Here is a 60948-nt window from a genome sequence, read left to right on the forward strand (position 1 = left end):
AATAATAAGTTTAATATGAATGTTTTGGTCTTTTGTCTCTAAACAGCTTAAGTTATTCAGTTCTTTAATCAAGATGACATATATCTTTTCTAAAAGTTTTGTTATGAAATGCAAATATGTGTTTTCAAAATGTAGTTTCCATCTAGACAAGTCTTGGAATATTTCCTTCTATTCCCAGGATGGTTCACAATAGAGAACATGAAGAAGAACACTTGTCATGCTATTTGGGAATTTGTCCCAATAACTCTCCTGAGCAAAAACCATATTAAATGACTGTATCAATAGACTTCTGCATGAGTTTCCTCTCTTGGTGATATTAGACCTAATGCGGTGCTACCCAATTCTAAAAGAAAATCCTAACCAACTTCCATTTAAACATTTCAGATGAAGAAAAGTGTTTATCTCAAATTTCTCTTGGAATGCCTCTAAAATGACAGAAAAGGAATTGAAAATGTTTAAAATCACAAAACCCAAAACAAAACAAAACAAACAAACAAAAACCCAAAAAAGGAGGTGGCAGGAGACCAGTGATGTCAATGAACCATTACAAGATAGAAAGCATAGGGATGGGGTTGGGAATTTCCTTTCCCAGCAGTGCGACAGACTGGACGTTCTGACAAACTCTATTGTCAGAATACACTGAGATCTTAGATAAAGTACGTACAATAAATGTAAGGAGACAAGGATGTGGAAAATATGAGGGAGAGGTAAAAAAAAACATGGAAGACAAACTGAGAAGACATGATAGAGTCATATATAAAGAGGCTAGAGAGAACACAGGAAATGCAAATGTCACTAAACCAGTGAAAAGCATGAATCTACTCTTCTAAGAAACAATCCATCTTAGAAGAAGTTCACTGGTATTGACAATCTCCTGCTTTTTTAGCTGGGTGGTAGATGAATGGGTGGTCATTACATTATTATGTTTTTAATACACTTATATATTAAATATAGTCTTCAAAATATATTTCAAAATGACATAATTTAATAAATTAAAGTATCGGATAAGCACAAACCACTTTGGCTTCAGCTTTCTGAACTTTGTGAAGTTCCTACAGAAGAATGGCAAAGGGTTGAGAAGCCAACAGGAAGCAAAGGGCTCTGTGAACCAGGCCCCTGGAGAGTCTCAAAAGTCTGGAATTACCACATATATGTGAAGGGAGAGGTGAGGGGGGTGCTGAAAACCAGAAGATTTTAATAATTAAGCCCATATTCCTTCCCCCAACAGACTCAGCCAGAAGACTGTCCTTCCTTTACGTCAGGAGACTACAGGATCAAAAGGGAGAGGTTGAGTCTAAAGGGTCTGGCCACGGGGACACTGGATTTAGCTGGGAAATGTACTGAAAGCCCACTGTTCTAAAGGAGTCACCCCCCCACCATACTTCTCACCTTGTTTAGCTCCCATAATTCCAGCTTCCACAATTATAACCACTCCTACTCTAACTCTAGGACAAGAGGTTAGAGGATAAGTGTCTGAAGAAATGGACTGACCAAAAAGAAGACATCTATAGATCTTTGGGTGGTGGGAAGGCCACTGTAAATGAATAAGTCCCCACCTAACCATCTGTATGAGTCTGCTCAGGCTGCCGTAACAAAACACCACAGACGAAGTGGCTTAAATAACAGACGGTTATTTTTTCCCAGTTCTGGAGGCTGCAAGTCCAGGATCAAGGTGCCTGCAGGTTTTGTTCTTGGTGAGACTTCTCTCCTCAGTTTGCACAAGCTGCCTTCTCACTCTTCCTCACACAGCCTTTCCTCTGTGCACATGCAGAGAAAGCTCTCTGGGGTCTCTTCCTCTTCTTATAAGGATACCAGTCCAATCAGAGTAAGGCTTATCCTTATGACCTCATTTAACATTAACTACCTACTAAAGGCTCTATCTCCAAATACAGTTACTTTGGGGGTTAGGCTTCCACATATAAATTTGGGGTGTTTGCAATTCAGTTCATAACACCATCTTCATGTAAAGGAAGCCTACCTACCCATAAGCCTTGCCCCATCCCACCCAGAGCTTCTCATCATCTGTTTTGTGTCTCGGTCTTAAATGTAAACAAGTAGTCATGTACTAACAGACATTTGAGGAAAGCTCCCAATATGAAAGTCATACACCAAAACAAACAAAAACAAGTAAGTTGAAGGGAATAAAACAATACAGGACCAGAGGAAAATATAACAACAAACTATAATTAATATTGAAGTAATATGAAAGACAATATTATAACTATGAAGGACAAAATATAATGAAAAGGAGCCATAGAACAAGAAAGAGTTCTTTAAAATTAGAAATTGAGTCATAGGAGGCATTTGAGAATTCAATAGAAAGTACTGATGATAAACTTAAGGGACTCTTCCAGGAAGTAGAACAAAAGAGAAGAAAAGTTGCATTAAAAAAATAAGAAAATGTGAGTATCAGTCAAGAGGTCCAACATAGAAATAGCAGTTCTGAAAAGAAAGAAGAGAAAAACACAAGGGGAGAAATTATTAAAGAAATAACCAAAAAAAAAAAAAAATCCCAAATTGAAGGACGCAACTATCCAGCTTGAAAGAGTCCCAATAAAAAGAGCCACCCCAAATGAAGCAACGAGTGAAATTTCAATAAAATAAGGATAAAAAGAAGATCCTAAAAGCTTTACTGCAAGGAATAGGAGGAAGAGGTCACATACAAAGAATCAGGAATGAGAATGTTATCAGACTTTTCAATGGCCACAGTGAAACTTTATAGACAGTGGAGCAATGCCTTCAAAAAACTGGGGGGAAAATTCCCTACCTAGAGTTTTATACCCAGTCAAATTATCAATCAAATGTGAGCACAGAATAACCATTTATTGAAACATGCAAATTTATTTTGCATGTGCTCTTTGTTAGAAGCTACAAGAAGTTGTGTTCCAGTAAAACAAGGAAGTAAACCACTATGTGAGCTAAGGAAAAGTGGAATCTAACATAGGAGAGAGATAAAAGGAATTTCGAAGGTGATGGAAAAAATCAAACAATAAAAATAGAGGCATGTTATTTAGAAATTCGGAGATGAATGCCCGGAAAAAAAAAAAAAAGGAAAAAAAAAGCCAAAAGACTTGAAAGTGATTGTCTCAGGAGAATAGAACCTGACTTTGGGTAAGGGTAGGGCATAGTGGCTCTTTTTCAATATGTCTTTTAGTACTGTTTGATTTTGAAATATCTATATGCGTGTATTACTTTGAAAATACTTCAGTGAAAAAAAATCGAACTCAAATCTAATCTAGAATGCCCAAGAACCTAATCCCATTTTTATTTTTAAAACATCAGCTAAAGCTAGTTTTTATACACTCAGTTTTTCCATTTAAGTAATGAAGCACATTCAAGAAAAATCAGAAACAATAAGGAATGCGGGAAAAAATCATATTACCCATAATCCCAAAAATTCACACAATCATTCTAATCATCTCCTTCACAGCCTTTTCCCGTTTGAATTTTACATTTGTGGCCCTGGCATCCACACAGTTATTCCCTGCTTTTTCCCCCACAACATTATACCATGATCAATTTCTAGCTTGCTGCATAGCATTATAACCATCTTTCTTAATGATTTGACAAGACTTTTCGATCTGAGTGTCCCACTCAATAACATAGATTGGCCCCCTCTCACTCCCTCCCTTGCGTTGTTCTTTGTCATGGTCTTAAGACTCTCCATGCCCCTGCTTTGTGAGAGCCTCACCCCTGGGATGCTATACCTTAAGATGGCTGCCTTCCCATCACCGCTGGAGAATCCACTTAAATGAACTCCCCCTAACCTTCCTGGACCCCACGCTAAAGTTGGCCCTTTTTTTCACGTTCTGCTCTCATCGTGGCAGTCACTCCCCTCCCTCATTCTTCCTTTTTTATTTCTCAGTGCGTGTATGTTTGTAGGTATGTATGTATGGCCGGTCTACTCAGTAGATTGTAAGCTCCACGGGAGCAGGAATTGTATCTGTCCTCTTTCCCACTCCATGTCCAGAACAGTAAACAGAGCATGGCGCAGAGAGAGCCCTCAGTACACATTCAGGGGTGAATAAATGCATGAACACGTGACTGACTGATGAGTGGATTAAATGCTAACTACTTCAGGCCACAGAGAGAAATCTGAGACAAACGGGACTAGCAGGGGTTTGTTAAATGCTGAGTCAGGAGATCTGCTTCCTACTGGCTGCCCCTAACCAGGCACATGACTGGGATCAGGCACACACATAAAACCTCTCTGCACATAGTTTCCTCACCTGTGAAATGAGAGGGTTGGGGTAGGAGGCTTCCATCATCTGTTTCAACCACAATACAGAGGTCTGCTCCTTTGCAAGTCCTCACTTTGCTGGAGAGTTCTGTTGTGAGCTTTGGTAAATAACTTTTTGGTTCCATTTCCTAGGATGATGAATGAGTGGAAATTTTAGTCAAACAACTGTATCTTTTTTTTTTTCGCTGTATGACGACAAGCAATTAGATTTAACAGTTCTTTTCTCTGTCTTTTCTCTTGTGAGAGAGGGAAATAGACTCATTGATCAGATAAATGAAGCAGCCCAAAATTGGAGAATGGCCTGACATACGGAAACTTTCTCGATAGGCAATGATCCTTTAGAGAAACAATATAGAATAGTGGCTATTTTAGTCCATTTGTGCTGCCCTAACAAAATGCCACAGACTGGGTGGCTTATAAACAAAAGAAATTTATTTCTTACAGTTCTGGAAGCTGGAAGTCCAACATTAAGTCACCAGCAGATTTGGCATCTGGCAAACCCAGTTCCTGGTTCATAGATTCATAGATGGCCGTCTTTTTGTAGTTCCCTTAGATGGCAGGAGGGAGTGAGGGAACCCTGGTGGACCTCTTTTATAAGGGCACTACTCCCATTCAAGAGGGCTCCACCCTCATGACCTAATTACCTCCCAAATGTCCCCACATCCTAGTACCATCGCAGTGGGGGCTAGGTGTCAACATATGAATTTTAGGGAGGACATAAACACTCAGACCATAGCAGTGGTTGAGCGCATGGTCTAATGGCAGACAGACCTGGCTTCAAGTAGTGTCCATGAACAACCCTGAGCAGGATACTTAGACAGAGAAGGCAGCATGCTGGAGTTTAAGCTACAGCTAGACTGTAGGGGATTGAGTCCCAGCTCTGCCACTCACCAGCTGCGAAACCACTCATGTCTTCGGATCCCATCCGAAAATAGAGGTAAGAAAGTCCCACCTCATAAGGTGGTTGGGAGGATCAACAAATGCCAAATTCATAAGACCCTTTGGACAGCACGCCATAAGAACACACAGTCACGGCTGTTTGGGTCTGCTGCTGCTATTGTATTGCTGTTATTCAATCTCTCCTAATCTATTTCTTCATTCATTGATTTAATGAATATTTACCAAGTGCTTCTGAAGAGGCCTCATATCACTTCATTAACTTCAGATGAAGTTTCCGAGTCTCAATTATAATACCATTAGCCTATAGGACTGGGATTGCATGCGCTAATCTCTCTTACAGTAGTTCTCAAACATCCCTATCCCCCCAGCATGATATGTGGGGAGAACTCCCTCCTGAAGGTGCTGGTCATCCACAGGAACACACTTCAGCACTAGTCTGCAGCGTCCCCCTCCTCCACTGTCCTCTCAGGGGTCAGACCACCATATGCTCAGGGTCAACTCTCCTGATTCCCAGTCTAGGCCAGAACAAGCAGGGGGGATAAATGATACAGAGCAAGGGAAGAGCAAGTCAAAGATGGGAAATATATTTAGACATCAGGGAAAGAAAGAGATGGTGACACGTTACCAGAAGTTGTCTCATCCTGATAGAAAGGGCAACAGACACAGATGTCTTTGGGATCTCATGTCCATCTCTGCCTTCACTTTCTCAGTCATTTCCCTCATTTCTATTCCTAACCTTGTGAGAATACTTCTGGAGTAGGGATTTGAATCAAAGACAGTGATTGAAATATAAAGATGATCAGAAGTAAACAATGGTAAATTTACAAGGAATGTATAAAAGTTCCTAAGGTTATATTTATTCATTTGCACATAGAAGAATTAAAAGTTTAACTTCATAATTAAATGAAAATAGATTTGAGATTAGAGCTATTGAATACTCCTTGGATCAATAACTGAAATATATCATTGTAGAGTATTTCTATTTCTTTTATTCCATATTCAGGATTAATATCAATGATTATATTGTGTCCAACTGCCTTAAAAAGGCTTCAAACTTCAAAGAGAACTCATATCTTTCTCCTACAAAGTTGATCTTCTTCCATGTTCCCCCTCTCCATCTAAATAAGCCATAAAACCTACAGATTATTCTTCACACTCCTATTTCCTCATCATATCCAAAACTTCAGCAAATCCAATCAATTTGACCCCACAGATATCTCACCAATTGTTTGTTTTTTTTCTTAGTCCAAAATAGTTATGTTTAGGGTAGTAAAAGAGATATATTTTTTTTTAAATTTGAAAAGGGGTGCCTTTGTGGCTCAGTCGGTTAAGGTTCTGCCTTCAGCTCAGGTCATGATCCCAGGGTCCTGGAATCGAGCCCGGCATCAGGCTCCCTGCTCAGCGGGGAGTCTGCTTCTCCCTCTCCCTCTCCCTCTGTGTTCACTCTGTTTCTTTCTCTCTATCAAATAAATAAAAATCTTTTTTAAAAATCTGTAAAAATGAATAAGAAGTCATTAAACAAAAACAAGAACCCTGTAAGAGTAGGTGGGTAAGAAAGAGAGCCAATTAGAAATCTCAGAAATAGAACCATCATTAAAATATAAAAAATCTGTAGACATGGTAACATTTTAGATTGGATGTAGTCACAAGTCAGTGAGTCTTAAAGAAAAGTGGTCTTAAAGAAATCATCCAAAATAAAACACAGCAAAACAAAGAAATACTGACTATGAGAAAAGAGTTAAGGGACATGATGTGGTAGCCTTTCTCCAAAGATGGTCGCCAGTCCTATCTTCTCTCCCTGTACACACATGCTTCTTTGCTATTAGGAGGTGGTGTTTTCACCTCCTCTAGATTACTGTTGTAGTGGTGGTTGTTTTATTGCTTTAGAAACATAGAAGATCTTAAGCAAAATAGTCAAATGTTAACAATTTGTTAAATCTGAATGGCAGGCACTTTTATGTTTATTAAATATTTCAAATATTAACAAAACTGGTTTTTCACCAATAACTTATGGGAATCAATTCCATTGCTTTCCTTTATAATCACAATTCAGACGTAACTCTGCCAGTGATAGCCCATTGTTTGGTTTGGTCCTGTTGTTGGAGAAGTAAGATGTCACCACCCCCTGAACTTACATGTGCATTTGGGTCTCTGATGCTGGGGAGATAGAGCTGGGCTGAGTGCGGGTGCACACACACACGCACACATGCACACACACGCGTGTGCACGCGTGCGCGCACTACTTTACATCGGTGGGGAAAAGAGGTTCAAAGATACAGGACCATGATTGATAAACTAAGCTCCCAAAAAGGGCCAAATTGCATTTTTTTAAAAATACAGTCCTGAAAGAAAGTTAACTTAAGGAAGGTGATCCGTATTTCAAAGTTAAAGAGATACGCAGGACCAGGGGCTGAGAAAGGTGATGTCAAGGTCAACGATAAGAGAATAAGAAGGAGTAGAGGAACAATGTGGATATGAAAATGAATCTGTGGCCATCAGGGCTTTTCCTAACCAGCACCTGAACCTCAGAGCTGGCCACCTGCTCAGCCAGGGTGAAGGCCAAGCAGGTTAGGGCCTCCTCAGCCCCCAGGGACCTGCACTGATGCCCTCTCCGGGAAGGTGGGAGCAGGCAGGACAAACAGGGACCGATTAATATAAAAGCCCACTCCACCCCAGTGACGCTCACTAGTATTTTGGGAGGGAAACCCAAGAAAAGTCTGAGCTTTCTCTTGATTTGACAGGTGGGGCCCCGGCCTGTGTGATTTGGGTATTTGAGAGGAATGGGTGTCTTATTTCGGAGACCCAGACTAATGAAGTCAGAGCTTTGGGTTAGTGACTTTATCTCCACCATCCATGCACTTGGCAAACAGAAGCAGAGGTGGAAATATTTCAAAACAGCAATAATCCCCAAACTATAGGTGGTCAGTGAGGCCTTCCCTGACCACCCTATTTAGGACAGGACCCCGCCCCCCAACCTAGCACTCACTAGCCCTCTGCCTGCTGTATTTTCCCTGGTGGAACAAGTGCCTTAATCTTTTAAAGTTACTGAATACTTTTTCTGTCTCTCCAACTAGAATACAAACTCCATGAAGTCCAAGATCTCTTTTGCTCATTTCTGGTCTGTAAGTTTTAGTGCTATGCCCAGCAGAAGCTAGGAACTCAGTAAACATTCCTTGAATCTTAGGACGACTGAAACCTTGCTAGGTTTCAGACTGAGTCAGACCTCACACATGCCACAGCTGCGCCCCCCCCCCCCAAATTACACTCACACTCCTTCCCTATAGCCTGGTTATTTGGAAAAGGGGAAAATCCAAGGGTGGATAATGGAAATGTGACCATACGTAATCATGTCAAGATCTTCTAGGTAAGAGTAAAAACCTTCACAGAGGTCTCCCCACTGCCCATGCTTATTGAGCCGCAGGCCCTCCCGTCTGCTTGGTTTTGATGGTTCTAGAAGGCAGGGTGAGCAGAGCCCTGAGGATCAAACACCACGTGTCTGGTGGTGATGCCCAGCTGTGACCCTGACTGGGAGGGGGAAGTAGGGCCACAGTCCCCACCCCCTCTCCCCACAGCCAATCTCCATGGGCCTGAAATGAGCCAGAGTTGAGGAGAGGAGCAGATCCCGCCCTCCAGCAGCCCACATTGTGCCCCTGAGGAGGGGGCTGGGTTTGGGCAATCCTGGCTCTCCACCTGTGCACTCTCTGTTGCCCCTGGAAGAGTGGTCTTGCCTTGGGTCCAAATCCCAGACTTCAAGTAGCTCCTCCAAAGTAGCTTTCCACTAGGCTGAGGAAAAAACATTCAGGGAGGACAAGAGGAGGGGGAAAGCTGAACCAGGGAGGGTCCTCCCAGGCCCAGCTGGGAGGGCGCTGCAGCCAGAGGGGCCACTGATGGGGAGGCAGGGCTGGACTTCACCAGGGCTTTGGTGAGACAGAGTTTGAGAAAGCAAAATCCCTTTCCACCTGGGTGAAGGGCTAGGAATGGGGATTCCAGAAACAATGTCCATTGTGGATTCCTGAAGCCTGTCTGGGGCCCTCACCTCTAGGAGGGTTTTGAATCTTTAACAGGGACAAGAACTTGGTGCAGGCTTTTTGTGGGGATTCCTGGGCCACCTTATCTGATTGCCTGACCTTCAGAGACCAGCAAGGTGAATTGTTGGCCTTCTCTAGCCCCGCTCGACAGGCCACAGTTTTCAGGTGAAGATTCTTCAGGGCACTGGCCTTCCCACCCCTTTTGGTATTTCCTACCGTACATGCTGCCAGAGACCATTACAATGGTGGAAACTAACCAGCTCTGTGTGTCAGATTTTCATTCTAGTGAACAAATATGGGTCATGAGCTTCCCTATTCCCCTTCCCCGCCTGTGGAATTCAGAGCTCGCCCTGCTGCAGAGAGGCCTGCCTTCCGCTCAGGCTGAAAGCTCAAACTTCAGAGACAATGCTCCCTATCTGGGGCATTCTTTCTCACTCTGTTTTTCTTTCCAGCAGCCTCTCCCTCCCCTTCCCTTCTCTCCACCCTACTCTCTTCCCCAAACCCATTTTATTCGTTTGAAATTACCAGTACAGCATTTCCCACACCAACGCTGGCAACCTGAGCTATAGATTTGAGTTTCCAGTCCACTGCCCAAACGACTCACAGTATTTATTTTATGTGCCTCTTCGAGGCAGAACAGGTAGCAAAAAGTCCTGAGTAAAAAGCAAGTTTGCCACAGTGAGCTCATACCTCTGCATAACTGAGTGCAGTAGCTTTTCCCCAATTGGGGGTGTTGGCCCTTGATTTAGACCAAAAACACCAAAGAATGACGTGAGTAGGTTTAATATTTGTCTCCAACAGCTTAGCTCTTTCTGACGGTACCATTACTGTCCCTGTAGCTCCCAGGAGGAGTCTGCAAGGCTTCACCTCTGTGAGTTTGGGCAAGCCACTTCCCCCCTCCCCCGGCCTGCATTTCCTCAGCTGTAAAAAAAAATAGGAGTTCAGCTAAATTATTTCTGAGATCTAACTTTAAAATTCCATGAATCTGAGATTCCATTTGACCAGTATTAATTTAAATCCACTAATGATAATGAACCCCTAGACATCCCCACAAAGATGAGAGACATTGGTGACTTCAAGTACTTCTACGTAAAAGCGAAACGTTTATTAGAATATAATTTACATACAGAAAGTGCATGTAAGTGCACTGATGAATTTCTCCCAGACTGAATGGACCTGTGTAACCAGCTTCCTGATCGACAGACAGAACCTTACCAGCCCCAGCAGAAACCTGTCTCGTGCTCCCTTTCCAGTCTGAGCTTCTTGCTCAGCGCTGTACAAATAACAGATTTTGACTCTACACAGAATCTGCCTCCAAATGTGTTACTTAGGCAAACTCATAAATAGTTCGCACCTGCATTGTAATAAACACTAGGATCCAAACAAGCGATTTCAGGGAGCTAGAAGTGAGCTTTTATTACTCAGAGAAAGAGGTTGTCAAACACATAAGAAATACACAAGAGGACAAATAAAAGGAGTAATGTATCAAAACAGGACCATTGTGGCAGCGGTCAACAGTATCGACTGAGCGTTCCCGCCTAGATGTGGAAATCAGTCCGTTACAGAAAGGAAAATTAGAGCAATCAGACACATTTCCCCTACACACACACACACACACACACACACACACACACACACACACACGGACACACAGACACACACACACACACAGAAACATGGTTCATTTTGGTTCCCAAATCTAACTCCTTCCGTTAAAGAAAAAAAATGTTTAGGGTTTCACAAGTTACGGAAATTCACACAAACAACATTAGAAACACAATATGGGGGCGCCTGGGTGGCACAGCGGTTGGGCGTCTGCCTTCGGCTCCGGGCGTGATCCCGGCGTTGTGGGATCGAGCCCCACATCAGGCTCCTCTGCTATGAGCCTGCTTCTTCCTCTCCCACTCCCCCTGCTTGTGTTCCCTCTCTCGCTGGCTGTCTCTCTCTGTCAAAAAAATAAATAAAATCTTTAAAAAAAAAAGAAAGAAACACAATATGACATCTACAGAAATGTATCTGTAATTCCCATGTCAGCTGGTCGGAGTCATTGACAGATCTGCCTTATTTTGCTGGCCATGAAAGTGAATAGTGGAGTCCGATGTCACACTCGGGGATGGCTCAGAGGTGCGAGAAAGGGGACGTACACTTTCCTTGGGATGTGCAGGTTTCTCTCCTCGGGTGGCAGGGACTATAGGAATTTTAGATCTGGAAGGGACTTTGGAGAATGTGCAGCACCAACCCTCCATTTCACGGGTGAGAAAAACAGGCCCAGAATGAGGAGATGGGTCCTCTGGGTCCCACAGCCGGATGCGGCAGAGCCAGGGTCCTTCTGAGCTCCCTTCACTACACCGCCTTGCCGCCCCTCAGCCTGTGCCCTGCTCTGGCAGCTCCTGGTTGTTGAGTTATCTGTAACCCCCCTTCACAGCACCAAAAGCAGGGAGACAGAAGGAGCTAGGCCTGGGCCCACAGTGATTCTCCCCCCTGGCCCAGCCCTCGGCAAGGTGGTCTGTCGGCCAAGATCATCTCTTGCCCTTCTGCCCTTGTTGGGCAAGGTGCAGACTGGTGAGGTAGTCCTGTCCCCAGTGCAAGCTACACCATCGTCATCCATCCATGCAGGCTCCTCGCATCGGGGGGAGGTCTCCACCATTCGGCCCCCATTGGCATCACCGTCCTTCCTGTAGGTGCCCACCCTAATGAACTTGATGCATACACACCCTTGAATGACCATGTCCTTGTAAGATGTGTGGTTTGGCTTTGTGGGGGTACGGGGTTTCTAAATTACATCAATAGTGTTGTGCTACGGATTTCCTTCTGCTGCTTCTGTTGTTACTCACCCCTGGATTTTTGAGCCCTCTCCATGGAGCTGTAGATACAGTCAGTTCATTGCTTCTAACTGCTGCAATGTATCCATAGCTGCACGGACCGTGTTTTGCTATTGAACTCTGCTAGTGAACAATGAATCTTGGGGGGTCCTCCCAGCTCTCCTTCCGATGATCTCCTCTTGTTCGCTGGTCACTCAGATACCTTGGCCCTGTCTTTCCCTGTCCTTAGACCATGGTTCAACTCTGGGCATTTCCTCACCTTTCCTACTGATCCAAGGCCACCATCAAGGGTCCTCTTCGTCAGGGGCTTGTGAAGAGAGACAAATTTGATTAGTTGTGTCTCAAATATGGAGGCTGCTTCTCTTTATGGAGATACTGAGTCTGTTCAGACATTCCCACTGCCACCACTTTTCGTTGGGCCTCCCTCTTCTTACGGCTAGTATTGACTAATCTCACTACCTCCATTCTGTCCTCATTGAAGATTTGTTTAATATGTCACAAGACTAATGCTTTCTAAATTTCTGCTTTCCACATGTTTCTCTTCTGGCAAGTCACTGTTGCCCATGAAAGAGAGAGCAATTCCCCTCCCTGCCCGCGGTCTGTGTCATTGTTAAGAGAATGAACCAAAGTCAGACTCCCTGGATGCAAATCTTGGCTCTACTATTTACTGGCTATGTAACCTCTGGCAAATGAGTTAACCTTTCTGTTTTAATGAGAATTAAAATGAGTTAAAATATGCATTTAGATCAGCATCTGGCATATAGTAAGTGCTCAATAAATGTTAGCTGTCTGTATTATTACCATTCACGCTACTGCATCCCAACACAAACTCTCTGCTTTATCCCCAAGTGCAGGTGATTTTCTATGCATATTCCCAACTTTTTACTTGGCCAGCTTAACCAACCAAACCTTCTGCATTCCTCAGTATCAAATCCCGCCTCCTCTATCAGCCCTTTCCCACTTCCAGCAGCCTTCAGTTTCTAAAAACCAGGATACAATTTGCTTAGATAATTCTTTTTTGGTTCTTGCTTGTATCTTGCCTTGGTTTATTATGTAACCCAAATAAAACCTAGAGCCCCACATGGTCCATTCTCAGCTCAGGGTCATGTTCAGAAAAAACACAATCCAACAATTTAAATTAATTACTACTATTCCAATTATTTGTTCTATCTCTCTAGCAAATGTTAAAGGAAAGAGTGAATTATAGGGGCACAGCAAACATCACTGAAAACGAAATAGAACAAAACAAAGCCTCTCTATTCTAGCCTCTCTCTACTTCTTCCAGATGGAAGGCAAAAGTTCTCTATTGGCTCTTTCTTCCCATATTCCCTTTTGCATTTCCCCAAACCAGAAATGACCACCAACATTTTCCTTCTGCTCAACTACCAAGCAAGGTCCTCTTAGATGAGTGGAAGAGGGGCAGCTTTAATTCTCCTAGTCCTTCCTCTCTGTGAATGGACAGGCACAGAGACCCCTGGGAAATCTAATTCTATCAAATTATTTCTCTGTGGAAATCTTATGAATGTAATGCTCTGCTTTATGATAGTTATTTAACTCTGTAGCAGCCTTGTGGTTTGAGTAAGATTAACTGCAGCTCCAGCCCCCTAGGTGGGCCTTAATTGGCAAAACCACTCAGCATAATCTCATCCATGAGGCCATGGTTAAGGGACGGGCCTGAGCTACTTACCCATGGCCTTCTCTGTCCTCAGTAATTGGTGAGTCCAACCCAAGTGAACTCCAGAGCTTGGTTTCCAGCTGGGGAGACAGGAGCCTTTCTTGCCCCAGATTGGGCCTTTTCCCCCTTAACGGACTGGCAATTAGTAGGGAGATAAGAGCGCTGCATATGCATCCCAATACACAGAGAAGAAAGAAGAAACAGACCCGGGAAGAGAGCTTTGTTGATGCCAAACTCAGTGGTAGGAGTTTGGCCTCTACAAGTTTCCTGACAAGGACCTGGCACTCTCTACGTCCACCTGCGGTGAGCCCTGGCTCCCACACCTTGGTGTGACTCCCCCAGGTAGGTTGTTGTGTCAGTGGGCGACTGTCCCCACTAGTGCTGGTGTGGCTGGAACAGAAAACACAGAAGAGTCACAGCTCCCACTTAGATCCAGCATGGGGATCCAGCATGGGGATCCAGCATGGGGATCCAGCATGGGATTCTCTTGCCAGAAGAGAGAATCCCTCCTTTGCACTCACTCTTTTACTTGGGGAAATGGGTAGAGGATTCTTAAGTAAAGAATGTAAAGACAGCATTTTCTTTAAAGAAAAACTTTTTGTTATGGAAAATTTCAAACATATGCCACAGAGATACTCTCTATGTACCTAGTTCTATATTCTTTTTAAAGCAAATCCAAAACATTATATCATTTTATGGGGAAGCATTTCAATACATCTCTAAAAGACAAAAACTTTTTTTAAAACACAACTATATTGCTGTTTTCACACCAAAAAACTAACAAAAAGGACAAATCTTCTCTATTTCAGTGTCCAGACCTGGTCACTCTGTGCTGTCAACATATCTTAACCATCACGAAATAAGCAGACGATCAATCAAAAACTGACAAGGAATTTTATTAGATGAAAAGTAAAGGATTCATCCACAAAAAATATTATTTTGGTGAATTTACCACTCCTGGAATAAAGCCTTTAAGAAAATCTCATTACCAAGTCTTAAACCATGGAAAAGGGGTGTGTTAAAAATAAATCTGATTTAGGGGTAATGATGGTTATTTGATAAATTGTCAATGAAAGATAATATCTCTCTCCAAACAATGTATTAGAATTTTCCCCTTAAGATACCTACCTAATAGGATATTTTCAAGGATTTCATAATAGGCAAGGGGAACAGCAAGAACACGCTATCAAACGGTACCCCCTCCCCCATCTTGGCGGGAGAAGCAGTCTTGCACTGAGGTTACTTCCGGACTCAGTCCAGTGTAGCTGAAACGTGATGGAGGGTACTGCATATCCCTCTCATTTCCCCCAGCCCTGGGCATCTGTGTTTAAAGAAACTTCCTATTGCGGTTGTATTACCATTCTCCCAGATGGGTACTGATTTTGGGGGAGGAAAAAAAACTTCGCTTTCTTGTACCTTTTTAAAATGTAAAGTTGAAGAGCTACTCATCTTTATTTCCTATCCCCAGGAAGCTTGCTTTATAAACTTGGGGGGGGGGGTTCACATTCTTTTCTATTAAAAAGGGTATTACTTTGCCTTGAAATAATTTTCTGAAAAAAAATCATCTGGGATTTTTATATAGCTATGATGTACTTCTCGTTTCTTAATTTCCTTCTCGAACATGTACCTGTTTTGATCTTTGATTTCCTTTAAACTTACAGTGAGGCAAATGTATTCTCTAACCACCACCTTTGATGCATCCCAAATTATACCCCTTGGAATTGCTTTGGTATTATTCATTTCAAAATGGTTTCTCAACATTTCTCGAATTTCATTTATACAGGTAAAGTCTTTAAGCAAAAGGTTATTTTGGGGCCAGTGCTCACAGAATCCTGAGCTTACTCAGCCTCCTGAGACGATTTCCTTTGGAATCAGCCCAGGAAAGAACTCGGGTTGAGAGCTACAAAGCAGAGCAGAATGGGCAGAGAATTAAATATATATCTGAATGCATTTGCACTTAACAAAAACTGGAGAGAATGACTGATTTTTTTACAAAGACCTATTAGACTGATATGTTTGTTTATTTCATAATTTAATCTTTCAATTGCAGAGTTAACACCCAATTAAGTCCCCCTTTTAAAACAACATTTGCTTCAGAGAATAATTAGCATGTTAAGAAAAGAAGCTTGCTCATTATTTGGGGTCTGTATAGAGCTCAAGCAACTGCAGTCAACCTCACTAAAAAGATGATTTCCAATAGCCAAGGAGATGATTGGTGAAGTAATTATGTTATTTAAGGCCCTTCTCTGGCGCTGAAAGATGAATCACATTTGCATAGGTGAAAACAAAGCCTCAAATGGGAGAAAATAAACCGAAGTTGTTTTGCAGAAACAAAGAAAAATAATGCTTCAGTGGCTTCTCTTTCTGAAACATTTTCCTGTTATTGCCAAGCTGTGCAGGCTAGAAACCAAATCCTCAGTGTGACCCTGGAATGTCCCTGAGGCTCTAGGTCCCCACAGAGTAGCTCCATCAGTATAATCTTAAGTAAAGGTGCATTCAGTGATACAGGAACCAAGCGTTAAAGGACAATAAATTGTACACCCAGGTTCCCAGCAGTATTATTCACGATAGCTAAAACACGGAAGCCACACGAGTGGCCATCAGCAGATGGATGGATAAACAAAATGTGTTCTATACATACAATGAAATGTTATTCCTCATTAAAAAGGAAGGAAATTCTGACACTTGTTTCAACACAGGTGAACCTTGAGGACAGTATGCCAAGTGAAATAAGCCAGTCACAAAAACCCAAATACTATAGGATTCCACTGCAGTGCAGTACCTACAGGAGTCAAATTCATAAAGACAGGAAGTAGAATGGCGACTGCCGGGGCTGGGGGAAGAGGGAATGAGGAGTTCCTGTGCGGTGCGACAGAGTTTCAGTCTCACAAGATGAAAAAGTTCTGAGGATGGATGGTGGCAATGGGAGCACAGCGATGTCAATGTACTTCATGTCACTGAGTTGTACACTTCAAATGGTTAAAATGGTAAATTTTCTTATGCGTATTTTACCATAGTGAAAAAATGCATGTAAAAAAAAGACCCCAAAAATGTAGGACTTAACCAGATGGACAACCCTTCTAAGATATCACTGAGGGATGCCATTCATCTTCAGGGCTCCCCACAATATCTATACTCCCATCCATTCCCTTCCAGCTGTTCAGTCTCCTGTTGCAGCACAAAAGCAGTCATAGACAATATAGTTCTGCTTCAACAAAATTTCACTTACCAATAAATGTGGTCCATGGGCCATAGTTTGCCAGTTCCTGTCTTAAGGGGCCCATCCATGCCTTCCCTCACTCTCATTTACCAAATCAGCAAGGTGTTATCTTAGAAAGCAGGCATAGAGCCCTGCTAATAGGAGATGTGAAGATAGGTTCTCACTCAAAAGTTCTGCTTTGGGGCACCTGGGTGGTTCTGTCGGTTAAGCATCTGCCTTCGGCTCAGGTCATGATCTCAGGGTCCTGGGATCGAGACCCCTTTGGGCTCCTTGCTCAGAGGAAAGCCTGCTTCACCCTCTCTCTCTGCCTGCTGCTCTCCCTGCTTGTGCTCTCTCTCTCTCCTTCCCTCTCTGTCAGATAAATAAATAAAATCTTAAAAAAAAAAAAAGTTCTGCTTTACCGAGAATAGTCTAGAAAATCCTGAAAAGGGCGAGCAGACTACAGAGCTTCCATAATTCAAGCAACGTGGTATTGGCACATAAATAGACAGAGAGATCAATTGTACAGAAACAAGGCCAAACACAAGTGGAATTTTCAATAGGATAAAGGTGGCATTTTACATCAAAGGGAAAAAGATGGATTTTTTAATAAGTAATGTTGGGTTAAATGAAAAGTCATGTGGAAAAAGATAAAATTGGATCTTTTCTTCATCCAGACACAAGGAGATAAATTTCAAATGGGTCAGAAATTTAAACATAAATGACACCATACACATATTAGAATAAAGTATGGATGCAATCTTCTGTAACATGGGAGTGGGGAAAACTCTCCCAACTATGACTCAAAATTCAGGTGCAATAAGGAAAAGACTGATAAATCCGACTACTTAACAATTTAAAATAAAATACTTTTGTACGGCAAAAGGGATCATAGCATAATAAAAAAGAAAGAAGAAAGGAAATAAATGATAAAATGAAAAAATTGTAATGAATTCAAAGATATGTAAAATCAATTAAGTAAAAACTCTGTAGCTCTGAATTTGAATTGGAAGTATCAGTATGAACCCAAAAATATTTTCTCTTTAAAAAATACGTATTTACTCTGAAAAGACCAAGAAGTGAAAATCAATCGTCTACCAAAGAACATCCCACATGCCCAGATCATGGTCTTTAGATGCCATTTCCACTAAAAAGAACCAGGAGAAAACTTTGATTTCTGTTGGAGAAAAAAAAAACTGAGTCTGGTCTAAGGTAGGAAATACACAAGATGAGCCTGGAACATAGTGTTATGTAGACAGCAAGGAAGACATCAAAGATCACTGGCATGAGGTCAAAAAACTCAGAAGCCAACTTGAAGAAGCTCCCAAGAGCCAAAGGTAGAAGAACATTACGATCATCAGTAAGAATAATAAATGCACTGGATTTGAAACACCTCAAATACATTTAATCCGTGAGTTCAGAATAATAGTTTACAAAGAAACTCACTGGGCACATTTAGTGGATGCTAGGGAAATCAACAAACAATTTTGGATCAAACATTTATCTTGACTTTCCCATATGAACTGTACCTCAGGGTAACAAGCAGTTGATGAGAAGTTAGAAGTAGACTTGTTAATAAATGAAGAAGGAATGATAGAACTAGGACAACACCATTTGGCAATCCCTAATGGTCTAATGGATCTGGGCGATAATCATCAATGACTGTTGGCATCACAAAGAGGGAGACAAACAGACATCAGGTGCCTTTTCATGGAGTACAGTGAACCTGAATCCAAGGGAGGCTCCAGCCTACATCTAAAAACCAATTCAAGGAAAATAGAGTGGACAAAGGAACGTTTGAAGAAACAACATAAAAATGTAGTCAGCAAAAGCCAAACTGTGGAAAACTATGGACAATGACCCTCTTTCTTCAACAAATAAATTTCAGGAAAAGAGAGGAGGGAATGAAAGAGGGATAGGAGATTTAAAAAAAAAAAAAAGAGGAGGAGCTTATAAATTAAAAGCAACTTAAGAGAAAAGTCAACCATTATAAGGTGTTAAGCTCATTTGATATAGGATTCAAATAAAGAAACTATAAAAAATAAGACAATTAGGGAAATCTGAACACTGGTTGGCTATTTATTATATTAAATAATTATTATTATTTTAATTTAGCTGTGATGATATTTTGGTTATATAACAATTTTTTTTTTTCTGTTAGAGATACCATAGCAATACTTAGGAAGGAAATAATATGATATCTTGGATTTGCCTCAAAATCAGCAGGGGAGAAGAGGAGATGGGGAATATGTGAGTGTAGAGATGAAACAAGATTGGTCCTGAGTTGATCATTCTTGATGATTCCTGAATGGCTACATGACAGTTTATTGCATTATTCTCTCTACTGTTGTATACGTTTGGAGTTTTCCATAATAAACAAACTGATTTAAGTTTTGCTTCCTTGTAAGACGATTCTGGTTAGTTCGAGTGCAGCAGAAGCAGCTCAGGAAGCACTTAATGAGCACTTACTGTATACATAACGTAGTTGACGCCACACAGCCGGAAACTGCAATCGTCCAGGTGAAAAACAACGTGTAATTAGGGTGGTGGCAGTGGAAATACGGGAAAGAAAAGGACAGAAAGTTGTTTCTTTATTAGAAAAAATGTTAGCCACTGTGAAATCTATGCAGACTCCAACAAAGGAACATTCATACATGTTTTATTTAATGTCCTTGGAAGGACCAATGAACAAGCCAATTGTCTAAAAAGATAATAGATTTCTCTATTTGAATGGAAGTTTAAGTTCTTTGAATTTCATTAGAATTAAATACCTTGAGAATTTACATGTTTTTACTCATTTATGCTCAGAAACCAAACATTCTATTACAATTTACAAGGTCTGCACTGTTATCTATAAAATAAATGGGTAACAAGATTCCTTGTAGAATAATTAACAATGCTCCGTATTGTTGCCACTACTTATCAATTCAGACCTTTATTTTACCTATTTATTCCAACTTCTGCTTTCTCGCAGCAGCCCACACTGCGTTGAGGAGGTCTCTATGAGTGTGCCTGTGAAGGGTCTCTCCCCAAGTTGCCTCAAAGAGCAGGGGGTCTGTGGAGATGGGAAAAGATTGCGTCTGGAATTAGAAAACCATCTGGAACCAGAGCAGCACCCAGAATTAACTGGACTCGGGCTCTCTCTCCCACTGACCCTGCTTTCTCGCCGCAGAGGCTCTCCTCTCCACTCTTTACGTTTCCACTCCTTTCCCTGAGTTTCTGTGGAGTCTTCACTTCAGCTCACCCAAGATCCATGAGGGCCTCTTCAAGCCCATGCCTTTGCTGTCTCCCCATCATTTTTAGTTTCAATTACCGAGTGAAGAAATATGACTGACCAAGCCTCGCTTCTCCCATCCATCCGGCAGCCCAGGGACTGCCCCTGGCCAAGGGCCTGTGCTTGTCCAATCAGCTGTGGCCCACGCAGGAAGTGGGCTGAGTTACAGAGCAAAAAACATGGCTTCCTGTAACTGCACCTTGAGCGCCTTAAGGCCTGTGGATGGGGCAGAGTTACTGGACAGGTTTCTAATACAGTCTGTCAACCCTAAGTCAACTTCTACTAGTTTTGATATGAGTCTTGAAATCAATTTGAGTCTCCGTTTACCAACCCCAAATTCTAACACATCTAAGTGAAAAAGGATTCATTTAGGGTTAGACAACCTACTCAGTATAACCCATCAGGAAAGGGCCCTGGGTCCCAGGAAGTAAACCATTATCAATTCCTGCCATTCTCTCAGCTCCATAGAAGATAGCAATGAAACAAACTACCACCTTGGCCACTAGGGAAAATGTTGATGGTGTGCTTGGGGTCAGTTTTGCTCCCGATATTTATCTGTGTTTAAGGTTACCAATTATTATTTGACTAGCTGCAGTTTGTTGTACATGTGTTACGTGCCATTCAGCATGCCCAGAACTTTCACAAATGCCACTTCATTTAATTCTGCCAGCAACAGTAGGCACTTTCTCCATCCGACAGGTGAGTAAAATGAGGCTTAGGGAGATTGAGTAGTTTGTCTAAGGTCACACAGCTACTAAGTGGAATATTCAGAGTCCGAATCTGGAACTGACTCCCCAATCAATATATTGTGTTGTCTTCTGTGCTGGAGTCATTGGCTCCATTGCTGCCCTGTGACCACTTAACTCACTGGGCCTCATTTCTTCAATGAAGAGGAACCATATTTTTATCACTGAATGTTTTTCCCAACTTGTTTGGACATTGTCAGATGCCCCAGCTGCAGTGTCAGAGGGTAACCTAGCGCATTCCTGGGGCAAATGTCCCTGATTTAGCAAGCTCATTCAGTGACTACAGCATTTTCTGATAAGGGGGTCTTAGCCTACACAGCATGCAAATACATTTCAAAATGAACTCGTTTATGATTGCATTAAGAAAAGCTCCTATGTAATGAGTTTCTGTGGCCTTGTTTATGAATAGGGAACTTTTAGATTCTGCAATTACCCAAAGCAGTAAAGCAGCAAAGAAAGCCAGCATGTTAAATAATAATTGCAAATGTTATATAAATGAGAGTGGTTTGATTGAATTTATTAGATATGTGTTTCTGGCATTTTAAGATATAAAGCATTTATCACAAAACGATGATTTCTTCACTTAAGCTCATTAGGAAATCACACATCAATTCACGCATAATTACAGAGGAATTTCTGCTGTTCCCCACAAATCATTACCACATTAGCTGAAGTTGAATTGGTTTTTACAGGATTTGGAAAGGTGGGTTCTCAACAGAAACCTATGGAGAGAGGAGTATGCCTCATGGGGGGCCCCATCTGCTTGAATCATTCAGAGGAAAGCATGGCCCAGGGATTCTGGGACAGGAGACTGGGACTTGTCCTGAAGCAAGAACGTGAGGCTTTCTGTCCTCCCATCAGACTCTTACCATGCAAATCGTCCTGCTCGCGGTACTTAATGAAGAGTTAGGAGTCTAGAGACAACTATGTGCACCAGCCAAATAATGATCACTATATGAGAGTAAATTAGAAGGAAGAGAGAGTGATAAGGAAAACAAAAAATAAGGAGGTGTAAATATAAGCTTAAGAAGTTTGTTGAATTCAGGCATTAATTTATAGTCAATGAGCAAGATTCAAGGCTACCAAGTGTCCATTAATGAACCAAGAGGAAGAACAGTCTTTTGATACAGATGCCAGGTAAAGGGCCTTTCTGGCTTCACATTTTCTTTTTGTTAAATATCTACTCATTGGATATTCAAAAGTAAACTTCCTTGCAAGCCTGACTGTCATCCTTCTTTCCCGTCCATATAAACAATATATCTAAGTAACTATATAAGAAAGTAATAGGAGAGACAGTAGGAGAGAGAGTGAGGAAGGTGATATATAAGAGGAATAATTAATCATTAGAAGTAAAAAAAGGGGGGACTTTAGAGGACATGAAACATTAATCCATTTCCTTAATATATAAAAGGCTTTTATGGATCAATAAGAAAATAATCAACAATTCAATAGAAAAATGGGCGAAGATTATGCAAAGGTAGCCAACAGAAAAATAAACATAACTGGCTTTCCAACACAGGGAAGTTGCCCAATCTCATTTAAAATTAAAGAACAATAAATTAAAAATAACAACATACAACTTATAACCTATCAGATTGACAGAGATCGAGAAGTGTGGTAATACATCGTGTCGGTAAGGGTACCGAAAAACACGCAGATAATTGAAGTATAACATGATACAACTTCTTTAGGAAGCAAATTTGTCCACATCTATCAGCTTCTAAAATGCACACACTCTTTGGCCAAGCAATTCCATTTCTACAAATTTATTCTATAACTATACTCACATGTGTTGACAATTTGTATAGGAATATTCATCATAGCATTATACTGGAAACCTTAACTTGTCCAACAATTAGGAACTAATTGAAGAATGCCATGTAACAGTTAAAGAAGAATGAGAGAGGTTTATTTTTATGTATTGATAATAAACTTTTATTATTGATTCAAATCCAAGAACTATCACAAAGTTTTAAAAAGGGAAATAAACTATATGTTAACATGTGTATAAAAACAAAAGAATGTGTATGCTTATGAATACAGAAAATACTCCTATACAGAATATATGAAAATGGAAATACCCTTTTCCCACTGAGAATGAGGAATAGAATTTGTTATTTTCTTATTGTCCATGCCAAACCAGCATTAAAAATTATAAAATTTATTCAATATAATTCTGAAGGCTCTTTCTTTTTTTATGTTGGGAAAAGCAATCTTTGAAATGTAAACTGTGTGTGTGTGTGTGTGTATGTGTTTGTGTGTGTGTACATGCAAACACTATGCTTGTAAATAGACTATTTCTGGAAGGACACTAAAGAAAGTGTCACAGCCTTTAGAGAAAGAAGGGTTGGGGGACTTGGAATGAATATCCTTTACAGTAAATTCGTTCATATTACTACACTTTAAAAACAAAAAAACCAAGTTTGTATGCTATGGTTTTAATTAAAAACCAGACTTATGGATGAAGGTGCTTGTAATATACATAGAAATGGCATCTGTGAGAATGACTTAAACCGAGGAAAATCACAAATTAGATTCTTGGGAGCAGGGAATCCTCATCTTGAAAAGACAGACAAGGTCAGACGGAGGGGTAACTATGAAGCTGAACCCCACTGATCATTGGACTCACATGAGTTTCAATTTTTCTGCCTCTAAAATGGAGCAAGTGGTGGAGGAGGAATAAACTTTCAACTCCTCCTACCTCGGAAGAGGTTTCAAGGGTGAAGGAACTATTATATGAAGTGTTTCCTAATGGCTTTTCTACAATATGTCTTCTCAGAAAAAGATGTGGGAGATAAATGACATACATCAGTATTAAAATTCCCCTTCAGAGAGCAAACCACCCTTTGGAGGGAAATTGCTTTGGAAAGTGAATGAACTTCTTCAGGGAATTAATGCAAGTCAAAAATCGTCAAAGAAAATCACTTAATTGAAACTTCAAGACCTTTTCCTATGGGTGGTTCTGGGAGCTGGAATTTCTCTTCAACTTGCCTCTGGCCACATAAGGCATTTGATGCCCTCAATCCCACACCTCCACCAGCAGGGCAAAGGCAGTGGGTTAAAGAGCACAGTCATTTGTCCTTGGTCCCACTGGGAAGTCACAGATAAATCATTCCAGGCACCCCTGGAAATCTTTTAGTGCTCTGAAAGTATGCTCGGAATCAGAACGTCCCACTTCCTGGACCATATCTAACTCCTAGATACCAGAACTGGAGTCTCTGTCAGACCTTCTAGACACACTCAAGGTTTTGTACGCTCTTACCCCAATTCCAATGAGACCAGATGCTGACTAGAACATGCCATTTCAGAGCTCTAGGAGGCCAGTTAAGAAAACAGAACCAAAGCTTTTCTAAAAAACTCTCTGTGCTGAGACCCAGGCAGTTCAACACATTTTCTCCCGTGAATGAGCTTTGCATAATGAGCTCAGCAGGCTACTAGCCTAGGATCTGAGCTGCTCAAATCCAAAATTTGCTAGCCTAATGCCAATAAAAATAAACAAAAAGAGGGGGGGAAACCCACCAAATTCTTCCTGAAGGATTAGTTGAAGAATTACACCCTGCTTTTTTCAAAGTTCAAATCACCAGACAAGTAAGAGTAGGAAGGAGATTCTCTTGGTAAGAATGGATGGGGGCGGGGGAGAGAGGCGGAATTCACCTCCTTTTCAGGTGCTGAAGGAGAAAAGCAATGAATAGAAAAGTGAAATGGTTTTCTCCTTTTTGGGAAAGAATAGTTTTAACCTTCAAGTAACTGCAGAGGTTGCTGGAGCTTATACAAGGAAACTCTTCAGAAAGACAGGGACATGAATCATGGGTCGTTTTATCTCCACTTTAAAGCACTCGAACATTCAAATTCCCTAAAGAAAAGAGAGCTGGTGGTGCAAACGATCCAATCTAATGGATTTATTAATATCCCCAGCACCTGCCCAGAAGGATCCTTCGTCTCTGTTGGTGATACCAGCAGTGTTTTTTCCTGAGTTTGAGTCAGTTTCCCTGGTCGTGGGGTTGAGGTCACCGGAGAGGGGAAGTATGAGCCACTCAGGGCGTGCTTTTTATTTTTAATGTACTAGTGAGAAGTCGGCAGGACGTGGTTACAGGAAGTCATGGGCTGGAACAGGGCTGCTTGATGCTGGGAGTTTGACAAATGTCTAAAGAATGTTCTGTTAATGATATGAAGGCTCCAGATGGCAAAGTGGGAAGGAGCAATCCAACTAAGTGCATTTCAAAGGGCCGGGTGCACGTTGCCCAGTGCAGTACCAGGCTCCTGCAGGTCAGTGAAGAAATAGGAATGGATGGGAAGTAGCTGGCTTGCCTTTCCCAGTGATATATGAAGGATTACAGGGCAGAAGTCTTATGATAGGAATTTATTTTCTCTGGGAAAGGGCTGATGCATTTCCTTTTCTGGCAACATACATCAAGGCCTGACATTTATTTGACATTCTCTCATCAGATATTCATGAACACGTTCCCTGAGCTGAGCGTTGTACTTGGAATAGCATGGCGAGCGTGATGGATGAGACCCCTTCCCTCAGGAAGCTTGTAGGTTGCTTGTGGGAAAGGGCAACGACATAGTGTGCGGGGAGGAGCATGATGAGGGTAAGCATGGACGCCTGGGACACACAGAAGGGGCACTTGAGGGTCAGAGCAGGTGCCTCTCAGAAGAAGAGGCAATCGCTCTAGCAAAATGTGAAACAATAGAAAGTCTATATATTGGTTTCTGCCCCCAGTTTCTGGTGCAGAGCTCTTAAAACTTTTGTGATTTCCTAAGTGATAAGAGCACTAGGAACAACTTTTGTTCTAGTTATTTGGCTTTTGACCCTGGTTCCCGACTCCTTTGGGATTGCCTGGGTGACGATGTCTTTTATTCTAACGAGGTGACTCCTGGATGGCTCCTGATGGGGGCTGGTCACCAGAAACACCAAGCCATGATTTTAGAAGCTTGAAATTGTCAACCCCACCCGCCATCCTCCAGGAAGGGAAGAGGGTCTGGAAATTGAGTTAATGCTCGATCAAGCCTATATGATGAAGCCTGCATAAAAATCCCACAATACAACATTCAGAGCTTCTGGGTCAGTGCTCACAACTACACGCGGGAGGGTGATACACCCCCGCTCCACAGGGACAGAAGCTCCTGTGCTTGGGATCTTGCTGGAGTCATGTGTCTCTTCATGTAGCTGTTCATCTGTATTCTTTATCATATCCTTTATTACATAATAAACTGGCAAACATAACTGTTTCCCTGAGTTCTATGAGCTGTTCTAGCAAATACTCAAATCGAAGGGTAGGCAGTCACGGGAACCTCCGATTTGTAGCCAAGTCAGACAGAATTTATGGGTGACCTGGGGACTTCCCACATAACAATTGGTGTCTGAAGTGGGGGGGGGGCGGTCTCATGGTATTGAGCCCTCAACACATGCGGAATTCGCTAATTCCGGTTAGTGTCAGAGTTGGGTTGCATTGTGGGACCAAGTGGGTGTTGCAGAGGATCGCTTGACTGGAGAAAGCCCCACATATGTGGTGTCAAAAATGTCGTGGGTGCAGTAATCATGTGAGAGGAAAGGAGAAACACAGGAGGAGTGTAGTTTTTCTTCACACAAGACAAAGAGCGAAGTGACCCAGGTGGAGAAAGCAGGGTGTGCAAGTAGCAGCAGCAAGAGAGAGCCAACAGGGGCCCCTTCAGTCACTTGCCCTGTGTCCAGTATGTGAGACCCCTCGTCCGGCAGCCCCAGCGGCAGGCGCCCTGGAGCCGGCCTCATGCTCCATGTCCATGTCCACCCCAGTCCTGGTTGTGGCCCTGGCTTTCGGATCTCCAGCCTCAGGACTACTTAGAGCTCTCTGCCTCTCCCTCTTTTTCCCCTTCTCCCACTCAATGCAAAAGATGGAGAAGATTGTGAGGGACAAGTCAGTAGAAAGAGAGGAGGTAAGATGGCATCCATGAATGATTTACACCAGGAACAAAAACAAAACCAAAAAAAAAAAAAAAAAGTCCCTCAATTAACATGAGTCCCTCACAGAGAAACTGCAACACAATTCCATCTTGCCTCACCCCACCTCAAGCCCTACTGGGCGGGACCACGGAGCTCACAGAAAAGGAGAAAATTCAACGTGACAACTAATTTTTCTACATACTGTCAAATGTCCCTTTTGAATGACTTTTCATCAGACTGTCCAAATATCTCTGTTTTCATTATAGATCCTTGGACACATGTCATATTTTCCCCAGAACCCTAGTAGACTTTCCTAATGGTTTTATACCTTTATATCTTTTTATTCCCATAGTGCCTAACCTACTCAACAAATTAATTTTGAGTGGGTGAATGACTTAAATTGTCCTTGGGTTAAGTTTGAAGTTGCTCAAAGGCAAAACCCAAAAGAAAAGCTCTCTCATCCAAGCAAGGTTAATTTACTTTGTAGAAATCACAAATGGTCCCCATTACTCAGGAGATAGAAGGGTAAGTCTTCACTTTTCTAACTCAAAGCTAATCAGATCAATACCAGCTGCTCACTATGAACAGAATGCACCCAAATAATATCAGGAAAGCAAACTCTGCCCAAAGGTATTTGGTCTATTTAAACTTTCCAAGGTCTTGTTTATATGTCAGAAACAGAGCCATGGGATAAGAAGAGAGAAATACTTTCTGGAGCAAATATCTGAGCTGATAATGTAGAATCATCTCTAGGATCGCTCTTAGAACTTCATTCTCTCTCTCTGCCTCGGGTCTAACAGGCCATCGCTTTACGCGGATTTTTAAAATCAATCCACTGAATCCTCCCTTTGCCCAAGTTACCATAATGTGTATTTAATGGAATTTGGATCTGGGACCTCATTCAAAATTATTACCAGAAAGACCAGAACAATCCCACTCAGACATGGGCACCCATGGTACAAGCCCGTGACAAATTGCTCAAGGTTTCCAGTATTTTGTATTTGAGACATCAGAGTCCTTTTGATTTGGGTTAAGGTTGGAGAAGAATGTTTGGCTGGCTGATTGTCTTACCCTTCCAAACTTCCATACCCTTTCAGACCGAGAGATAATACAGTCAATTTGTATGTTAGGAGACTCTGGAATCCTCAAATCCATAATCCTTCCTCAGAAAGCCAGTAAGTAGACAACATCAAAGCAGGCATGCCACGTGGGTGCCGGGAGGCAGGGTGGGCTCGCTCACCCACACCTCAGTGACATTCGGCTTCATACCTCAGCAAAATGACAAACCTGACCTACAGCGGCCTTGACATTGGAAACTAAACAAACCAACCCTGAAGGTGAGAAGGTTAATCTGTGGATACCACGACTGTGCCATAAAATAACCTCATAGGTTATGGGCTTCCCAGTGTAAAACAACTTCACATGATTTTCCCTGATGAGAATGGGATGGAGACTGAAAAAAAATACCCTGACAAGTCTGAAAGGAGCAAAGGTCTTTCACGGTGTGAGCACTTACAGAAAAAGACCAGACCATCAGGGACAGACATACAAGGTGCATTCTCTTTTTCTGAACTTTCTGGGGGAAAGGTCAAGGTGTCTGGGCACACAAGGGTGCACCACAGAGGTGGCACCGGCAGGAAGTGCCTGTCACCCTTGCTGGACACAGAGCTAAGCTGCTTGCTCATGGCTGCTTGCTGGATGCTTGGCAAAGCTTCCCGTGGACGCTGAGCAGGTAGGAGGTGCTTCCTGGCCGGAAGCCACAGATGGATCCAGAATGTAAAGAGAGCAGCACTGGGGAGAAACTCAGCTGTTTCACCCCCGTGTTTTCCTTGTTCCCAGGAACGCTCACTGCTGAAAATGCCAAGCATGGCCTGATCATTAAATTAGAAGAGAATTAGGGAATGTCCCACCACACGTGCTCCTCAGGAAGCTCATTTTCTCCCAGGCAACACCGCCAACAGACTCACAGCCCTTCTCAGACGGGCCCCTGCATCCCATACAGAACAAGGCTCAGGCAACATGGTGTGTGCCACCACAGGCTTAAATAAGCCTGGAGCCCGGGGGACCTCAGGCCAAGGTGACCAGAGAAGTCAGGCCAACTTCCAGGAATGGGACACCTGGCCCTCCTCCTCCAAACACCAGAGCCACAAGCAAAGGGCCACAGATGTGTTCTCTCCACTGTTTTTTCCTTAGCTCAACAAGCAGCCCTTCTCCCAAATACCAGCTTCAGCAAAGGCAGCACATCCCCTGCTCAGAACCCAGGAACAAGCCATTCATCTGCCACCAAGGACCCAGTGGCCCCAGGACCCAGCTGGCAAGCTTGTGAGTAGAAATTAATCAGACTGGCAGCAGTTCTCCTGGCCACACTATGCCCAGAGCCAGAGTCCGTTTGCAGAGGCAGCAAACATTCTGGCTGGGGCCACAGCTGACTGACTGCTCTAGAATCCAGCTGCCTCAGGCTCTGCCCTAGCTGCCAGCCCAGTGCCCCAAGACCATTTTCTCCCTTTCTCTCTGAATGCGGAAGAGCTATCTAATGTACCTTTGTTCTCTGTGACCTTGTGAAAGTGGAGTTCTCCTTGGCTGTCCCCCCTCACATGTGTCCAGAGTGTTCCATGTTTGTGCTGAAGAGAGGTGCTCCCAAGGTAGTTTCTAAGAGAGGATTTCCTTCTCGTCTTCATGTGCCAGCTTCTGGGAGCCTGCTGTGCACACGCATGTCACAGAGAGCTGGGATCTAGCATGAGGACCTGGGCTTTCAGGGGAAGGAGAATAAAGAAATAGATGGTCAAGGAAAACTAAGAAAAAAGAAAACACTTAAATTGAAATATGGAGCCACACATAAATGCATGTCTACATTTGCATATGCAAATGAATCTGTAAATGTAAAGGCGAAAAAGCAAGTGGTCTGTTTGGCAGATCCATTCATTTATTCGGCAATATTTTTTGAGACTTATAATATGCCAGACCCTGCTCTGATTATCCAACACCCCCAAAGATACCAGAACGTGGAAGCCGGGGCTCTGTGGGTATCTCTGGGGGTGCTTTTGTGATTTTTGGCTCACACAGCAACCACCTTCCTCTGCTCCGAAACCTTTTGAGGAGAAATTCCACTGCAATCCCTGGGTGAAGGCCTTTCAAAGGTCGTCATGGTCATGGTTGGATGGGAGAGGGACCCATGCCAGGCCGGAGGCTGGGGACAAGTTCATGATAGCTTCCTTAGTTCCCCTTCTGGCTCTAGGTCACCTGTTCAGTTTCCTTCATGTGGTTCATCAAATGGTCTTGAATCAACAAGACCAGACACAAAGAATCCACTCCAACCTGGAGCCAGTACCAAGGGGGTAACGTACGCAGTATTGTGAAGACAGTTGAGGTATAGGACAGCCTGTGTAGAGAAAGAATGAAGGGATTTTATAACTCAATAGTATTTTCTGACATATTAAGGTATTTTTTAAGGCTGTCTATTCTGTTACCCATAAAGAATATTACCTGATTTTATAGATATTTGAAAAGTAGGTGTAAAACAACCATTAACCATCATTGTCTTTTATTAACAAAGTAAGATTCCGTGTGTACAGTGAATTATATTTAGCTTTCATAGATGTGACTGACTCTTTTGATTCCAGACCACCCCATTTAGCGATGCAGACCTTACAGACAGATCTCAGAGAAGCTCTCTGTAGGGTGGCCTGGGTCAGAAGAAGACACTCTTAGTGAAGAGGGAGGAGGATGACGATGATGGTGGTGGAGGTGGTCATGATGGTGGTGGTCGTGGTGGGAGGTGCTGGTGGTGCTGGTGGAGACGGTGTCTTGGAAGCATGGAAGTAAGTAAGGAAAATCCGTTAAACAGTTGGCTATTTCAATATTTTAAAACAATATCCTATAGTTTTAAGCACTCAATGAAAGACTAAACCAGCTGACCTCGACCCCTGTAAATTGTTTTCTTTGTTACACCTAGAGGATAACCAATCTCTCAAAGACCAAACCATAAAGGTGAATTACTTTACATCTCTAGACGCCAGGATCATCTCAGGATTTAAACTAAGACTCTGCTCTTGGCGGAGATCACCCTTTGTTCTTCGAGGCTTCACCAAGGGAAACAAGTTCTCACTTACTGATAAGCCTCCTATATACATATTCAAGACACTCTCCTAATGATCTTGTCATTTCTCCCTTTTTTCTGGCCCCCAAGATTGTCACCCAGACCCAAAATAAATCAACTACATGCAAAAAAGGAAAGGGGTAAATGAAGCCAGAAGGGGAGTATAAGAATTATGCCTTTGTTCCTTTACACCTTTGATAAGAAAGCCTCCACAACACTCGTTCTTTCATTCCTCATTCATTCAACAAGTATTTACTCCCAGCACTGTGGGCCAGGCCCTGGAGGAAAATGGGAAACCAAAGATTCCCATCCTTCCTTCAAGGATCTATACTAGAGAAGATAAAATAAAGATAATATTCCAATGTGAAAGAACAGCAAGGGCCAGGAGGACTTTAGACACCCAAGGAATATGGGAAGGAAAGATGAAGCAGTATTTGAACTGCCCTGTGGCAATCCTTTTAAGATTTCCTTCAAGAACTACAGGAGTCATAACAACTAAGAAGCTAGAAGGATGTATATCAAGCTGGCCCATGGACTAATGACATTATAATCATGAAGAACTTGCTGAAAAAGTGGGTTCTGGGATTCCACTGCAGGCCTCCTAAATCAGAATTTCAGGGGGGCAGGACCAGGGAACCTGCTTTATGAACATGCCACATAATGATTCTGATGCACACAGGGTCACCCAACAAAATAATAAGGTAAGAGACTGAAAAATAGGGATTAGGATGGGCTTTTTATGACCAAGGCATGAAAATAAGATGCCAAGGAACAGTTTTAAATAGAGATTTCTTTTGAACAACCGAACATATGAAAAACTGCTTGGACTGGAAGCCAAGAGAACTTGCTAATACTGACAAGCTAAATAGTCTTCGTTGCATTTCTTTCCCTTTAAGACTCAGCCCCTTCATCTATATACTGAAGGGCATGATCTAGATCTGCATGGTCCAATACAGTAGTCCCTGGCCATACGAAAATATTGAGTACTTGAAATGTGGCTATTCTGAATTGAGATTTGCTGCAATGTGAAAACACACAGGGTTTGAAAGTCTTCATGTGAAATAAAGAATGTAAGATGTCCCCCCCCCAGTATAAATGTTTTTATATTGACTACACGTTGAAATGACAGTATTTTGGATATACTGGGTCAAATAAAATGAAGTTAAATTAAAATTAATTTTACCTGTTTTGGAGCGCCTGGATGTCTCAGTTGGTTAAGTGTCTGCCTTCAGCTCAGGTCATGATCTCAGGGTCCTGGGATCAGGTCCCACATAGGGCTCCGTGCCCAGCAGGGAGCCTGCTTCTCCCTCTCCCTCTGCCTGCTGCTCCCCCTACTTGTGCTCTCTAGCTATCTATCAAATAAATAAATAAAAATATTTAAAAAATTAATTTTACCTGTTTCCTTTACTTTTTTAATGTGGCTCCCACAAAATTTAAATTATGTATGTGACTTGTAAGTATGGCTTGTTGGATATTTTGATATGACAGATGACATGATGTTGGACTGTGCTGGTCTAAATGATCTCTAATCCAGCACTGATATTCTGTGCAAGTTAGATGGATTAATGGAGAATGACAGGAAGTACCACTTGAACTGGTCCTGGCTCAAGGCTTTGGTCCTTAGAAGGCAGCCAACTTCTAGCAAGAAGTTCTGCCCACCCAAAGTAGGAGGAAGCTGCAGAGAGAGAAGGTAAACTCTGAAGAGCTGGACCATAGCACAAGCTCAGATACTTTCTATAACACATCTGGGTGGTATTTAGTTCTTTTTTCATCTTTGTTGTCATTTACCATCCCTAAGGTTTTTGTTTAGATCTCTGGTGTCTGGCCAGCACACGTGTACTGAAGATTTTCTGGACAATGTGATATTTCTGAAATGATACTTTTGAAATGGGTTTTCTTTTTTTGTGTGTGCAGACTTTATCTTGGAGACCATATCTGACAATATAGAATATTGGAAATCTTTTTGATTTGCTGATAATGAAAATAAATGTTGTTTTCCTTTCTTTTATAGCAGTGAAAATAAAATGTTTTAAATTTCAGCTCTATTATTTGCTAATTGTACTGTGTTAAGTATGCCTAAAACAAACATATCAGCTTCCTAAAAAAGTTCTCGTACACTCCAAAGTCCCTATGATTTTGCCTTTCATTTACAGTCCTGATACTTGTTAGGACCCCTACCCCATTTATCTTGGCACTTTCCCCCTCCTCAGAGCCCCTGGTTATTAATTCACTCAGTTCTCCTGTGACCTCATTGGCTGCTCCTTCTCAGTCCTTTGTTGAGTCCTCCTTATATCCCCAACATCCTATTATTGGGTGCTCTAAGGCTTGGAATAAGCCTCTCCTTTACTGTGCCTACATTCACACCCTAAGTGATCTCCTGCAGTCTAAAGGGCTCATAGTACACCTGTGTGTAAGTGACACCAAATTCTCATGTACAGTGTGCTCTTTCCCCTTCACTCCACACTTGTATCTCCCACTGCTCACTCACCAGTGACACATGCCTATGAGCACCTCAAATTCTATAGTCCAAATTGAACTCCTGGTCTTTCCCACCAATCTGCTCATTCTAGAGTCTTCCTCTCTCATCATTGCTAACTCAATCCTTCCAGTTATTCAGACCAAAATCCCTGGAGTCATCTTTGACTCCTTTCTCTCACAGATCCTATATCCTATCCATTAGCAAAACCTGTTGGCTATCCCTCCAAATATATCAAGATTCTTACCATTTTCCACTGCCTTCAAGTTGCCATCATCTCTTATCTAAAGGCAGTAGTCTCCTGACTGGTCTCTTGCATCCATCCTTACTCCTTATAAAGTGTGCTCAACACAGCACCAGAGTGAGCCTTTTTAAATGTAAGTAAGATGAGACCACTCCTCTGCTCACTCAGTAACACCTTACAGTGACCTAAGATGTCCTACATGATCTGGCCTTTGGCCTTACTGTTTCTTCCTTCCCAAAGCACATGTATCAAAGTTTGACATGGTAAATATTTCTTCATTGTCTGTTTCTTCCCACTAGAATATAAGGGTCTTGAAGGCAGGGATTTTGTTTTGTTCTAGCTGAATTCTCAACAGCTAGGACAGTGAAAATGGTTTTGAATAAATTAATGAATGAATACTAAGTGTTCTATAAGGTGAGCCAAAAGATGAGTGAATGATGAAACTGATTAGTGTATGCATGCTGGAGTTGTATTTACAACCCTGGAGACCCAAAACTTGCCGTCTTTGCTTGGGCTGATGTGGAGAAGAGGGAGCATTTATGGAAATATAGTGTGAGTTTTCTCTCTCTCCTTTTCTCTCATCTCATGCATGTATTCACCCAACTGGCATTCACTGATGGGCTTATGCCATGCTAGATACGGGGCATATACTCATGACCTTCCATGAGTTATTGTTTACCCAGATGACATGCGAGCATATGACCTTAGAAAAGAGGTAGGCAATGGTGTAGAGCTGTGTCTGAGGAGAAGTGAAGTCCATACAAGGAAATCATGGGAGGCCAGGAAAGGCTTCTTCAAGGGGAGACAATTGAACCTAGTCTTGAAACATGAAAAGGAGTTCTTCATATGGGCAAGGATAAAAGCATTCAAGAATCCAGCATTCTGGGACATAGGAACAAAAAACAGAAGACAGAGTGGCACTTTGAGGAACTACAAAATGTTGCAGACGTGACCACAGTCCAGACCAAGTACTGGAGAGACCCAATACAAAGGAGGTCAGCAAGGGTATATCATGAAGGGCATGTTCCTACATTGGGACTTCATTGTCCAAATAGTGTGAAAGTTGGTTAAGCAGCAAGTTAATGTGATGAGAGAAGAAAACAGTAACACATTATAATTCCATAAGTGCAAAATTTGAACTACCCATTGAGTTCTATGGGCATAGAGGGAGCAGGAGCAGTGCCCTAGTCAGCAGTTTAGAGGATTGGGGCAGGAAGGAAGAAGGAAGTGACAAAGCATCCCCTGGGAGGGGACACTAAGACAGTTCTTAAAGAACAAGGAGGAGTAAGCCAGGCAGGCAGGAAGGACAAGGGCTTTCTCAGGAGAGAAACAGGAGATTTCAAAGCCAGAGTGTGAGAAAGCATGAGGCACAGCTGAACGCCTACATTAATACCCACTCCTTCTAAACCTGAAAGGGTCGCCTAAATCCTTTTATAGTTCACAGATTGCTTAATCCTCCTTTTCCTTGATCTTCATCATAAAACCAAAGAATCATAATACTAAAGAGCTGGAGGGCATCTTAGAGCACATCTAATCCAATGCTTCTCAACCTTCTTCACTCAAGTACCCTGAATAATAGGGGAAAACACATGAACCAAGTTTTTTGACTTTGTCTATTATATCCTTTTTTAAAAATGTAAGTTTTGTATCCTAAGTTAAGATGTCCCTATTTGTTTTAATATAAAATTAACATTTTTTTCCTCAAAACTTTTCTAGTAAGGTTGGTCTTCCACAGGTAGTTACATCATCTTTACTCATGGATACCTCCTCGCTATACCCCCAGGTGTGTGGATATCCTTGGGAAATCCCTCATTTATAGATGAGGACTCAGAGGCCAAGAGAGATTATGTCATCTGCCTGAGGTCACATAGTGGGTTAGGTACAGAATGAAGCCTGGAACCAGTGCCAAAGCTCTCCTTGGACCCTCTTTCCACACAGGTCCTGCATTTGACACTGGCAGCCCTCTTCTTTCCTGACGCTTGCCTTTTTTCCTCTTCCCCTGTTTCACTGACTACTTCTCCTTATTCCCATTAGGGCTCCAGAGGGCTCAGAGAGGAGAGTGGAGAGAGGAAGCCCCACCAGGAAGGGAGGGCACAAAAAACTGCACTGAGCAACCCTGGACTAATTGCGTCTCAACTGCTACAGCTTCTTGTTCCTCAGGATCAAAGGTTCATGGGGGATATTCTCCATTAATTATACCTTTGCTTCCTGGAGGCACTTTCCTGAAAGTTGGCTTAGCACACAAAAAGGAAAACCAACAGTACCTGTGTGTGACCCAGGAAGCCCCCCATTGTCCATTTTCACCTGTGTTGAAAGTTTTATGAGAACCTTAGCAGGCCCCTTGGGTGGACAGTGCCCAGACTTCCCTCCTGCATAGGCAAAGAGTTGCTATTTGGAAGAAGCCAGAGTCACTCGGTAGTCCCTGAGTCAGCCAGTGCAGGAGAAAAACACTAGGAAGCTTGTGTGGTTTCTCTTCAAAACACACATTTAATCTGGTCACTCCCTCTGCCTACATCATGTCAGCAGCTCTCATTGTTTTCAGGATAAGGACACCCCCTGGATATGGCCCATCAGGGCCCCAGTCTGTCCCTTCCTCATCATTCCAGACTCTGCCTAAACCCTTCTTCTTCTTCTCTCTACACCAGCCACAATAATGCTCTTTGCTCCCCCATTTATGCCTATCTCCCTCCCACAGGACTTTGTGCCTACCATTTCCTGCCACAGAGCCTTTGCTCTTGCCAATTTCTCAGCCTGAAGGGCTCTTTTACCCATTCTTGGCCTGGTTTACTCCTTGCCATTTTTTAGCTCTCAGCTCAAATTTTCCTTCCTCAGAGATGCCTATTCTGACCTCCTGACAGTCAAATCTCCCATTATAGGTTCTCAGAGCATCAGGTGTCTTTCTTCATAGCAATTACCACAATCACAGATTTATAGTTATTTGAGTGATTGATTAGCTGATTATTATTTGTTCTCCCACAGGGCTGCACGATCCACAAGGGCAGAGTCCATGTAAGGATTTATTCATTTTCATATCTTCATCACCTAACATTATGGCTATCACATGGTAGATGTTTTAAAAGTCCACTTAAATGACAAATTAAATAAGGAAGAGATAAATGAATAGTAGATTTGGTAAGTTCAAAAATGAATTGGTGAATGAACACATGAAATTGTTTATAAAGGTCTTGGGAACCCAGAATTTAATCCTTGGACCTACATGTCTGTTTGGGAGAATTTATTATAATTAGCACCACTACCCCTCATTGCTTCCCATTGCACCATCTGTAAGTGTCTTTTATGTGCATGTTATGGGGGAGTACTCTGCTAGAAACTTTCTTGGCTACCCTCTTTCCCTCATTATCACCCTCTATTCCAGTCATCAGCAAACCCTGCCAACTCCTTTCCAAGATATATCAAATACCATCAGACATATAAAAGCTGAGAGAGTTTATCACCAACAAACTATCATGAAAAGAACTTTAAAAAATATACTTTTGGAAGAAAAAAAATTATCTCTGAGGGGCGATCTAAGATGCAAGAACCAATGTAATTTAAGAATAGGCAAACATGCAAATAAATCTAAAGAAATAGTTACTGCATAAGGCTAAAAAATAGTGCATAACTTAGAGATTTTTAAAAAGCAGTCAACAGTAATGTGTAAGATATGAGTGAGTGGTCAGATTTCAATGTGCTAAATGTTTAAGAAAAGAGTAAGAGATACTAAGTAACTTATGCCTTTGTTAAGTACAATTAACTTTTAAGGGTAACCACTAAAATAATGAAGATGAAGTTTATAATTTCCAAACAGTAATAGGAAAAAACGTTTTACAAAAAATCCTCACTCAAAACAAAGTGCAAAATAAAGGAAAAAGGTATTCAAAGAAATCAAATAAATAGCACAAGATGGAAAAAATAAGTTCAAATATATCAACATTCACAATAAATGTAAATGGGCTAAAGTTGCCAATTAAAGATAGAGATCATCAAATTATATTTTAAGTATCCAGCTATATGCTGTTTATAAGAGACATATCTAGGGGCGCCTGGGTGGGTCAGTTAGTTAAGCATCCAGTTCTTGATTTCCACTCAGGTCATGATCTTAGGGTCATGGGATCTAGCCCCTCATCAGGCTCCCCACTCAGAAGGGAGTCTGCTTGAGATTCTTTCCCTCTGCTCCTCTGCCCAACTCATGCATGCTCTCTCTCCTTCTCAAAATAAATTTAAAAATCTTTTTTTAAAATGAGACATATCTAAAACATAAAAAATGGAAAGACTGAAAGTAACCTATCAAAAAGGAATATTATATAAATATTAACCAAAAGAAATCATATATAGTTATATTAATATAGATAAGGTAGACTTTAAGCCTTTTAAATATTAGAAAGCTATTTCATAATAATAAAATGTTGAAAAACTAGAAAAAAATAAAAATTTTAATCTTGTATGACTAATACAAGCATCAGATATGGCATCAAATGTACAAATCAAATTTGATAGAGGGTGAATGAAATGTGTGAAGGTGGTCAAAAGGTACAAAATTTCAGTTATAAAATAAATAAGTCATGGTGATATAATGTACAGCATGGTGGCTATAGTTAATGATACTACATTGCATAATTGAAAGCTGGTAAGAGAGTAGATCTTAAAAGTTCTCATCACAAGAAAAAAAATTTTGTGTAACTATATATGGAGAGGGAAGTTAGCTATGTATGTATGGTGATGCATGTTAGCTAGACTTACTATGGTGATGATTTTGCAATATATACAAATATCCAATAGTTACATTTGTACACTAGAAAAAACACACTGTTATATGTCAATTATACTTCAATAAAAATAAATAAATAAATGAAATAAATAAATAAATAACTAGTTTTTAAAAATCAAATTTGATAGAATGATAAGGAGTAATTGACAAATCCAGAAACCTAGCGGGACATTTTGATACACCTCTTTTAGAAACTGATGTATCAAGCAGACAAAAAAATTAATAAAGGCATAGAAGATATGACAACATATTTAACCTGATTTCATGGACATGTATTAAGCCCTGGATTAAAAATCAGACAATACATGTCTGAAATTTATTTTAGAACATATGTAAAATGGTACATGTGTAAAACTGATCTCAAAATAAAGGTCTGTAAACAAGTCTTGACATATTTCAAAGAATCAATATATTTACAGATCATATTTTTATAATAAAATGCAATTAGCTTAAATAATAAAAGATAAACTTTCTTAAACATTCAGTTGAAAATTAAAAATTTATCTCCAGGGGCGCCTGGGTAGCGCAGTCGTTAAAGCGTCTGCCTTCGGCTCAGGGCGTGATCCCGGCGTTCCGGGATCGAGTCCCACATCGGGCTCCTCCGCTAGGAGCCTGCTTCTTCCTCTCCCACTCCCCCTGCTGTGTTCCCTCTCTCGCTGGCTGTCTCTCTGTCACATAAATAAATAAAATCTTAAAAAAAAAAAAAAAATTTATCTCCAGATTATTCATGTGTCAAAAATGAAATAATCGTGAAACTATAATAAAATCATAATGAACTATAATGATAGTACTACATGTTAAGACTTGTAGAATGTGGACAGTGGTACTTAGAGGGAATTTTGTAGCCCTTCGGGCTCAGCGAAGCTTTTCTTCATTTCTCCAATTACGCAGTTCATTGATTTATACATTCATTCAATAAATGCTTAATCTGGCATTGTGAAATCATATGGATAGAGGCTGCAGGGCCCTTGGCTCCTGCGAATAGCTATAATCACTAAAAGCTCCAAAATGGAAATCCTAGGCTAGTCTTGTCCATCCTCCAGTTGCTGGTCTGTAAGAGCTGCTTGGAATTTAGATTCTCTTGCCACTCAGACACCGTAGGCTCTAAATTTCCCATGGCTGTTCTGCTGATGGTCAGAGATACTGACACTAGTCTCCTGCTCGAAGAGACAACAGATACTGGAAGTCCTCTAGCCAAAAGGAGATACAGAGTATCCCTGGATATTTTCTTGTCTTCTCAACTGCCTTCTGCCCTCATGTACCATATTTCCCATTCTCTCTTTGACAGGAAAGCTTTCCTCCGTATTCTCTCCACTCTAAAGTGAAAAGTATCGTAGGACTAAAGGATAGATATTTTCGCGTGTCTAGAAGCTATCTCAAAGATTGTGTAGCAGACAACAAGAAGAAAGCAAAAACATCTACAGGCTTCCCTGGGGCAAATTTCAAGTGGAAGTAAAAGGACAACAGCCAGCAGAGTTTCCTCATATTTGCAGTGACACGATAGCGTGTCACAGTTAAGGATGGTAACGAAGTTGATTTTAAAGAGCTAAGCAGAGTATATTTGTTTTTATCGCTTATGTATCATTATTTTTTAAAAACTGTTATCCGATCCCACAGTAGAATCAGTGTAGGTTCAATATCTAGTTCTTTCTTTTTGTCTTTCCAGGTGGCCCCAGGTTACCAGTTCTTGTCAAGTAAATTGTGCTCTCTATTTCTCACCATCGGTTGTCTCAGTCCAATGTTGGGAAGGTTGTCCCTAATCTCGTTTTCTCTGGTATCAAAGGCTGTTACTCATTTCTCAATTGCAGTGACAAGTTTTGAGGCTATGTAGTAGTAGCTGGATTTTAAGGCAACCTAAATCCCAGCATTTGTTTGTTCCAAAACATAATACTTGCTGTACTTTATTTATTAGATTTCCTCATTATGCAGGACATTTTAATTACAGTGCTATCATAGATTCCATTAGATATGGCTCCTCTTCTTATAGTTAAAAATAGTGCGCATGGTGCAGCTGACTTTATAGATGCTGGATCTGGGCGGGTATCACTGAGTGTGTCACTGTAAATGCAAACTAGGAAAGATAAATACTACTGCTAATCATTGGAGCCCGCTGTGTAGCTATTATACTGTGACTGTTCAAGTTAAAACAGTGGCTATGAGTCAGACTGTTCCGCCCCTCGGGCTTTAGAAAACTCATGTCTTCAACCAAGAGGGGTTTACCCATGAGCTTGAGCATGATGACGGTGCTCCAAATGCCTCACCTGGGGCCAGGGTCCAAGACAGGGTATTGGAAAGGAGGAGGAGATAAGCAAAAGCAGGGTCCACAAGTTCTGCTCCTTGAGAACCTCCTCTCCCCAAAGCTCTGCTGCTATTTATTCAAAGCTGAGATTCCACAGGTTGGTCTTCATCCCTGGGCAAACTTGAGAGACGACTGGCCTCGAGCAACGCACAATTTATGGATATGGAAAATGCATGGGCTGCCTCTACATGCTAGTTTTTTATAGATGGGCTTCAGGGCATGCGTGAGATGCTTGGGTGATGTACAAACCAGCATTAATAAATCTCCACAGAGAAGACACCACCTACCTCTTTCTTTTGAGATTAAATTAAAAGCAACTTTTTAAATGCCTACTTTAAAGACCACGACTGCACGCTTTATATTTTCCCTTTGGTCGTCTCTAATGGCAGATGCCCTGAGCTAAGCTTTAATATAAATTCCAGACACAAAGTCCCGACGGGAAGAAACCAAAGGGACAATTCTTCAAAATAGCACTTACTGCATTTTTCCCAGATTACAAAAGTAATAAATGTTCGTTGTAGAAATACTGTTAAAAACAGAAAAGCAGGGAGAGAAAATAAAAGTCACCCATGATCTTCTCACTGAGAAATTACTCACTGTATCTTTCAGGGTTTTTTTGTAGATATACATAGTTTTATAAGATTAGACCATGATATGTGTTTATGCACATATATAATATGACCTGCAAGTTTTCGTTTAATATACCATAATCATTTTCTCAGATTATCCTGAAATGTGCTTTTTGATAGCCACATGAGATTATATCATACAAATGTACCATAATTTTTTAGACCAGCCCCCTATTGTTGAACAGACAGTTTTCAATTATTCCCCACTATAAATCCTAAAATCACAAACATCCCAGTGTGTAAGAAGAATATTTACATTCTTGACTATGTATATTAATTATTTAATATAGTATTAAATTAAATTTTCCAGCACTGTATTTTATTTAGAAGTTTTGTATCTATTAATGGGATGTTACTAAAACCTGTGAGAAAGGCATGCAAATAAAATCCTTGTGTCCCATGTTTCAGAGAGAATTGTCTCGGGCAACGGAGTCAAAACACTGGTGGCAGCTGATACAACCTGGGAACAGTCTTAGTGCCACACCTATTTAACACTGTGTTTGCAACAAGTCCTCTGAAGAATGCAAAGCCAAAATAATTCAATTTGCATTGGTATTAAAGCAACTGTTCTATTATTGTATGCAAACACTTGCTATAAATAACCTGACAGTATCCATCTGCATGGGATGCAGAAAAACAAGAAACATGCAAAGTAAAGACCAAAATAGACCTGGGGTCCATCTGGTGTGTCCTTTCCATGGGGCCCCACACAGATGGTGCGAATTCCCAAGATATACCTGTCTAATGGCATTGTCCTATCTTGGGGAGGAGGGGGGATTCCTTCCAGCAAACGGCCCAGCCGAAGAGGGAAGAGAAATGAGCCACTGAGATTCATCTCTTCATCCAACAAATAATTCTGTGAACACAGAAAGTTTCAGGCATTGTTCTAGACCCTAGGAACAAAATAATGAAGAAAAGAGACAGGTTCCCTGACCTCATGGTCTGGTTATACTTACTATTTTCCAACCCCATTTTGCCAGATTTTCCTTCTCTCTCTCCACCTGGCTTTCTTCTCTTCTCCCAGTTGGATGACCCACTGAGATTTTTTTCTCTAGACCACTTTGCCACAGCAGGTGAAAGTTCAGCAATTTGCAACGTCTTCAGATCAATTTCTTATCCAGTAGACTTGTTAGCCGGTCCTGGAGGTCAGAGGCTATGACCTGCTTATCTTTGAACCTCTGGCCCAGCACAGTGCCCAGCACCTAAAAAGTGCTTAAGAAGTAATAAACTTAAGAAATTTTTAGCCTTTCAAAAAAAAATGTTTAACCTTTCAGAAGCAGGGACCCACTATCTCTGAAGAAGCCCTCCAGAAATGGCATTGTCTTCACTCCCTGATCTCTTCTCAGAGGACTGAAAAGATAATAACATTCTCCCGAGCCGGTGTGGTGCAGGATCTAACGTGGGTCATTTCGGGGTATATACTGAAGCACATTTACTGTGCATTACACCTGGAGGGGCTCTTTCTTTATGGGTCTTGCTAGCATTTGTCAACTCTGAGCATAGAGATGGAGATATATAGAGAGAGACAGACAGGTAGATATATATAGATAGGCTGGTAGATAGAGATGGATGGATGATAGAGGAAGTGGAAACTGGCAGGGAACACCATGTGTCGCAGGCAGGAAATAGATGAAAGATGAAGAGTAAGACTGATTATAGCCCAAAGCACCAAAGCTCTGAGTGATCCACAAAGAGGTGAGAATCACTGGGAGACGCAGGAGTTAGCACTTTCCAGTAGACAGTGGCAGAGTTTGAAAGGTTTTTATTTTAAAGCAAGGGCTCCTCACTTCTACTGTTTGGAGCCAGAGGGAAAAAGGAAAGGAGGACAGTCTGTGAATGCTTTCCGCAAAGGGAAGTGAAGACACGCACCCTTATGCACACACCTTACGGGCGCACGTACTAAAGAGTAACAGGTTGACTTCAGGTCATCCATTTCCCACCAAATCCAAGCCCTGGATGGATCTCCAGATATGTGCCTTACAACAAAATTTTCCTCAATTCCTGGAGACAGAGAAAGCAGATCTGGGATCCTTCCAGAGTCTGGGTCCTGGGGTTTCCTAAGGCAGGTTTAGAAAATGATGACTTAGAAAACAAGGGGCTCTGCCCTTACTTATCCTCTGCCTGAGTGGTGTTTTCCCCTAAGGGCCCTGCAATGAGAGGCATGACTGGTGGGGCTGGAGCTACAACATGGCCTCCAAAAAGGTAAGCTGATAAGAAAGGGAGGGCAGACCTAACAGTACATGCGCTTGGCTCAGCATCTCGGAGCTTCCTGGCAAGCCATGGCTTATAAGCAGTTAAGCCAAGTAACAGAGAATAAACTCAAGCCTGAATGTGGTCCTTAATCTAACCCAACTATCAGTGCCAAGAGGGATAAAATCAAGTGGAAAAACTTTCCACTTGACCAAAAGACAAGCAAATAAACAAACAAACCCATTGCAAGAAACTTCCAGTTAAACTTGCCCTCTTGTAAAAAGTCCTGGTGTGGGTTTTCAGGCTACCACTTCTGCTTCCCCATCCTCCTTTTAGGAAGTCCACCTCCAAACTTTCTGTGCCACATGTCGTGGGATTAAGAGTCAGGGGGATGTAGAATTGAATTCATTCCCAAAACTCACCCAGCCATTTTTATTTCTAGGAAACTCTCTGGCCAACCACTGGATCAACGGAAAAGCTCAAGCCAAGTGGGGGGAAAGCTCCTCTCTGGAGGCTGAGTACTCCTGAATTTCCCCGTTTCTCTCCCTAAGATTAATAGGAGCCATGTCCTGATATCAAGAGAAGAATAAGCCACTAAACGAGCCCAGGGAGACAGGCCTAAAATGGTTATTAAATGTGATCCATCGTCTCCATGTACAGAAGATGTCAGAACACATTTCCATTCACCCCCTTCACGAACACTATTTCAATGGCCTTATTGTGGGGAATCACCACAAGTGTCAATCCTGCTAGTCTACCTCCGAAATTAACAAGGCTTTGTGGAGGCTGCCTCCCCTCACCTGTCAAAACGATAGCTCTGCGGAGCAGGAGCCCAAAGGCTCGGCAGAGGACAAGCCCTTCACAGGTGGGGAAGTTATGATGTCAGACCCAGGCCCCTTCTCCCAGCAAATACTCGGATTCGCTGTCAGGTCTAAATATATCCTTTTAAGAAAAGAGCTTAGGCCTTTCCTTGGCAAGGAGACATCGGCCTGTATTTTTAATCCATGTGGGGGTGTGGATAGATCATATTTATGCAGTCATTTTCTCGCTTACGGATGAACCTGCTGGCAGTGTGAGTCTGCACAGTGTAAATGTCCCTTGGCCTGTTCCACACGCGGATTTGAGTGTCTTCTCACACGGGCAGCAATGGCGGGGCTCTCATGGAATAGGTGGCCCAAACTAGGCACTTTGAGATCGGCTTTGTGGGTTTCAATCAATTCTTGCCTGCTAGTAGCTCACTTACTCACACAGTACGAGGAAAGAGAGTAGAGACACCACCCACAGGGTTAGAGGCGGAGGACTTTTCTGGAGGGAATGACAAATTGTACTATGTCCTACAAGATTCGTGAACAGGATTAAATATTTATTGACTGAATGCCAGATGTATTCACACATAGTGTCCCGTTTATTCCTCACACGGCAACCCCAGGAAGTAGGTATTGCTAGTCCCATCTTTGTAGATGGGAGAACTCAAGCTCGGTGAGGCTACACGATTTGTTCAAACTCACCCCCAGAATACACGGCATGGCTGGGATTCAAACCTGGGATTCTAAAGCCACTATGGGGTGCCTGGGTGGTGCAGTCATTAAGCGTCTGCCTTGGCTCAGGGAGTGATCCCAGAGTTCTGGGATCGAGCCCCACATCAGGCTCCTCCGCTAGAAGCCTGCTTCTTCCTCTTCCACTCCCCCTGCTTGTGTTCCCTCTCTCGCTGGCTGTCTCTGTTAAATAAATAAATAAAATCTTTAAATAAATAAATAAATAAATAAATAAATAAAGCCACTAATACCATTCTTACCACACCTGGTCATCAATTAATGCACAACCCCAGCCACACAGTGTCCCAGAGCTTCAGTTGGTGAGAAGGAACACAAGCCAAGGTCGTACAAGGGGACAGCAAGGGTCATTAGCTGGAGGAAACCTACTAGGGCAATTGGTAAATCCCCTTTCCAGCAGTCCCTTACACTGCATACTGTTTAGGACCCCAAAATGTGCAAGGTAGCTGGCACAGAGCCCAGTGTGAGGACTTCTAGGCAGTGGTCATTCTCCAGGAACAGGATTCTGGGTCATCTGCCAGGGGGTCAAGTCAAGCCGAACACAAAAGAGAGCAGAAGTCAAGGAAAGCTCTGGGGAAAGGGTATGCAAGAACAGTTCTAGAGGATGGGTTTCCGAGTCTGGACTGGGATGTGCACCAGTGCATCTCCCCAAGGGAAGGTGAAGGAAGAACAAGTCTTCATCCAATTAGGCCCAGGGTCTGAATTTGAGGGTGCTGTCACTTAGGCAGCAGTGACTGGGCTCTCAAGGGATATATGGCCCCAATCTAGTCACTTTGGATTGACTTTGTGAGTTTCAGCCAATTCCTGCTCACCTATACACAGGGAATGAGGAAGAGAGAATGTGTTCTTTGCCGGGCACATCCAAACTTCCCTGTGACCCAAAGGAGCAGCCAACAACAGGATCAGCTCCGGGCAACTGTTCCTGACGACTCCCTGGAGCATCTCACCCACTGCTCCCTGCATTTCCCCCTGAATTCCCCACTTCAGTGGCTTCCTTGCACCCCTTTACCTCAGAAACCAATGGACTCTCCTCTTCTACTTCTTGGAGCTAAGATTTCCCAACCTGGTTTCTTGCTGCACTGTATCTCCTGACCTCTGTCTCCAGTTGTAATTGTCCATTTTAGAGCTGGGATCCTTTGGAAGCAAAAATGGGAATAAGGGAAATTATTCTCTTGGTTTCATCTAAAACTCTCACTAAAAAGGCAGCCAGTGGGTATATCTGTGGTCCCGTGTCCAGTGGGAAATTCACTGAAGTTGTCTCCTGGGACTTGGAAATAATCGTGAGAGTTCTTCTAATGGGTTTAAGGTGTTTGAGAGGATGGAGTTAGGTATTATAACTTACAATGCATATTCCAATCTCAGGGACAAAGTGAAGTGATATGGTGGGTGTATTTTTATAGGGAGTTCAATCAAATTTGATTTAATGAAGTTTGAGGTGAGGGAGCAAAGTGTTAAATATTGATTGATTTGTTGGTTCAAGAATGAGTTATTTGAATGCATGATTGCTTAGTGATTTCCATCGTTCCTTCTGACTCCTTGTACTGAGATCTGCAGTAAGTCAGTGGAGCCAGACGTATCAAAGGGAGCTGGGGATATCCTCGACAGGACTGGGATGGTCTTGATTTACAGATACTACTGAGCAAGAAGCCCGGAAGAGCTGCAGAAGTCAACAGACCCTCTTGAAGACATCCCAGAGAACCAAGGTACAGAATCACCCCTCCCCAGGAGATGCTGCTCTAAAATGTTCTATAAGGAGGCAATGGTCAGAGAAACAATAAGCAGAAGCAGGACAATGGGGGGATGGATACTGCAAACTAGCCATTGGAGAGGGACCTCTTCAGGCGAGGGACATTAGAGGGTACCCAATTGCTTGCACAGAACCTTGTGAGCTCCAGCTGCATCCTGTCCAGGGCCCAGACTGTGAATGTTCCATCACAATAGCCATGTTAGTGCCAAACTCTGAAACAGCATTCATAGGCCTACCTTGTCCCTGACTAGGCTGAGCTCTCACAGCTTTCTGGAATACGAGACCAGACAGAGATGTATTAGTCCTGGGACTTTCTGCCTGTCCTTCTGCTATCTTCAAGCGACTGCCCCCTGACAGAACACAGCAAGCAGGGAAGGGGGATGGGGTGCTGAGCCATGCTGTGTGTGAAAGACTACTTGGAGAGAAAGAAGAGGGGCCAGGATGTTACCTGCAGGAACCTTATAGTTTATTTTTCCAGAATTTTCTTTTATGGGCTTTTCCTTCCAGAATCATTTCATAACATTTCCCCCAGTAATACTGTGAGGATTTCAGTTGACATTACAGTTTAGTTTATACATTATTTTGGGCAGAAGGACAACTGTACAATTCCCAGCTGCCCCACCTAGGAACAAGGCACCTGGCCACACCTTCTCAAGTTGTCTTTATCTTTTGTTAAGTATGTCATGTTTCTTCGTATAGGGCACATACAATTCTCTAAAGAGAGATTTTTCTAAGTAATATTCTGTTTTGTTCATTCTTTAATTCATTCAACAGTATTATGCAAGGCACTAAGACTAGCAGTGAGGAAGACCTCCTCTATCCTACCTTCAGGATCCAGTCTAGCAGGAAAGATAGACACTTGAGTGATAATTGGTAATTCCAATGACCAAAGTAAGTATGGAGTGCTCCAAAAACACACTACAGAGGGTATCTAATCAGTCTAGGGGATCTGGGAAGCCCTTCCTGAGGACATAATGTCTACGGTTACATCTGGTCAATAGGTAGGAGGTAGCCCGACTAAATCCCATGGAGAAGGAAGCTTGCTCCAAGCCAACACTTTTTTGTTTGTTTGTCCCTTGTATTTTTCTGACTGAATATTCCAAGTAAGGCAAGAATGATATTGATTTCTTCTTTTAACTGAACTTTAGATGAAATTGTTTTATTTTAATTGCTTTTTAGTTCATTTCTTTGGGTTTTTCTTAGCAAACAATTGTACTATATGCAAATCTAATCTTTTAAAGGCTACTTATAACTTTAATTTTTCCACGTCTTGGGATAAGGAATTTTAAAAGTTTATTTTCTGCTGGATAATGTGGTATTTCCTTCTATTTGTCCTGAGTGTAGAAACCTCTCTTGTTACCCATTAGTTCTGGTACTCTCTAACGTGGTGAACAGGCTCATGTTCGCCCTACTTCTACCTTTCATGAAATAAGCAATTCATTCACAGACCAAAAGCACCACTACACACAGTGAAACCCTCCCCCCTCTTTCATCAGGAGGATCCAAAAGGATATAATCCAAGCGGGTGCCATCCCTCCTGGGTACCACAGAGAGAGCCATTTTATTGTCAGTGTGTGGCCCTTGTAATGTAATACAATAGCAGATTCAAGAAAAAGCCAAATGCTTTTGAGTACAATAATGGCAGGGGCTAATGTTATGGAAAGGCCAAGAACAAAGATTTCCTAATAGGAGCAATGCTTGTCCTTTACACAAGTTAAGATTGTGTAGTCTCCAAGCAAGTTAAATTTGGCCTAGGTGAGCTGTGCTTACCTCTCAGGGGCTCTAGAGAGGAAGTAGTGAATTAGGATTGACACACCTCCTCTGTCACCCACAGCTGTGCTACTGAAAACCAGTCTCTCCCTTGGTGTGGCCAGCAAGACGTAGGAAGGGATGAGAGTGGAACCCCTTGCTGTCCCCTTGTACGACCTTGGCTTGTGTTCCTTCTCACCAACTGAAGCTCTGGGACACTGTGTGGCTGGGGCTGTGCATTAATTGTGGGCTTCACCTGCATCATTCTTCCTGTGGAATGTAAGACAGGTTCAACCCTGGCATCAGAATAAGCCCAGATGGCATCATTTGTTAGCTGGAGACACCCTTTACAATGGAAAACAAGCACCCTGCCCATACTCCAGTTACATGAGTCACAACCATCTTAGAAAAAGTAAAAGCAAGGTTACAGGAGGACCCCCTGGAGAACTGGCCTAGGCCAGCCACAAGTCTCCTGGGAGCATTGCAGCACAAATTTCCACCATTAGTGGAAGTCTGAGTCTCTGGCCTCTTGGGACTGAATGGGAAGCATACCCAAGCCTACCAACCAGCCTCCTCTGGAGAAGTTGTCAGCTCTCCATTCTGCTAATACTCTGTCCACAACAGAAAGTTTTGGAGCTAATATTTATTATTCATCTCTTTGAATCCTCACAACAGGATTATTACAGTAGGTATCTATGATCCAGTTTTACAGATGAAGAAATAGGCTCAAAGACATTGTAGCAGATACTATGGGTCGCCAACCTAATAACCACTCACCCATCATCCTCATTTCTAAAAGGATCCTGGTTTCATTTAGGCACCCAGACTTTCTGTATGGCCATGTACTTCAGGGGTCCCATCACCAGCCTGGCAGGGAGGAAAAGGTAACTATAATTTCTCTGAGCTAATCACAAATTATTCCATGCCCTTTGCCAGTGATTGGTTCAGAGGTGGGCATGGGACACACTGCTGGCCAATAGGATGTGATGCTGTGTCTCCTGGAGAGCTTCCAGGAATGGCTTTCTTTCTGATAAAAGAGACAGACCTTCTGCTGCCGCTGTACTTGTTGGGTCTGTGTGGGGTTCTCGGAACCGAAGCTGCCATTTTACAATCGCAAGGCTAGGTTAGGAGCCCTGGCCAGTACGCTGAGTATGGCAAAGGAAACTACTGGAAAGAATCTGACCTCTTCATTTACATTGATGAGCTGCTGAATTCAACATCCCTGAAGTTACCTTAAACCAGAACTTCTTATTCTAGGATATGAGACATTTTCTGTAATTATGGAGTCATTCTGGGTTGGGGTTTTTCTTGTTTGCAGCCAAAAGCACCCTGCCAGATACAGAAAGTGAGTGATTTGCCTAAAGCCCCACAGCTAGTAAGCCGTAGGGCTCAGATCAAATTCCAGGTATGTGGGATTACAAATAACATACACTTTTTACGCTGCTGGGGTGGAGAGTAATTTCACAGGATTCATTAGAGTCCTTCCCCCACACAAGGATCTCTCTGTTAGGCGGGCATCTGTCAGCTATCTAGCACTAAAAAAAGTCTCCATGAAAATGATTTAAAAAAAAAACAAAACAAATCTCCTTCTCTCGCCTCACTGCGTTTTTTCTTTCTGAAGCATCACACTGCTTCTTATGCTGCCCATAGTGTCAAGATAACAGGATTTAATTACCAAATTTATACACCAGCAGCATGGCGCAAATGCATTGGCCTGGACCAAAATGAATGCAGTTATGAAAAAAAAAGAAAAGAAACACTGCATCAATACAGTGACAGCAGACCCAGAGACGACAGTTTTATTTACTTTATCTCCTGGCAGGAAGCAGTTAAGCCATTTCAAAGAGATTATTGGGTTTTAATGATCCAGGACATTAAAAGAAATTTCTCCCAGCGACATTGACACTTCACCTCAGGTAAAGGAGGCCATAAATTCAAGAAATAATGACCTGTTTGGGCAACCCCTCCTGACTCATGCGTGATGGACCCCACGGCGGCCATTCTCCAGTTAGTGTGGGCCACTGTCTCGGGATGTCGCTGAAGAATGCTGGTGAGTCCTCTCAGTAGGCCTGGGAGAGCTTTCTAGGTGAAGACTTAGCAGCAGCTTTAGGCTTCACAGGGAAAACCACAACTGTGCCGAGTCCTGCCTCCAGATGCCAGGGGGAGAAGGAAAGAAGGAGCATGGGTCAGTGGGAGAAAGGGTGAGAAGGAAGCAAGGAGAGAGACCCCCAAGCATGGCTCCCAAAAATTCTATCAGCACTCCAGCCCCTCCTTATCTAGGGGGACGTCCAAGTTTTCTGGACTAACTTCAGGTTCCAAGAACCAGGATCTCCTTTGGTTCCCCTGGGCCTGACAGGCATCTAGAGATCAAGTAGGGAGTGGTTCCCAAACTGACCTGTCTTAGGACTCTAGGAACACACACCCCCTCCCAGAGAATTCAGCCCAAGCAGCTTGCCTTTTTCTGTCTTATACTTTGGATTTTCACAAGAGGGTTTTTGTTTGTTTGTTTGTTTGTTTTAAGAGAAAGGACCACAATTTTAAAAGTTTGGAAACTGAGGCTCTAAGCCAGCCTAGGCCAGTCTATTCTGCAGGGACTAAGGACCAACGAGAGGAAGTTAAGGTCTGGAGGCACTTGAAGAGAGAAAAGGAGCTGGAATAAGGTCTCCTTAATTCCCAGGCTGCTCCCAGACCCCTCCTCATGGGATATGGAGGGTACTTGACGTGGTGATTTTCGAACTTCTAATCTCCCCACCAGAAAACCCACTAGCCAGGAGCTATGTTCTATCTAGGGAAATAAGAAGGTGAATAAGTGGCCTCCTCTTCCCAGGTGCTCTCTCCTGAATTTACAAAGTAAAGCTTCAGTCTCTCACTGGGTATTCCCAATAGCGTCAGAATCGGCCCTGCCTCCTAGCACTTCACAAGATCCTGAAGTTTGCAATGAAACCCCTATCCCAGAGCTGTTTTCTTGAAAATGTAAAGAACATAACAACTTTATTAACCATTTCCCTAATGATGTTGGTGCATGGCTGAGTTCTGCAGAGATATTTTTTTATTAACCCCTCCCTAATCATGTTGGTGCATGGCTGAGTTTATTAACCCCTTTATTAACCCCTCCCTAATCATGTTGGTGCATGGCTGAGTTTATTAACCCCTTTATTAACCCCTCCCTAATCATGTTGGTGCATGGCTGAGTTTATTAACCCCTTTATTAACCCCTCCCTAATCATGTTGGTGCATGGCTGAGTTTTGCAGAGATTTCTGGACTTTTCTGCTGAGGTTAACAAGAATACAACATTTAGATGCAGTTCCGATAAGGTCATGGTCACTAGAGGTTATTTCCAAGCTTAAGTGGGGGCCTTGGTTCTTCGTCCTAGGGGAAACTCACAGACCACCTAGCCTAGAAGGCCCTCCAGAAACTGCATTTTTTTCTGAGAAGTCAGGACCCCAGCATCTGGGCTGCTTAAAGTGCTCAGCCTGCAATGGGCCTAAGTGGAGCATGTGTGAGCAGGTTTCATGAGGATAATGTAGACGGAGGAGAAGAAATTTGGTTGGAGCTTGCGACTGGGAAGAAGTCAGTGCCCTTGACACGGAGGTGCCAAGTCGCCTGGGGGAAGGGGGATACTGAGGGAATCGGCAGAAAAGAGGGGCCAGATTAGGCATCCCTATGGATAAGGGAGCCCCAAGGACAATTCAAGGCCTCAGATCTATTAGGGAAGCCAAAAGAAACAAAGACCATTGCTTGCTACGTACCCGACTGCTTACAGTGTAGATATGGAGACAAGCATATTCTAGAAGGATTCATATGTTGTGTCATTCACCTCTTACAGAAGAAAAAGAAAAGAAAACCCAGTTGTGAGAAAAAGACTTTTGGGGAGCTAGCCCAGGAGCAGATGGCAGCTGGAGGCTGGAGCCAGCCTGTCTGGGTCACAACCAGTCTCCCCAGCATAAAAGCTGAGCCATTTGAGGCAAACTCTTCAGCATCTCTAAGCCTCAGTTCTCACAACTGTGAAATGGGGATACCAATGGCATTTACCTCTTGGAGCAGTTGTGAAGGTTAAGAGAGAGCATAAATTTAAACTCTTAGCACAGCTATTGTCAGCACGAAGCTGTTCTTCACACTCCCTAGGAGGAATCTCTGGATCCAGTCAGGTGCTGGAAAACTCCAAAGGGGACTCTTTCAGTCTAATCAGAGGCCCACTGAGCCCACTCTGGGGGGCCGCCATGTTCTCGGGCAAGATGGAGGTCTAAGAAGCTTGGGAGGAGGGGGCACAGGAAGGCAGCACACCCTGAAATCTTTCACAGGCTCTCAGACGGAAGAGGAATTACAGGCTGCGCTGCCCCAGAAAACAGACGTGAGTCCACTCGTAGGACAGAGCCAGCAGACAGCCCAAGGAAGCCTTTTCTCAGAGCTGATCAAGAATAGAGGGTGCTGCCTGGAAAGGCTCTGAGCTCCCTTCTCAAAGTTCCTTTAATGTGGTTATAACGTGCGTGGTGTTAACAACCCTCCGAAGACCAGAACTGGTGAGACTGTGCCTCAGGAAATGTGTGAGCAGAAGCTGGCCGATCCAATGCTGGTGTGGGGCGCCCCGCGCGGCGCTGGGACCCGGTGACCCGCACCCGGGACACGAATATCCACAACTAACCTGTGTGGGGCACGGTCTGTGTGCCAGCCAGGCACTCTGCGAAACTCCATTTCCCGGAAGAGGACATGGTAGCAAGTTACTTGCTCCAAGCTGCACAGTTCCTAGAATACAGAGCCAGGATCCGAATCCGACTGACATGGTCAGTCTCGGAGCCTGTGAGCTAACCACTGCTGTGCAGGGCTCCAACCGAGCCGGGGAGGGGGGGGAGGGTTGCCAGTAGCCCCGTCTGCAGGTTGCCTGTGGCCAGGGCCTCCAGTGAAGAAAGGGATGGAAACACAGAGACAGGGGAAGTGGGAGGGGCTGGGGCAGGCACCGCCCCCTGGCCTGGGTGGGAGCCCAGAGCACCGATGTTTACACCGCCGGGAGAGAGAGAAGACCTTGCCTGGGGCCGGGAAGACTCCAGGAAGTCCCTCTAGCAGCAGGGGCTGGCATGTGGCTTTATATGCCTATTCTGTGTGTAGTAGACACCTGATCCCCCACACCTGCCAACCCTCCCCCCCATCCCCGCCCCCGCCCCCCATGTTCTCCTCCCTGAAGGCCCAGCTTTGGAGGCCACCCCTCCCCTTGCAGAGGTGTGGTGGCCCCCATGCTTGGGGCTGTCCTTTCTCCACCCTCGTCACTCCCTCCTCTCCCCCGCCACCCAGCGATCATGGTCACGGACAGCAAGGGGGCAAGAAGAAACAGAGAAACCAGAATCGAGATATAAAAACCCGAAGGGCAACAACAATTAATATTTAACTTGAAAATTGCCTGGGAACAGAAAGTGCAGGTTATTCATGTGCAAATTACATGCAAATCATATGCAAACACTCTACACACCGGGCCCCTGGTAATTATTCTGTAAACCTTCCTGGCCAGCTCCAAGGGGCAGCTTGAGCCCACCGCACCCCTGCCCCCCTCCCCCCCCCAGTCCTGCTCTGGCTGCACAACTCCCCATGCCAGGGGTGAGAGGGGGGGGACCCTCCGGGTGACATTGTCCCCGTGACACCAGCTTGCCCAGGAACCCCTCAGGTGGAAGTCCCTTCCAACTCTAAGTCCTGCCGCTCCGCTAGAGAAAGTTCCCAGCCAGGCATCCTAGCTCCTCTCACCACGCCCCCAAAGTGCCTTCCTGGAGGTCGTCCGGGCGTCCCTGGGGCCTCTGCTCCATCATCCGCGTCCAGGCACGCCCTGGCACTGCTGATGCCTGAGCCGGCTTCTCTGTGACACTGCCCATCCCCGGTCCTCCTCCCTTCTCCCCGGCTGCCCTTCTCTGGCCCTGGCGGGATTAACTCCAGGATAGGGGGAGCCCGGGCAGGCCCCTTGTCCACCCCTCTCAGCCCCTCTCATCTATGGGCTGGGCAGGACTAGGATATGGGCTGGGCCCTGCCTGAGCTTCCATTGTTCTCCAAGAGGCAGGAAAACAGTTAAGTCTCCTGTCCCTCCCCAGGTCACGAAGGGCCAGCCGCAGCTCCTTCATTTGCTGCTCCATGGTAATTCCCTGATTCTGTGACACCCGTGACTGCCTGGGACACTCATTTCACTGAATATTTACTGAACATCTGTGTGCCCAGCACTGAACACTCACCAACACCAAGCCTTTCTCCTAGGGAGCTTCGGAACCAATGGAAGAGGGTGGTCCTAACACAGAGCCTTGATTGACCAACAGCTCTGAGAGGAAAAAAATAATATTTACCACAGTACAGGAAGCTCGAGCGAAAAGAATCCAGGGCAGCATTATAACATTCAAAAGCAAGATACACATCCGGGTCCTTCAGGAACTGTGCTGGGCGCTGAAATGTTGCTGGGAATGGCAGTAACCACCTTCTCCAGGTTGCCGCTTCTCAGCCTCTTCCTCCCTGTGAGTTTGCCTCATGCTCCTTTCTCTGTCCAGTACTCCAGGTCTCTGTTCGGGCTGGCCGGGGCTCTGACCTTTGGGCGGTGACCTTTGGGCCCTCCACGGCTAACGCTCAGGCTGTTCTTTTCCAGACTACTGGGAGAGACTTCGGTCAGCTCAGTGCAATTCTTTGGCTATTGCTTTGCTGCAGCGCGGAGACCCCAAATGCCAGTTGGCTTAAACAAAAGTGCATGTCTCTCTCTTGAAAGGCTGTTCTTTTCTGTACAGTCATAAGAAATGGAGGATCTTTCCATCTTGTTGCTCTGTCATTCCTAGGGTGACAACTTTGCCCATAGGATCCAAGATGGCTCCTCCCCACAGCCACTCCCCCAGAACAGGACAGAGGGAAGGCGTGGCGCTACACACATCACCTCCACCCCCAAGGCCAGGACTTTCCCACATAACTAAGCCTCGCTTTAAGGTTGCCTAGGAAATGTCTCTGTGCTAGGTGGTCAGGCAGCTGTCTCTGACACACACAGGTAGTTGTAGTGGTGCGCGTGGGGCAGGTGAGAGGGGGCCACGAGGTGGAAACATGGCGGCCTGGGCTCTCCCTGTAGCAGAGTCCCTCAAAGAGAGCTGGGAGCCGGCCCTCGCCAGGTACAAGTCTACCCTGGGCTGCGTCCACACTCGGCCCTACACAGCACACCATGCAAGCAGTTATGCAGCCCGCCCTCTGACTTGGAAAGGCCTTGAGGGTAAACATGTAGTGAAGGGGCTGGGAAAGAGGGGACATCTGTGGGGTGAGCGGTGGGCGTTTCTTCTCAGAGAAAACTGCTTTATCTATGTGAGCCAAGCAAAGTGTTTTAGCTGTAGGTTTAGGAAGAGAGCAGAGAAAACCAGAGAAGAGAGGGGACAGGAACTATTTACAGTGGTCAAGTTCATATATAAAGAAGAGTTCTAGTCAACTCCTTCACTCCGTTTCCTCGTCTGGATAAAAGCTCCCTGGGACGGTGGTAGAGAAGATTCTTTGAGATAAAGGATGTAAAGCACGAGGGGATGTCAGGCGTCCAGTAAATAATAAGTGGGGGAGTAGTTTTAGGTTTGAGTGTCCAAAAGTGGGAGCCCAGTTCAGGTGCAGCATCCCTCCGTAAACTACTTAGTCCAGATGTTCTCCCCTTTTCTGGCTTTTGGGGAAGTGGGCCCCCAATTCTAGGGTACATAGAATAACCTCCCACTCACAGAGTTTATGATTTGGGTAGGCTTTGGGTGGTCCCCAGAACCTGCACTTTCATGCCAGGAAATTCAGGGCAGGTGGCTGAAGGGCTGCACTTGGAGACATTCCCTCTGTAGCCTTAAACAATCATCCACAATACGGTGCTCCCAGGGGTACGGTGCTCCCAGGGGTACGGTGCTCCCAGGGGTACGGCTCTGCTGGCTCCTTTTCGCATGGCGTTCCGGGGCCTGGGGGACAGATGGCAGTTTGGGGAAAGAGAGCCAGTCAACGACTAGGGCTTATTTGGTCATAAAACCTTAGGTGGGGGCATCCACAGCCCAATAATGACCTCCGCCCCCCAATTTCCATGAGAAAACTAGCGCTGGGACAGCGGCTGTGTGGTTGTCTTGGAACCAGAATGTGCAGACCAATTGTGGAGCTGAGTGAGGCCAAGTTCAGGAAGTGCAAAATGCTTCTTCGGGGAGCTGACAAATCCTTTGAGAGCCCAAGCCATCTCAGACTTGAACTGAGTCATCTTGGCTGACACCCCAGATGTGACCTCTGGTGCCCTGGGGGAGGCGGGGCCTGGCCACACAGGACCAAGCGCAGCCCTCCCTGAGGTCACGCCTTCTCACACACCAGACGCAGAGCAGGCCGTCAGTTCTCCGCCTATAAAATTATTTTTTTTCTGATTATGGAAGAAATATGCAATTATCGTAAGAAGTGTTTTTGGAGATATAGAGAGGCACAAAAGAAAAATAACAGCTACCTGTAATCCTATCATCCAGAAATAACCATTAACATTTTAGATTAACACACTACTAGTTTTTCCTATGCATATATTTGCATAAAATTGCATACATCAAATTCAGATTTTTACCGACTCCCCTGTTCTGTAACCTGCTTGCTTCGCTTAACAATATATAATAATTTCCCACCTCATCAAATGTTCTCTGACCACCTCATTTTCAATAGCTCATTATATTCTAGCATATGAAAGCACAGCAATTAAATTCAGACATTTAAGTTATCTGTATTTTGGGGGTTTGGGGGCTTTTTTGCTATTATAAATATCATTGCATGCCAGTTATGTTTCTTAGGGTTCATTATGAGAAATTAAATTCTTAGATCAATTTTTTTTTTAAGTTGGAGATACACACCACCAAACTGTAGATACTCAAGTAATGCTTCACAAAGGCATGGTGAGGGCGCCTGGGAGGCTCCGTCACTACGCGTCTGCCTTCGGCTCAGGTCATGAGCCCAGGGTCCTGGGATCGAGCCCCACATCAGGCTCCCAGCTCAGCGGGAAGCCTGCTTCTCCCTCTCCCACTTCCCCTGATAGTATTTCTTCTCTCGCTGTCTCTCTCTTTGTCAAATAAATAAATAAAATCTTTTTTTTTAAAAAAAAGTCATGGTGAAGGCTAGGGTCCACATTGGACTTCAAGGTGAGGAAAAGGCAGAGCCAACTGAAGACTCTCTGACCCCAGCTCAATTTCTGACACCACAAAGGGGCATTTGGTCAAGCCTGGAATGTTAGGAGAATTTGCCCCCCTTTAACCCCCATCAAAGAACCCCTAAGAGTCCCTTGATGGTCTAGAGAAGGTTTCTCTTCTGTGATTACACTCAACCCATTTTAAGGATTCTGTGCAAATCTTGATCTGGCCTATAGCAATTATTTCTGAAAACTAGACTTTTGACAGAAGTACACTTAACTTTTTTAAAAATAACATTTTTTAGTGCATGCTATTATGATCGTTACTTATTCAAATGTGTTGATGGGGGAGTAGGTGGAAGGGTGATGCTCGCATTGGCATAGCAACCAGTGACTAACCGAGCTCCCTTCACAGCCCGTGATGGCTTCTTTGACTTACACGGGACCAGAAATGCAGTTTTTTTTCTCCTCATATGTCATTGGCTTATGGTCGAGAAAAGGTTACTCACTCATGAGCTAACCCTTCTCTCTTCTCTTTATATTTTTAGTTTGTGCCACCTTTGGGGCTAATATAAGTGTAGCAAGTTTACTTCCCACCCTGTGAAGTAAGCTTTTCTTTGATCTGTAGTTACCCCTTTTAGGTGGTACAGCATGCTCCCTGATTATTATAATAGCTAATATTTATTGAATCTTTACAATGGTACCAAGTGCTCTACAAAGTGCTTTATATGTGTTTCTTTTCATCCTTAAAGAACCCCTATGATGTGGGGACTATTACTGTCATCCCTTCTTATACAGGTGAGAAACCAAGGTGGAGGTCAGGTGGCGTGCTGAAGGACACAGAGCTCACAAGGACTTGAACCTGAGGAGCTGGACTCCAGAAGCTGAGGCTCTAACCACTCCCCCTGCCCCCGGCCACCTAGGGTATATGGGCTCTCCTTCTGTTCTGGGGATCTGGGATTGGAAGAACTTATCTATGGTCAAGCACAAGCTTTTCTTTCATATTATAGTCCTTGAAGATATCCTTTCTCAGATTTTCTGGGCTGTAAAGTATGAGCACACCAGTCTATCCTTACGTAAAAATTCATTCCTTTATTTTCCTGGTCTAACAAACCCTAGAAACAAACCAAGATTTTGCTGTCCTTTCTTTTGGTCAAACAAATAGTACCTGAACTGTAAACTCTCATTGTCATCTTCTCTAGAAAATATAGAAGCTAAGAGCTGGCTCACATGAGGATTGTGAAGATGACATGGGAGGGCCTCGGTAAAAACCCTTCACGTGGCATGCAGTAGGCACTCAATCATGCAGTAGGCACCCCAAAAAGCTGACTTCTCTCCATCCCTTGTTGGACCTCCAGCGGTAGCCTATCTCCAGAGTTGAGCTTCTTGATAACAGCCATTTCCGGCATCTCCGTGCTCCCCCTGAGCACAGAGGGCAGACATCTTTTGAGGGCTCCCACCCAGGCCCCACTGAGACCCGTGGTGGTTTGTATCCTGTCCTGGTTCCCTGGTGAGTCACCATGCCAGAGTTGCCAGGCAGACAGAGGGACCCGGGCCCTGGAGGGCAGTGGAGGTGGGGCGTGTGCCAGCAGAAGAAGCTCTTTGGATACTTTTGAAACAGCAACTCCATAACTCATAGGCAAGACTCTATCGGTCACTGGCTCATATTTCAGGCATCAAAACAAAGAACACCAGTGACAAGGGCTAGTGAAAGCCTCGGGGAAGACTGTACAAACATGGACAGGAAATGATTGGATGAGAACAGTTACAAATGAAGGGAAGGCAAGAATTCTGGAAGAAGCGCACGCTGAATGTGTACTGTATGCCGCTCGATCAGAACCGTGGGCAACATGGATCAGGAAGGATATATATCCACCTTCTGAAGTAGCTTCCTCTGGCCGTTCAGATTAGGGGTTGGTTCTTATTTTTGCGTTTGCAATAAAATTATCTACAATAAACATTCTCTTATTTTGTAATCAGGAAAAAACATAGGCATAGTTTGTGAAGATCACAATTATTTTATTGGAATGATAAGGCTGGAAAGACCAGTTTTTTCACTTGAGTTGGCAGATGAGGTTCTGTCAGAATACTGGGCTATCTATTTATTCAACAGATTCACTGAGGGCTTGTATCTGCCAGGCACTGTTCCATGCCCAGTGCTGGACTCTGTGGTAGGAGGGACATGAACACGTTGTGAAAGTTCAAGGGCAGGGTCGCTGGAGAAGCAAAAAAGGTTTATTGGTCAAGATGGACCAGGTCGATGCGACTCACAGTGTGGCCCTCAGATGAGCCACACCAGAAGAACTGGTAAGAAATGTGAAGTCTTACATTCTACCCCACAAGTACTGAAGCAGAGTCTCTGGGGCAGCACCCGGAAATCTGCGTGTTAAGCTCTTCAGATGATTCTGAAGCAAGCTACAGAGTCTGAGAAGCACTAGACTAGGTATGCTACAGTGACAGCCCTCAAATACCAACAGCTCACAGTGACACAGATTGCTTTCCTATTCCTACTCCATGGCCATTGTGGGCTGGCTGTGCACTCCTCCAGGACCCAGGCTCACCCACCCAACCACCTCCGTCTGGAACGTTGCCACCCATCCTGGCAGAGGGCAATGAGAACATGGCAAACCATGACCTGGCTCTTCAAGCTTCTGCTCAGCACTGTCATCGCTCATGTCTCATTGGCCAATGTCCGCCATTGATGGAGTTGGGAAATACAAATTTTTCTCAGGAAAGGGCAATAGATTTCTTTAAGTCTTTTTTTTTTGTTGAGATAATTGTTGATTCACATGCACTATAAAAATAATACAAAGAGATTCAGTGTACCCTTCACCCAGTTTCCCCCAATGGTAATGTTTTGCACAACTGTAGAACAATGCCCCAACCAGGACATTGAAGATGGTAGAATCCACCGGCCTGACTCTGATGGCACTGATTTTATACACACTTATTTGCATGTATGTCTGTGTTTAGTTCTGAGCAATTTTATCACACAGCAAACATTTTTGAAGAGTAATCCAGTCAACCACACCAGGTAAAGGGCTGGGACAGATTAACTAGGGCGGGAAAGCTATTCTCACCTCTTAATAGGATTCCTATCTTTGAAAAATTAGTTTATGGAGAATAATAGGACTAACTCAGAGAAAACAAGAGTTTTGAAATCTATCCTGAAGTGCCTATAAATGTAGTGGACATTTATATATTTGACTCACCAGCATCAATGCCCCCTTCTGGTGGCAGAACTAGTATTTAGCTTTAGGAAACCATCTCTTCCTCATTCTCCAGGCCA

General features: G+C 43.4%; 1 long non-coding RNA gene across 1 annotated transcript; it reads right to left on the reverse strand.

Annotated features, from left to right (window-relative positions):
- Positions 1-29731: 29731 nt before the first annotated feature.
- Positions 29732-42756, reverse strand: LOC103658021. The gene is made up of 4 exons (XR_567020.2): positions 42276-42756; positions 42057-42175; positions 30452-30610; positions 29732-30186 (listed from the first exon to the last, which is right to left on the reverse strand). It is a non-coding gene; the product is annotated as an uncharacterized LOC103658021 (long non-coding RNA).
- Between the last annotated feature and the right edge of the window lie 18192 nt (positions 42757-60948).

This window comes from Ursus maritimus, unplaced genomic scaffold (assembly GCF_017311325.1).
Source record: "Ursus maritimus isolate PB19 unplaced genomic scaffold, ASM1731132v1 scaffold_11, whole genome shotgun sequence".
In the NCBI taxonomy this organism is placed as follows: Eukaryota; Metazoa; Chordata; class Mammalia; order Carnivora; family Ursidae; genus Ursus; species Ursus maritimus.